Source organism: Thalia democratica, chromosome 4 (genome assembly GCF_965202585.1).
Source record: "Thalia democratica chromosome 4, ktThaDemo2.hap1.1, whole genome shotgun sequence".
NCBI lineage: Eukaryota > Metazoa > Chordata > Thaliacea > Salpida > Salpidae > Thalia > Thalia democratica.
Genome location: NC_139168.1, coordinates 60,900,470 through 60,972,558, shown reverse-complemented (window position 1 = coordinate 60,972,558; position 72,089 = coordinate 60,900,470). Strand labels below are relative to the sequence as shown.

The 72,089-nt window shown below is 25.7% G+C and overlaps 1 protein-coding gene across 1 annotated transcript; it reads right to left on the bottom strand.

The window, feature by feature from the left end:
* Nucleotides 1–15,725: 15,725 nt before the first annotated feature.
* Nucleotides 15,726–59,596, bottom strand: LOC145833841 (von Willebrand factor A domain-containing protein 3B-like). The gene is made up of 43 exons (XM_082941048.1): nucleotides 59,416–59,596; nucleotides 58,443–58,534; nucleotides 58,177–58,299; nucleotides 57,878–58,005; nucleotides 56,924–57,080; nucleotides 56,591–56,760; nucleotides 51,568–51,788; nucleotides 47,075–47,265; nucleotides 43,978–44,132; nucleotides 43,409–43,547; nucleotides 43,149–43,272; nucleotides 42,789–42,895; nucleotides 42,601–42,633; nucleotides 42,066–42,248; nucleotides 40,761–40,886; nucleotides 40,437–40,552; nucleotides 26,156–26,253; nucleotides 25,862–25,996; nucleotides 25,530–25,599; nucleotides 25,187–25,343; nucleotides 24,545–24,726; nucleotides 24,175–24,296; nucleotides 23,687–23,907; nucleotides 23,165–23,322; nucleotides 22,784–22,940; nucleotides 22,240–22,332; nucleotides 21,654–21,796; nucleotides 21,540–21,580; nucleotides 21,366–21,472; nucleotides 21,254–21,298; nucleotides 21,044–21,088; nucleotides 20,539–20,567; nucleotides 20,407–20,456; nucleotides 19,533–19,616; nucleotides 18,920–19,000; nucleotides 18,459–18,521; nucleotides 18,228–18,300; nucleotides 17,813–17,945; nucleotides 17,616–17,750; nucleotides 17,419–17,539; nucleotides 17,114–17,239; nucleotides 16,257–16,368; nucleotides 15,726–15,890 (listed from the first exon to the last, which is right to left on the bottom strand). Exons 1-43 carry the CDS (start codon nucleotides 59,591–59,593, stop codon nucleotides 15,788–15,790), a joined length of 5,127 nt encoding a protein of 1,708 aa, XP_082797174.1. The 5' UTR covers nucleotides 59,594–59,596; the 3' UTR covers nucleotides 15,726–15,787.
* Between the last annotated feature and the right edge of the window lie 12,493 nt (nucleotides 59,597–72,089).

Sequence of the window (72,089 nt, the reverse complement as noted above, 5' to 3'; positions counted from 1 at the left end):
TGAAACTAAAAATGAAAAAAAGTTTAATAAAGTTGTAAAATTTTTGAATGAGATGGAGCTAAAGTGGGTAGCTGAACAAAAAATATTAAAGCTCAAGCAAATAAAAGAAAAAATTGAAAAGGGGAAGAAAAGGGATCAGTATGTGCAGAAGCGTCTCAAACTGTGTAAAAGCTGGGGTGGGGCTGTGGTGAGCGTTGAAGAGTTGCATACTATCTTAAACTCTCATCCTGATCAAAATGAAGTGATTGTTTGTAATGAGTTAATTTACTTTAGAGAGTCACACAAGTCTGAAGTGTTGTGCAATCCAGAACTTTTTAAAGTAAATGGTAATACCCATGAAGAAAGACTCCTAAATTTATGTGCTCTTATTGCAGAAGATGAGGAGTGCTCTCAGTCTCTGTGTTCATTACCAACTAATGCTGATGCAGCACTAGTTGTAGGGGCTTCTTCCTTCAATATGCAAAAGGAGAAAAATGCAGACATTGAGGTAGGGCATTTTTATGCCACGTTAATTAAAGAAGGGTTGTTAGACACATGGTACATTGCAACATGTGAAGGTAGAAATGGTGATGGAACTTTTAAGATGGACCACCTTATGAGAGTTCAAGATGGAAGCAATTTAAAGTGGAAACGCCCAACTAAACCTGATTTGCTTAATTTGCATTCAGAATCTATACTAGACTGTGAAATTGATGGTGAATGGAATGTTTCAAATGAAAGATCAATTACTTTTTCACTGAGAAACCATAATCATATAGAACTTTTAGTAAAACAGATGTCTTTTAAAGAAAGTTAAATGATAGTTTTTGTGTCTTCAATAGCATTATGTCTACCTAACTTTTTTTTTAAATATTCCATAAGATTTTATCATCATGTGACAGTTTTTTTAAATTATTTTTTTAAGTATCAGTCATTTTCCAGTAAAGTCAAGTATTATAACTAAATGGTACAGTTCATTGTTCGTTTATGTTGTAATATTATTAATTTCTTTATAATAATATAATCATTATTTGCAATCATTAACTTAATGATGCCATAAAAAATTATCTTGCCTATAATACATTATAATTTTTTAATGTTTGGTTATTTATTTTGTTGTTATACTAATTGAATAATTATCTAAGAGTTTTTTAAACACTTATGACTAAATGAATTATGACATCAAACATCACGCTAATATACATACCAGTACCACATCATTTAAGGCCATAGGGGGGGGGTAGGCCATGTTTTTTACAAGTTGATCTTATTTTATAGAGTTTTTACTAAGCTTCAAGTTGCTTTTTACCGTTTTTAAAAATTCAAATTAGTTTTTGAGATATGACCGGCCAAAGTCGGGCCGCATAACAGGTTCCTTATGGGGAAGGAAAAACTAAAACGGCAAAAAAAGACTAATGCATTCAAAATCTATCTCCTCCTTCATTTTTTAAGCAATCTTCTTCAAACTTTCACAGTCTATTCTTTATACAATAACAAAAAAACTTTATTTGTGACTTTAAAAAATTTCAAGTAAAAATACCTTTTTTTTGAAAAAAAAAAATTTTTTTTGATAAAAAATCACTTTTTTTTTTTTGTCATAAAATTTTTATTTTTTAAAATTATTAAAATTCACAAATAACGTTTTTTTCTTATAATGTAAGGAACATTTCCTGAAAATTTGAAGAAGATTGCTTGAAAAATGAAGGAGAAGATAGATTTTAAAGCCCGTTTTTAAAAACTCGAGAAAAACGGCTTTAAAGTTACCCTTTATAAAGAAAACCCTTTATATAACCGGTCATAAAAAAAAAGTTACTTAATATTTTTAAAATCTAAAAAAAGCATCTGAAAGATTATGAAATTTACTATAATATAAGTCTATATGTTATTTTTGGTCAAAAAATGGCTTCTACCCCCCCCCCCCCCTATGGCCTTAAATCTTTAAAGGTAAGTAAGAAGTTTGTTTAAAATGTTAAAGTAACTGTTACTTTTGGAATAAAAAAATTTAAATAGAGCTATGCTTATTAAATTTTTAAAAAGTACTATTTTATCGAAAACATTTACATATTTTGTGTGATTATGACATCATAATGTAACAAAAACAGTTAAAATGTCTTTAAATGTTTGCCTATAACTGTAAACTTTAATTTAAGATAAAAACTATAAGTATAGGACATGTATAAGTGACTTTATTACTATTTAAGTCAAAAATCATGAAAATAAGTGATTTTTGGGGTCAAAATCAATTTTTGGGTTCGGAATTTTTTTTTTTTGGCAATTTTTTTTTTTAATATCAAATTCTTCTTAATGATGCTAAAACACATCTAAATCAAAAAGAAAAATATAAATTTTACAACATGACCAAAAAAATGTGGTGTACTCCCTACCCCTAGTGGTTGCAGAAAAGTGAAAAGAATAATGATATTTGAGCTGTAATGCTATAAAATAAATAAATCTAGATGACAAAGCTAGAAATACCTACAAATACAACATAGTTAAGTCATAATTTAATTCAAATGTACACACATTGATGTTTTGAAAATGTTTGGTAAACACAATGCAGTTTGGTACTTCACCTCTAACAAAACAAAATATGGCTTAATATTCTTTTTTATACCATTGGCTGACATTGACTTTCTATACTAAAGTATGTATTAATTTTGTCGAAATTTTATTAACAAAATAAATCATTTTAAAATCTAATAAAAAGTTTGCAGATTAGAATTGTGTATTAAATGTTGTTTAAAATAAAAAGACTTGTTTATTTGGCTAAATTATTTGGTGGCTAGTGGTAAGAAAGAAAACAAACAACTAAATTTCATATTATACTGTGTCGTCAAAAAGTACGCACTACCCGTGCTAAGTACGCACTTTTTGGTCGGGTTCAATTTGCGTACTTAAGCAGTAGTCTACTGTACATGTTTACAAGACTCTAAAAACTTTTATTTTAAAGGCATAAAAACCTTAAATATTAAATATTTTAATGTTTATATGCAAAAAATGGGTAATCATGTTTATTTTTATCTTTAACAATAGTAATCAATGATTGGCAGGATTCCATCTTAATTATTTTCAACATCCAGGGTAAAAAAAACTCAAAGGAATTTTTTTAAACAATATTATTCACTAATAGCCTGGATTTTTTATGAACATAGTTTTTATTTGCATTTATTTTCACTATTTTTGTTGATAAATATCAAGTTTTCCAGGTATTCACTTGGTAATTTTATGTACATAAGAACTTTCATTTGCTTAATTATTGTGCACAGCTTTCAAGAGTTAGAGAACCACTGAATAAAGCTACTGTTAAGGCCATAGGGGGGGGGGGGGGTAGAAGCCATTTTTTGACCAAAAATAACATATAGACTTATATTATAGTAAATTTCATAATCTTTCAGATGCTTTTTTTAGATTTTAAAAATATTAAGTAACTTTTTTTTTATGACCGGTTATATAAAGGGTTGTCTTTATAAAGGGTATATAAAGGGTAACTTTAAAGCCGTTTTTGGGCTTTAAAATCTATCTTCTCCTTCATTTTTCAAGCAATCTTCTTCAAATTTTCAGGAAATGTTCCTTACATTATGAGAAAAAAACGTTATTTGTGAATTTTAATAATTTTAAAAAATAAAAATTTTATGACAAAAAAAAAAAAAAAGTGATTTTTTATCAAAAAAATTTTTTTTTTTTCAAAAAAAGGTATTTTTACTTAAAATTTTTTAAAGTCACAAATAACGTTTTTTTGTTATTGTATAAAGAATAGACTGTAAAAGTTTGAAGAAGATTGCTTAAAAAATGAAGGAGGAGATAGATTTTGAATGCATTAGTCTTTTTTGCCGTTTTAGTTTTTCCTTCCCCAAAAGGAACCTGTTATGCGGCCCGACTTTGGCCGGTCATATCTCAAAAACTAATTTGAATTTTTAAAAACGGTAAAAAGCAACTTGAAGCTTAGTAAAAACTCTAAACTCTATAAAATAAGATCAACTTGTAAAAAACATGGCCTACCCCCCCCCCCTATGGCCTTAATTTTCTTCTTTACATTATTTTATTAGCAGTCTTTTGATATATAATACTGTTGTTTCTTTGTCTTGCACTATTTTTTAATTTGATAAAATTGGACTGAGAAAAAAAACCTGAAGTACATCAAACTAGCCTTAGATGGATAAGAAAAACAAAATAAGTCAAAAAATTACTTTTTTTTGACCATAAATATAAGATAGGGACATAATAGACACATAATTTAAAGAAAAAAAGTGTGAGAAAAATTAGCCTGAGATTTATACAAAATATAAAAATTAGCCTGAACTTTAAGAAAAAATCAAAAAATCTGAGTTTTTGAAAACTTGTTAAAACTTACCATAGTTGGCCTGAGTTACAATTAGTTCTTAGAAAATTTTAAATCAGCTTAAATTGTTCTGTGTTTGGCAACCCTGATAAAAACTTTCAAGTTATAAAACCTAGCATGGGAGTTAGAAAACTATCAAAACTATCCTTTGTCCTGGAAAAGACTTTGAACTAATTGATTTTATGCATTTCTTTATATATTTTAAAAACTTTTCTTGAATTTTAATTTACTTTTTTCAAAAAAAAAATAATTTGTTTTTGTGCAACTATCTATGATTCATTTCAAGTTTTGCATAATGTATTTGTGTGATAATTGCTATGCATTTAAGGGCAAAGGGGGGGAGGTAAAACATTTTTTTCACATTTTGATCTTATTTTAATGAGTTTTAACTAAGCTAGAAGAAGTTTTTTACAGATAAAAAAAAATTCAAATATAGCAGATCAAAGTTGGAATGTGTATCATTTAAGTAACCAACATGAACAAAACTTAATCAACTTTAGTACAACCTACGTGACTTAAACTTAATTATTTTCATAAAACTTTTTACAATGATCTACAAAAAACAAAGAATTAGTAAAAACTTCTTTAATCTTTGAAGTCGTTTTAAATTTTTCAGAGAGACGTTTTAAGCTAGAACTTGTCCAAAAAAAAATAATCTGGCAACCAGAATTAAGCAATCTTGGTTTTATAAAAAATTGCAGGTTATGGTCGGTTTTAGGGGCGCGTATTTTACTTATTAAATTCATCATTTTCAAAGGTACTTTTTGACATTATATTCAATTTTTTATATTAGCAGGGCTACGCCCTGCTAATATTTACATTTATTGTCATAGTTGCTACACTACTAAACTATATTTACTTTGGGCACATGTCAAAATTGCATTACGACAAAATTGCACGAAGACAAATTTGCACGAGATGACAAAATTTTACAATCAAAATTTTTCACCAAGGGTCAATTTTGAACGAAGATACTTTAGCTCACAGACAAATTTGCACGAGATGACAAAATTTCACGAACACAAAATTGTACCAAGGGTCAATTTTGCACGAAGACAAATTTGCACCAAGGGACTAAATTGCACGAAGACAAAATTGCACAAAGGTTCAATTTGTACGAAGATACTTTTGCACCTAGACAAATTTGCACGAAGGGATAAAATTGCACTAAGACAATTTTACTTCAAAAGTCAATTTTGCACGAGACTTAAAAGAAACTAAAAGATAACTTGATAAAATTCAAAATATTGTTACTGACGATGGTAAGGATAAGAGGTTTTAGTGATAGTGAAAATAAAAACTAGTTTATAAATATAGTTAAAAAAACAAGAAAATGAATAAATAAACATAAATTAATTAAGAAGAAAAAAAGAGTTAGGAAAGAGTTAGGGGTAAAAGTAAAAAAAAGTTATTAAAAAAAATGAAGGAAAAAATAAAACAAAGTTACCGAAAGAGGGTAAGGATTAGGGGTAACAGCAATAGTAAAATATAGAAATGAAGTAAATTAATAATAACAATTACACAAAGAACTAGTTGTTAATAATCTTAAAATGGTTTTTATTAAAGCTGTAAAGTTTTTTTTAAAACGTATTATAAAGTTAACACTGTCGTTACATTCAAACTTTTCTTTTTCTGCACTTCTTTTTAGTCGAGCAATAAACCTAACAACAGTAATTGAAACATTTCGGGTGTTAAATAAAATAAAGTAAAATACTTAAAGAAGACTAACTAGAAGAAATTTTTTTACCTTCTGAATTGTTATATAAATAAACAAGTCTGTTTAACTTCCAGTGACTTTTTGCTTTAGGTATAAAAGAAAATTAGTTAAGTACAATTACAATCATTATTGTAAACTTAACTATCATAAAAATAATTAGATAAAGCTACTTGTATAAACTTATTGCTTAAATAGTGACAAAACTTTTTAGTTTAAAAACATATTTTCTTCATGTTATTTAAGATGATGCAAGTAAAACACTTTAAAATCGATTTTATATCTTTATAAAGTGGTCGTTTTAAACCACGTGATGAGTATTGTTAAGTGTTTTAGAAGCTTTATATGCTGATGTAGTTTTAACCTGTACAGTTATTGCTTACAATTTATTTGTAATAATAATTGCTAACAGCTACTATTAATAAGGTTCAGATAGATTATTTCTTACATGTGTCTTCTAAATAAACAATTTATAACTGTATTTGTCTCAACTTTTCGTACAAGTAGGTAAAAACAAAATATAATTTGTTTTAAATATTAAAAATGGAAACGAAATTTCAAAAATTAAGATTGTGAACATAAAAATAAATTTTAAAACCTTAATTTGTAAAAAAGACAGTTTAAAATATTCTAAATTAACACAGCTGTCTATGTGTAATTACTCTTGCATTTCCTAAGTAGTTATAATTATCTGTAAAGCTAATAAAAAAATTTTAAATAAGTATATATAAAATACTCATTTGATATTTATAGCAACTTCATTGGTGTAAACTACTAAAATAAAAACAGCAAAAGAACTTACAATGTTTTATAGTAAAGTAACATTTATTTTATTTAAGTTGACTAAAATTTCTAATAACAAAACAAGTTTTTTTTTAATCACTTTAAAGTACTTTATTTCAAATAACTGCATAATGCAATTGCATTAAATGTGCTAGTTTTCAAAATGTTATATATTTATTAAAAAAACAATTTTTCTTCATTTTTAGATCAAAAGATCCAAGATTCAAAAAAATTAAATAAATTAACGAAGTCTAACCAAAAGAAAAACATTTGTACTACAGAGATAAGTTTTACTTTATAAGAAATGAAATGTAAATGAAATAAAGACACATTATTAAAATTGCAAAAAATTTTTATAGTATAACTAATATTTTAAACCTTTTTTTTACTAGCAAGCATTAGCAAATTCAACAAAAACTTATCTTAAAACAGAAAAAGCAAAATAAAAAATCTAACCATGAAGCTAGTTTCTAATTTCAAAAAATAAATCTATTAATAGACTATTTGAACAATGATTAACAATCAGAATTATTTGATTTTCTCTAAAAGATGCTTTACACAATAAAAAGATAACTATAATAAAAACAACTATACTAAAAACTACTTAAACTTCAAACAAAATTATATTTAAAAGATAAATCCGTTTGTTTTTTTATTTTTACAAGACAAAATCAGTGGAAAAGTTAAATTATTACTGCTAATTTATTATTATAATAAAATGTTATGGTAAAAACGAAAAAAAGAACAGTTATAGAATTAAAATATTAAATTAAATTGTTAAAACTTTACTTAAATTATTGTACTCTAAAACTATTTGCTAAGCTGTTAATTGACATGATTTAATCGATGCTTATGTAACAAAAATATTTTTTGATTTAACCAAAACAATAGTAATAAAGAATGATTTATAACGAAATGACTTATTAAATTAAGGCTCATTTATACAGCGAGTGAAGGGGAAAGTTTTTCCCGCCTGCAGCAAGAGATGATGAAGAGTCATCTCTTTAAAGCGGTGCAGAAAGTTGTAGCGGTACACGTGGGATTCCACATTTTTTACAAAAAAACCCCTCTTTTTAACAAAATCTTTCAAATACCCCACATCCTCTCAACCGTTTGGGTATGAACCCAAGGGTTGACAGGATGCACAAAACCTACGGCATGGTTCACTTTAAAAAGAACAATGTTTAAACATTGCCCATCAGTACTTACCAAATTTTCAATATTATTATAGACCCCCCAGCTATCCGATATTATAGTTGTACCCGGTTTAATATACTTAATTATTAATGGCTCTAATGTCTCCCTATCTCTCTTCCCACCCATTCCTAAACAATGTATTTTTATAATACAATATTTTATTTTAAGGCAACGTTATTTTGTCAGCGTGTCAGATTTTACTAGAAAAAAATTGTTTGCGGACCTGACTCATCTCTATGTAGATGCTAAATAAATTTGTTAAATTTTTAATCAATATTTTACTTTAAAACAAAAACAAAGTTATTCCAAAAACTAATATAAACAAACTGTTAGATTTATTTTAATTAAAAATTAACATAAGAAAATAAAATAAACTTAAATTTCTTTCCCGTCTGAATAATATAATTTCTTTGTTAAAATGATTAATTTAAAACAATTAACTAAATATTAAAATTACTAAATAAAATCAAATAAGTCGATTTGTTTTAATTGAAAAACTTAATTTTAGTTTTAATGTTGATTTTTGTTTGTCGTTGATGAGACTTAAAACTATGATGTATAAAATAATAATAGAAGGTTTTATCAAAATTCGTAAAATATTATTTTGACTCACTTTATTTTTTCGTTTTTTAATATTCGTCATACAATGAACACTACTTTATGCTATCTTGATAGAAACGAATATTCTTTTTTTTTGTTGTATTTCCGAAAGAAATAAAAACGATTTCGTAGTGTTTTACTTGCATCATGTTAAATAACTTGAAGTAAGAATATTTTTGAACTAAAAAATGTCAACTTTTAAGATATAAGCTAATTTAAATAGCTTTATTTAATTATTTACATGACAGTTAAATTTACAGTTATGATGAAAGTTGTTTCTAAGTTTCTTTCATACTTCTACTATCGTATTTAAAGTTTTGTTATTTTCAATTAGTTGACATTGTTTACTTTATAATACTTTTTTTAAAAAGTTTACAGTTTTTAGAAAAAAAAAATTAGATTATCAACGACTATAAAAATACATTGTTAAATAAAATTAACGTTTTAGCAAATATAATAAAGATGTTTTTAAATTATTTGATTAAATTCCTTATTAGACTAGAAAACAATAATAAACTTTCCATTGTTCCAACGAGCAAGCACCTTTTTTTTTTAAAGAAAACAAAAGTTTCTAATAAATGTACTGTGTTAGATATAAACTAACATAAACAATTGATTCTGTAATGATTAATCTTACTGAAAATTTTTAAAATAAAATATTATCAATTAAACTAAAAAATTGTATTTGTTTGTGTAAGAGTCTTTATAAATTAACTTTTTTGTTTTTTTTACTACAATTGTTACCCCTAATCCTTACCCTCGGTCGATAACTTATCTTTTTTTTCTTTCATTGATTATTATTTTTTTTATAAAGTTTTTATACTTCTACCCCTAACCCTCATCTGCTAGCTTTTTTTTCTTATTAATTTATTTTTATTTAACAGTGATTTATTTTACCATAAGACTAATAATTTTACTATCACTGTTACCTTAAACTCTTACCCTCGGTCAGTTACTTTTTTGTTTAGTTAGTTAGTTTTTTTTACACTATTGTTCTGTTTTTTTTGTACTCTTGAGCAAAATTGCCCCTTTGTGCAAAAACTTTAGTCCAAAAGGGCCTGTGGTGGGAATTACCTTTAATTGGTAAAAGTCCCCTTTTTTGTGCTAAACGCTCAGTGCGTTTAACTCTTAAGGCTTTTACTAAATTCTTACTCATAAGGTTTAACTTAGTAATTACTAAATATGCAATAAACTTAATATATATATACATTCTTTGATGAAGTGAGTTTATTGAAAAAGTGATATTAATATGATAACTAGAAAACAGAAGTGGTAAAGCAGCTATCATATCAGTTCAATAAAACTGTGAATATACAACAAGTATACACAACAAGTAAACACCAAATTCTACAATAAAAATGTTCTTGAAATGTTCTGAATGTCACAAACTTAAATAATAAAATAGGTCATACTAATAATACAGAGTCTTAAAATATGTCGTGCTTCATGCACAACGATTGCTAAACTGAGCACAAAACAATACAAGTAGGTATAAAGATCTTATAAAATAAAAATCATAAAAAGTTCTTAAATGCAATTAGTGTCTTAGGTTTTAAGTTTTGTGTGCCTTCCGCACGGTCTTATGGTTGAACTGAGCGTAAAAACAAAAACCGTTTAAAAAGCGTCTAACGCCCTTTACCTTGGCGGTCATTTAAAAACATCAAAACATACATTTTGGTTACAAAATGTCTTCTTGAAACTTTTTCCCTTGTGAAAAGTATCTTTGTGCAAAACTGACCCTTGATGCAAAATTGTCTTTGTGCAATTTTGTCCTATCCTGAAATTTTGTCCTCTCGTGCAAATTTCTCTGTGAGCAAAAGTATCTTCATTCAAAATTGACCCTTGGTGAAAAATTTTGATTGTAAAATTTTGTCATCTCGTGCAAATTTGTCTTCGTGCAATTTTGTCGTAATGCAATTTTGACATGTTCCCAAAGTAAATATAGTTTAGTACTGTAGCAACTATGATAATAAATATAAATATTAGCAGGGCGTAGCCCTGCTAATATAAAAAATTGAATATACTGTCAAAAAGTACCTTTAAAAAAGATGAATTTAACAAGTAAAATACGCGCCCCTAAAACCGACCATAACCAAATTGCATTTTAAATGTCCTCTGAGAAACTTTTTTAATGTAACAAAGCTTAAATTTGGTTTAATTCTTTTTTTTTTAATTTTCCTACATTTAATTTTATAAATTTACTTAACTTCTAAGGCAGTTATTTAATTCCCATTGTGCTTAATTCTCAACTTTTCATTTTAAATTTTGCAATTCTTTAAATGCTAGTTTGAATTATTTCACAAAACGCTACAGCTATGCATCTATATTCAATTTTTGCTATTATTCATTCCGCTCAGTATTATATTTCAAAGCTGTATGAAAATTTTTTTTGAGGTTTATTTCTAGTTTTTTTAGTATGTACTATACACTTGATTTTAATAGTTAATTTTCTAAAAAAATACTTTATTTGTTATTTTATTAATGATTTTTTTCTTTTTTAATCGGATACTTACTCAAAACTTTAATACGCTCAAAAAATTTGGTCAAAGGACCAAGTGTACAGAAAAACCTTTCGGTCAACGAGCGAGACACTATCTATTTTATTTATATATTTTGTGCTATAAAACAAAGAAAAATAATGATTATTAAAAACTATAATTTGTACTTTGATAAAAATAAATATATAAAGCAAACAAAAAATACATTAGAAGAGAAACGAAACATAATATGAAATTCAACTCAAACCAACTAAAAACAAAAATCAAATGGTATTTTAGTGTATAGATAAATTTTTACTTAAAACAAAAAACTTAAGCTTATTGGCTTTTTTTATTTCTATATATATGTTAGTATATACCTAAAGTAATAAGTTTATTTAACACAAACGAAAAAAAGTGGTATAAGGGCTAGGTGTACGAAAAGACCTATCCTATCGGCTATAGATGAGTATACCACTTAACACTGACTTAAAACAAAAAAAAAAATTGGTAGTAAATTTGTTAATAATCTTACATGAGTAAAACAGTTAAAAACTAAAAACCAATCGAAAAATAGAAACTCAATCATGTAAATTTTTTAAGAATTATTGAAAAGAGTAAAAATACAAATTGCAACAATTGAAAACTATATGCTCAATAAAAACTTACATTTAAAAACAATAAATAATGAGCTTCACATGACCAACAACAACTGTATCCAAGGACCAGGACAACCTACGACCAGTTTCGTCCTATTTAGGACTTATTAGGCAGGCATAGTCGCGAGAAATTGCTGTTGTGGTCTTACCAAGCGGGATTAGGTACAAAATACTGAAGCGACCATTTGTGAGTAAAGTTGAAAAAATTGACACAGCTAAATCATTCACAGCCAAACGTTTTAGACATTGTTAGATTAGTGGGAGATTATAGTCTGTGCTCGTTTGATCACTTTTATCCAATCTCTATTTCGGCCATCATCAACAAAGTTGAGATGTTCGCGCCATCAACAATAAATAATAAACTTCATACGACCAACAACAAAAGCATCCAGACAACCTACGACCGGTTTTGTCCTAATTAAAAAAAATATAGTTTAAATTTCTAAGGACTTTTTTTTAAACTGAAAATGTTACAACTGTAAGTTTGTATTGTTTATTGTTTTTGTTTATATTGTTTATTGAACGACAAAAAATACGCTCAAAAAGTTTGGTCATAGGACCTGGTGTACAAAAAATCTTTCGGTTATCGAAACATACACCAGAACAGTTTTATGTCAAGTCCAGGACAGGTATTTAAGTTAAGTTATAGCAAAAAAAAAAATTACTACATACATTTAAAGCTTTCTAAGACACAGTGGCAAAAACAGGCATAAACATTTTCAATTTTAGTTTTAACCAGCAATTACAGCTATTTTAACAACTTTACACGACAAAAAATAAAATAGCATTCAGTTTGTTTCAACTATATGTATGCAACTTTTTTGGTATTTGACTATTAACTATCCTTAAACTCTACAAAGAGGGTAGGTGTCAAAAATGCACTAAGGGTCACTTTTGCAAGAATACAATTTTGCACAAAGGTTCACTTTTGCATGAAGACATTTTTGCACTGATTGATTTTTTTTTCTTTATTTTTTCTATCACTGTTACCCTTGAAAGGTAACTTTTTTTTATATTACTCTTATACATAACCCTATGTCAGTAGCTTTTGTTTCTTCTTATTTTTCTTTACTATCACTGTTACCTCTAACCCTTAATTTTTGTTTGTTTCGTATTTTTTATTTAATTATTTTTATTATCATTTTTACCCCTAGTTCTTGGTCGGTTTTCTTTTTTTTTTTTGTGTTGTTTATTGTTTCATTTTATTTTACTCTCATGCCAACTTTTCACTCATGCATATTTTACCTGTCCCCCTACAAAGATGTTTAATATATAGTCGATATTTGGATAAGCTTATTTTTGTTTTCAAAGTTTTTTAATAAACTAATAAAAAATTACGTATAAACTTATTTGTAGAGCTTAAGCGTTATTAAGCATTCAGTAGATAAGATAATTTCATAAATCTCCCTCTATAGAGTGTACAACTTTTTTTTCAAGACAACCAATACGGTTATAAGAAAAAAACTCTAAACACTTATTTTTTAAATATTGAACAATTATTGTATAACAAAAATTTATTGTTATACTTAACTATATCTTAATCGTTCTGTATACCAGGTCCTAAGACAAAACTCTATAGAGTGTACAACTTTTTTTTCAAGACAACCAATACGGTTATAAGAAAAAAACTCTAAACACTTATTTTTTAAATATTGAACAATTATTGTATAACAAAAATTTATTGTTATACTTAACTATATCTTAATCGTTCTGTATACCAGGTCCTAAGACAAAAATTTTAAGCGTTAATTTCTTAATTATGTTAAATATGCTTTCTAAAAACTATGGACTTTTGTTAAGTATAATGTGCTAATAAAACATATTGAAAATGTAATAGATCATTTGCTATGTAAAAAGTAAACACTTTTATTTATAGTACATGACTGCAATCATTTAATAAACTTAAACGATCAAAAAGTTATCAAGTTTATATTTTATCTCAATATACAGTATAGCTTTAAATTTTTTTTTAATCATATTTTAAAGAAAAACTCTTAAAACAGAGGAGAAACAGAAACACTAATATAATCAAAAGCATTCTTTTAGACAGCTGATAAAAATAGTTAAAATGTCTATGAAGCGATTAAATATGTATGTATTACAAAAAATAATAGAAAAGGTTTCAATTTACAGTTCGGTAACAAATTTGTTTATCTGTGTTTATTTACAAGTTTTTTAGATGCTATTCTGTAAGATTTTTGATATATTTATATTTGAGGTTCTAAATTGAACAAAAATCGTTCTCAACTTATTTAAAAATAAGGAGACAAATATATAAGATTAACTATTCAAGATTTTTATTTGAAAAACTGGAAATTGTCCATGCCACTATATTTTTTTTTTAAAGTTAAAAGTTTTTTTTTCAGTTAACAGCATATTCAGTATAAGTAGTTTTAAAAAATTGAAGACTCAATCCTTTGTGTGTTATAGTTTTAATTTTATATAGTTTTTTTGCCTTCAAGCTAGTAATGTTTTTTAAAGTTAAAAGTTTTACATTCAGTATAAGTAAGTTTCAATTTAAAGACTCAAAAGTTTCTCTGTATATTATAGTATGTAAGTAGCTTGTTTTATTCCTTAATGTTTGACCAACTAATGTTTTTTTAAATATAACAGTTTCACATTCAGTTATTTAACAGCCTAAACCCATAGTGTTTATTAAGTATTTTATTCAAATTCTTGATTAATTTTCTAACTAACATAATTTACTTGTTTTGTTTTGTAGTATCTTCCATGTTTTGTTGAAATTTTATTTTTCAGACGCAAATTGTAACTGAACATCCCTTAAAGGGTGAAACTTAGTTTTGAAAATAAAAATCTTGAATAATTTGTAAAGTTTTTATATTATTTTTTACATAATACTAAAATTTTAAACACATTTTCTTGAAAATTTTACTCTAATTAGTATCAAGTTTCTACTAGTTTAAATGTGACTTGTGAATTCAAGTTAAGTATTAATATCTACATTCATGTTTGTTGTATTTTTCAAGTTTTAATTATAACTGAAGATCTCTGATAAAGTAAACATTGCTTTTCAACTGATGTCTTTGAAATAAAATAATTTTTGTAAAATAATTCATAAAAATCAATTTGTGATATTTAAAAGTTACTTCAATTAAGAAATTTATTATTGACTTCTAAAAAGCATAATTAGTAGAATAAATTAGATTCGATATTTTTGTAGTTTTTTTTTTCGTTTTATGAAAAAAGTTATAAAAAGATACATTTTTTAAATACCCACTACAAAAAATACAAATTACTTTTTTTAATGAGTGAAATAATGAACTTTAATTATATTCTACAGAAACTTTTAAATTGTATATATAAAAAAAATACTGATAAATTTAAAAGAATGCATTGTTTTTTAATTGATTGAAAATATAGGTAGAAATAAAATGAATGATTTTAAATATTTAAAACCAAAAAACAAAATTAAAAGATAAAATAAATTTAAACGTGTTTTTCAAAAAGTGAAAAATTGTAAAACTTTTATTTTAAAATAAACATAATTACATAAATATTTGTAATAAAAAATAAAATAGAGTTTTTTGATAAAAAACGACTACTTTAATTAATTTAAGCATGAAATAGTTTAAAAGATATATATGAACTGTCAAAATTCTTTATTTAAAATAAACATAATTACATAAATATTTGTAATAAAAAATAAAATAGAGTTTTTTGATAAAAAACGACTACTTTAATTAATTTTAGCATGAAATAGTTTAAAAGATATATATGAATTGTCAAAATTCTTTATTTAAAATAAACATAATTACATAAATATTTGTAATAAAAAATAAAATTGAATTTTTGATAAAAAACGACTACTTTAATTATTTTAAGCATAAAATAGTTAAAAAGATGTATATTAATTTTTAAAATTCTTTATTTTAAAATATACATAATTACATAAATACTTGTAATAAAAATAAAATTGAACCTTTTGGTTAAAAACGACTAATTTAATTAATCTCAGCATGAAAAAGTTTAAAAGATAAATAATAATTGTCAAAATAGAAACAGCTGTTATTTTATAAAATTATGCAATAGCTTTTTGAAGTTTGTAAAAAGAGACTGATTCGTTGTAAAAATCTTCGGATATAAGATACGAAAACTTGTTATCTTCTGGCATCCATTTTAACCTTTAAGTATATTATTTTTTTATACAACTTTAGTTATTTTAACATATAAATGAACTAATAAGATTTTTTTTGTAAAACTAAACAGTATTTTAAAGTTTTTGTCTAATTACAATTTAGTTCTTGATATACTTTCTACTAAAGTATTAGAAATTACAACTTCAACTGAACGCCAAGAAGACATTGTGTCTAGTTTGAAACTTATTTTAAACAATTAAACAAAAAATATTAATTTTCTAAATGAAAATCTTGAAAGGTTTGCTGTACTAAAAATATGTTGTAAATTATCTATACATAAAAGACTTAAAGAAATTTTTCTGCTTAAGTTTTTAGTAGTTATGAAAAGTTCAGAATTAAATAAAAATCAACCTGCTGCCATTACAAAACTCAACAACAAAACAGTTCGAATCGCTATCATCTACTATTCTTCCTGGTAAATATTTCAGCTTTTCTCCGTCGTACAATGAAACAACGAAATCACCTAAATAAATTATGATGAATTTAAGTACAGAACTAATGGTAAGAATGAGTTTGTATTTGAAATTTAAAAGGGCACATTTTATAAAACAAATTTAAAAACATTAAACTTAACTATTAAAAGACTAGCTGTTATTTTCTAAGAATTTTGATTTTTTTCAAATTAAAAATTCATAACTACAACAAAAAATTGACAATAACGATGGAATAAGAAAATATAGAATTGTATAGTTCTATCAGATTTAAATAAAATCTTGCTTTCTGTTTATTGTAAGTTCGTACACCGTAAGTTCATTTTAACTTTAGTTAATTGAACTTATAGTATAACCCTCGATCATTATTTGAAATAAAACAATGGGAAATCGATTAAAGGAGGCTTAGAAAAACAACACATATAAACTCTAAACTATAACTAAAGCGTCGTTTGTTTTCTCACAGATTATGTCTAATTTACGTATAAAAATTTTTAAACATATTAAATGTTTTCAACCAAAAGAAAAGTAAAGCATTTAGAGTGTTAGTTAGTAGTCGCACTAACTGAAACTTTTAAGTCGTATAAATAAGTATTTTGAGAATTTTAACTAAGAAAATTAGTTATTAAGGCAAAATAAAAATACTTAAAAAATAAAACGACATTTTTTGAAAATAATCTTTTACTAGTTATTTTAAATCTGTAACTGATCTTAGCATAAACTGTCTTTGCTACGAGTAAAATTTAAACCTTAACAGTTTCATTTATGAAACTTCACCTGGTAAAAAAGTGTTTCTTGTGTGCGAAAAGGAAGTGAACATGAATTTTTGTTGCTGTGTTGAAGTCGTGCCGTCCCACCACAGTATCTCATTTGCATGCATTCCTTTCGATTTCATACACATACCTAGACATTTTTCATTTATACAACAAATCAGTTATATATTATTCTAGTCAATTAGCACTTAAATCTTCTTTTATAATATAAAACAGTTAATAAAAACAAAAACTTATTCAGTAGTTGACTACAGCTGTTATCTATAAATTAAATTTAAAGTTATTTTAAGTAATTAAAATTTTAAAAACCGAGCTCGAAAACTCCATTTCTTTCGTTTCTTGCAACCACCGTTTCGCCTATCCACTGGTTGGCGCACTTCTGCAGCAAGATCGAAACTTCTTTAAATTTTTCTTCGTTGATCATGTACACCTTAAATTATTATTATTGCCACCTACTTTCTACTGTGAAACTTTTGTTACTAAAATGTAAATACTTTGCAACTTACAGAATGTCTTTCCATGTCAGCTTTCTCTCCATCGTAGCAAGTCAAAGAAACACTTGCATCTCTTATACAAGTGACTTGTGAAGGAAAGAAATAACCTCCTAAGTCTTTTCTAGGTACCAAAGCGTAGCTGTTTGCCTGTTTTCATAAGAAATGATCGAAGTGAAATTAAATTACAAACAAATAATTTGTCGACAAACTTCCAATTGACAAACTGCATCGTCGTCTTCCGTGATCAGGTCACGCCTGATCGATTTTATCACGTGATTCTTACAACTAGTAACTGAATACACAGCTGGTGTTTGTGATATTTCCACTCCACTGATTGTGCCCCTATACAAATTTTTTTAACTATAAAAATAAAACAAGATGCTAATACTACTTTCAAAAATAGTTGCCTGACTATAAGAGCTAGTTAGCTACCAGTTTAACCTGAATAAACTTTGATGTATTTATAGTTTCAAAAGAATGACATTTGACATTAAACATCTTTCAACAACATACATTTTAGTACGCTAAAGATATTGTTTCAAAATTTTAAATTTAAATATGTTTCCAAAAAAAAAATCTAAAAATCGTGTTGCTAATTGTTGATTAACAAAGGTTAGAACTAACCGAAAATAATAGCCAAATGTTTTATCGAGGCATATAACTTCGTCTCCAACTTTTATATCTGAATTTTCGGTAACTGTTTTTTTAATTAGTTAATGAAAAATTAATGAGACATATATACAACTCGATCAAAATTATCGTTAAGTAATTGATACAAAGTTTATATAAAAATTTAGAAAGTGTTAAAAAGACTAAGAAAATATTTATTTATTTAAAGAATAAGACTATCGATACCTGTTTTATTTAAGTTATTGTTTTTAACTGAAGTGTGCGATTTTTCATCAGTTACATCTTTATCTGTTAAAATTATTATTTGTTAATAAGCACAATTAAGAAACATAGTATTTTAAAATTTTTAATTACGGAAAAATTTAATTTTCGAAACATAAAAGCAACTTTTATTTTAACTTAATAAGGCCTTCATATAAAAGTAAACATAGGAAATATAACGTAAAAGGCGTTAATCAAATCCTAGAAATCGAAACAAGCAGAGTCTATTTTATGAGCAGCGAAGCGCCCTAAGTCAATAAAGCTTTTTGCTAATATAATATTTGTTTTTATAAAAGTAAGTACTAATTTTTAACAAAAAATATAAACTATAAAGCTGTTTTGTAACTTAAGAAAGAGATACGAACTAATTAAAATTTTTCAAAAGTTTTTAAAACATTAGCAAAAAAAAAATGAAACAAACCAACCATTTTCATCTGACTTTGATGATGCACTTGTACTGCTGGAAGTTTCCTTTATTTCTTTGAAACTATTTTCTTGTTTTTCATCTAACATTAAACAAAAAATTCTATTTTTATTTTCTATAAAAAACTAAAAGGCAACAAGTTTTTCTAACTTATAGTTGCTAAGTTTTGTTAACCAAAATTAAAATCTTTAAGCATTTTTCAAACTCAGTTGAAACGTAAATTGTAAATAAATATACATACGAAAGCTAAAATCTTAAAAAAATACTTCACAATGCAAAGTTTGTTAACTATTAGTTAAATTTTGGTAGAAAATTTTGTACAGTTTTTGACAGTTATTGTCTTTTTATTATACCTATATGTTAGCTTGAAGTAAATTACTTTAATTAATCCATATTGAAATTTGAATTAATTTATAAATTAATGAAGAAAATAAATAAAAAATAAAGAATTCACGAATAAGTCAATAATTTTTGGCTTAAAAAATAAAATTGACTTTAATGAGCATAAGAATTATCATTGCGAATTTTAAGAAACTTTAAAGTTAAATATGTTATAGTTTACATAAATGAATCATATAACATATGCACAAAACAAATAGTAGAGCTTGTAATACCTGCTGAGGTAGAATGTGACAAAGTGCTACTTTTACTGATAACCGTTTGCACTTCAGCAGACTTCGTTTCAACTTTCGGTTTTTCTGTTTAAAATTTATTAAGCAAACCAAATTGAAAAATAGTTATTAAACAAATTTCATTGTTGGGTAAATCTACTTTGTCGAACTTTGAATTTTAAATAGTTTTAAATTATCATTTTGTAATGAGCCGCAAAAATCTCAAAATATTTTTATGAGTTTTAAGTGTATAAATTAAGTAATTTGAATTGAAAAAAAAGTTAAACATTAAGTAACAATCATTATCTTTTTACTAACTAACACTTTATAATATACTTGTATATCTAAAAACACTCTTAAAGTTGACGTTTTATAAACGATAACAATAAAAAATTTATTAAAAATTTTAAACTAAAATAATAACCCTATTTAAATAAATGATATTACTTCCTGATAAAAGTAGGTCAAATATTAATATCATCAACTAGGTCTACGAGACTATCTTTTATAATAAGTATCTGTTATAAGTGTTTAAAACTATTTTCACTTTTAGATACAAGCTAAACAATAATCAAACATATGAGAAGGCATACATAAAGAATCAAAATCATGTATGAATAAAAACAATAACCTTGAGAATAAAATGTTTAAACACTTTACAATGGAACTTAACTGTTTTAACTAAGTATTAGTAAAATAATGAATGTTTTTTAAGTTTTACTTATTATAGTGCAAATTATAACTTTTCTTGAACTTTTTATCATGTAAAAAACCAGTATAAACTTAAAGCAATTCATTGAAGACAAAAACAAAAAATACTAATAGAACAATATTTTTGTGTAAAATTAAAATAACACTTAAAAATACAGAAACGTACCTTTAACTTCAAGCTTTGAAGCAACTAATTCAAATTTAGACTCAATTTCTCTGTAATCAAATTAGTTTGTTATTATTAAGATTTTTTTTAATAATTTCAAGTAATAAAAATTAAAAAAAAAAAATTTCATACCTTTGCTGTTTTTCCAGCTCTTCTTTCAACTGTTAAAATTAAGTAAATGATGCAATTACTTAATAAGCCACTAAAATGGAAAACTTAAGACAATTATTAATCATTTAAATCCTTATGTATAATTAAACCACATATCGTAAAAGCATTTTATGTTTTTGTGTCATAACGTATTTAAATTTAACTTAATAACATGAAACTATAAATTTAAGCAACTTTAAGTTAGAGTTAAAAATACTTATTTGCTTTGTTATGTTTATACAAAAAGTCATTATTTAGTTGAAATGTTAAAGTAAGTATACAATATGCTAAATTTTTAAGGATTAACTTAAAAATTTTATTAAACAGAATATCAATTTAAGTATAAAAGTATGATTTTCAATTATTCTAAAACACAGAAAGCGTTATTTGAAACTAAATTTTGTGAATTTACTCAACCTTCTTAATCTAACTTTAAGCTTTTTTAACTAGAGGTAAATGTTAAACTACGCAGAAAAACATAACCTACCTGTCGTTTTTCTTCTCTTAGCTCAGTTATTATCAATTCCAAAACCTGTATAATTTGTTTAATAAAAGTTTTTTTTTCTAACAAAGCTATCTTTAACAAAAGTTATTTTAACATTTTAAACGAATTACCTCATGTCATTTAGTTTGTATAAAGAAGTTTTGAGCATATAAAGTATTTTATTTGTACTATTAATCCTTGCAATATACTAACCTTTCTATTTCCTTTCATCTGACGTTTGTACAACTTTTCCAAGAGCTGAAAAAGATTATTATAGCGTTATTTCTGATTTGTATGCTGAAACTAAGAAGCAACAAAAACAAACATTTCCATGTGTGACTTGCTGTTGCGAGGTTTTATCGACTTTTTCGTTTAAACTTTCAAAATAACTTTTTGTTTCGGCATTGTTTGTTTCCACTAGTTCATACAGTTCTACACATATTATATTACTTGTATAAAATGATAAAAAAATATTAAAAGTTAAAGAAACTTCACATACTTGATTTTCCTTCATCGCATTTTACGAAGTCTATAGGACCACTGAAAAACAAAACAAATTTTACAAAAATAAAATAAAAACGTAAACAGGAAAGTATTTATTTTTGAAACTCACACGTTGTCATCTACCTGGTTGGCAAATTTAATGTATCGCACGGCAAACTTGTAGTCTGGCGAGGAAATTCTGACGATGCCCCTTCTCTTCGCACGGGTTTTGTGCCCGTCGTATTTGAGCAGCGTGTACTTTTTGTGCCGCGCCTTTCAGTTTGTCACGTGATTAAATTAAATACAACAATTTTGCTTATAAAGTTTCAGTGAACTTTTAGAAAACCCAATAAAAAATTTTTAGTTGCAATTTAATTACATTCAGTCAAAAAAAAACTGATGGTTAAATATCGTACTACGAAAATAGTATCATAAAATGAGTTCAGACATTAATACTTTATAATGTTGGAAACAATATTGGAAATTGTTGTACAGTAAAGATTAAAGTTGAAAATATACTAGGTAACTAAAGTAAACTGTTTTATCGTTAGACTTTAAAAAAAAGAAATCTACCTAAAGCTATTACTTAAATTAAAACAAAAAGTGTAAATTACTTTAATCTTTTTAAAACATCGAAATTGACTTTAATTTTAATTATTTTCAAGTTTTAATAAAAAATAAACAGTAACCAAATAATTGTTTTTTTATTGTTCAACCTGGGTTTGTAGAGGGCAACCAATCACAATACTCGGTTTGTAACACGTGATTCCAATTTCACTCACATCAACACACAATGCATGGTCTCCAATCTTAATTGTTATTTTAAAGTTATTTGCTAACTAACTATGCAAAAAAAAATTAATTAAAATGAATTTAGCAGGTACTTCTAAAACAAATTTACGAAGAACGTTTAATTATAAGTTATTTCATAACAACTTAGTTGCCTTTAAATCTATTTAAAATAACTGTTTGAATTATTTCTAATGCTAAAACTTAGATTTAATACTTAAAAAATTTTATCGCTTGTTTGTAGGTTTTTTATAGATTTATTAACTGTTTTGATTAAACATTTTTTCTTATAAAAACTATATTTTAATAAAATATTTGTTTATAAAACTATCATAACGATGATATGGCAGCATTAGTTTTAAATTTTCGTTTCTTGAAAAATGAGCAGGTTGATTTCGCTAAATGTAGAAGTAACTCTGTATAAATTTAAAATCCACGTAAATGAACTATACAAAATTAAGTTATTGTAACCTTGAGAGGGGGACACGGCACAGCACCACTATTAACAATGACGTGTCTGTTTGACACCACACTCCTCATACCTGATTCCACGAAATCTACCACGAACTTGTGGTTGCCCTTCTTACTCTTAATAGTGACATCATAATACAAACCATCTTCTGCGTTCCTTTGAAAAATGTTTTAAAGTTTTTACCAGATACATTCAAATTACTTTTGGTTTTAGATAATTATTATACTCAAGATATCAACAAATAGACCCCAATGAGGTTTTAATATTGTTCATCTTAAGTTAAACAAGAAACAATATGTTGAACAAAATGTGTTTTTATTAATAAACGTTTCAAAAATCTGTAAGCATTTATGTAATAAAAAATATTTTAAAATTAAAACCTCGCAATTCCTTTCATTCCTCTGCATTGTTGCGAATACTTTTTTTTGCTTCGTTTTTGTGTTTTGGATTGTGAAGGAACGTCTTCTTTCAAGCTAATCGCATCGTTTTGAGTGTTTTCTTCTGGTTCGCTTACAACTTCTTTAGAAACAACAGAACTCTATAATTAAAATAAGTTTTGTAATACTTTTTAAACAGAAATCGTATTTGAAACTATTAAAAGTTTAATAACTGTAATAAAGAGAATTATCGAAATACCGTGGATATTCTGACTCAATATTCTATTTTAGTTATTCATAAACTGTTAATTTTTTCAACAATATGAATCTAGTATTTATTTTTCTTTAGCCAATAGAAGCTTGTACATATAGATAATATTTGTTTAGATCTTTTATTCTACTGCTCCGAAAAATTGCATTAATATAAATGAAATATAAATTATTTATCATTAACTTGGATGTTGATTTTTAATTTTACTAATAGGTCTAAAATTAACACAAAAAAAGACTTCACAAAAAACTAACTTCAGAAACACCTTGTTTTTTTGATAATTTACCATTTTCACTTTCGTTGGAATACATAGAAGGTGAACTTTCTTGATGTTTATCAATAGACTTCTTTGAATTAATACTTTCTTGTCTTAACGGAATATTCTGCTTCGAATACTTTGTTTTCTTTTTATTTTTCATGGAAGCTTCTTTTGACAATTTTTCTACTTCTTTAGACTCTTGAATATACTTTTTCCCTAAAAAGTTTTAAGCCTTTAATTTTTTCGATAAAAATGAAATTCGAAAGTTCAGAAGGGTATATTAAAGTTGTTGAAATCATATAAGGACATAATGAAGTGCTTAAAAATTTTCTCATAAGGATAGTTTCTAAGGGTGACAAAAATACTAAAAATTTGTTTATTTTGCGACTAAATTCTCGAACTTAAGTTATAATTAAGTCGCTAAATTAAAAAAGGTAACTTTAATAAATATATTTTTATTTATTTAGTGTACAAACTTAGTACCTAGTTCGATCTCATCTTCTAGAATTTGTAAATCTCTCTCTTCAACTGAACATTCGAGTTTTTCAAACAAATCCAAAATTTTGTTTTTATTGTTTAAGTACGAAATAGGAGTTTCATCAAAACTAAAACAAAACTTTATTTCGTTTCAATAAAATATATTGAAAAAAGTTTTATGAAAAACATTTCAATTTTGCAGTTAATTGTTAATAGAATAATTATATTTAAGATTATAAAAGTTGAGCTTATTAATAGTTATTAAAACCTTTTAAATCAACATGTTGACGTATTTTGTTACAACCGCAAAAATTAAAAATCAGTTAAAACTAAAAAAATCCAATGCTTTAAACGTAAATGCAGCTTTCACACTAACAGTTGCTTTTCACTTTCGGGTAAATGCTTATCCACGATAGCATTAAGCCTGGACTCGTACTCATTAATGCTCTTGTTGACTTTTTCGCGATATTTAACCAGGTTTACAGCGTTCGGGTTTACCAAACTCAATTTGGAGTTCGAGGCTCGACCTTTCGGTGACAAGTGAGCGATGGGAAACACCTGGTTTGAATATTAGTTTTAATAAACAACTATTTTCAGCCACAGATTTAATTAAAGTAATCATTTTTTTAAATTAAGAAATGTATATATTTTATCACCAGTATATCTTTTAATGACACTTGATAAATAAAATAAAAAAGTCCAGCGAAATCTAACATGATAAACAAAACAAAGGACTTAAGCAATTTACTGCTACTTGTCAAATTTATTTTATTGAGTATAAAACTATCTATAATAGAAAACTGAGCAACAACTCTGTGTCGTTGTAAAACAAAAAAGCAAAGTTTTATTTGCTTACTATTAAATAATTAATAATTTTAGTCTATACCAAAATTTAAACAAATCTACTAAAACAGTAACTTTCATCTTAAGTTTGTTATACGATATCCAGTTGAAACGATAACATTAGGTAACAAAAAAAAAACTTACTTATATAAATAAGTTAAAACACGCAACTAACATCGTCAAAAACTTTAGAAGATACATAAGTATCAAGCAAAGGTACGTATTTGGGCGTAAACTTGATCACTGTCGGCGCTAAAGCATCCATAAGTGTCAACCTCCTGGAAGCAAGGGAGTTTCGTTTCAACCACGTGCTACTCGTCGTGTTTAGGTTGCTAATTGAAATTAAGAAATTGTAATACTAACAAATAAAACAATCAAAGACAAATACTAAGTCAATCCAAAAAAGTTACTTTAATTAGCTAACTTAAGTATAACAAAAGTAAATAGAATAATTTGCTTCTAAATACATACGAAAATTATAATAAAGTTATGATTATATATCTGTTTTACCAACTAACTTGTTTTTGCGTCTTTTTTTCTTTGGTGCTTTTAATTTAAGTTGTTGGCGTATACCGGCTCTTCGTATTTCTGAATAAACTTATAAATTATAAAGTACATGCAGTATATCTTATTTTTTATCATTACAACTCAGAAATTTGTGTTCATAATGTAACATACAGCTAAATACATATAACAATACAACGCTTTATTTAATGCTTATTTGTTTTTGTCTAATGCTGTTTTTAGTTATTTTTGTAACGAATCAAAAATTGCATAAATTTATAACCTAAATATAGCTGATCTTAATTTTTTATTCAAAATGCTAATAAGTTTTTATAAACCGACTCACCGTAACTGGCTTCTGCGGACCTTCTGAGCTGGGTCTCCAAAAGCTGTCGGTTTTCAGGCAGAATCCAACCTTCCAAGTCACGTGACCTGGCCGACTTCATTCTCAGCACGCTCGTGCGCGTGTGGTGAGCCGAATCTGCGCGTAACAATCGAAAAAAAAAATTGAAAATAGTCAGCTTTTAGGTTGAAGCTTTTGACATTATTAAAAAATACAAGAGATTAAGAACTATACTCAATAAAATAAGACTGAAAGTGTTGTAAGCTTAAGTAAAATAATCAAAATAAAAGTTCTCACTTTGTATAAAATTACTGTTCGGTGTGTTATTTGGTGCACTTTTAAACGACCTTGCTGATCCCGCTGTGTTTGGTCTCAATGAAAGCGAAGATGTTATACTGTTAATAATGAGTCGTGTTTATTATGAAAAAATCAAAAGCTGTTTAAAAATATTTTGTGTATGTTAAACCTAAAAAACAAGGTTTATTTTTTAGATTAGTTGTAATACACATTCTATAAACCTTTTACAATTTTATATTTAAGTTATTTGTGAATTCAAATAAAATGTAATAAACTAGACTTGTACTTCAGGTTAATCAAAAATAGTTTCAAAAGTTTTCTATGAAATAATAACATAACACAATGCTTTTGAAAAAAATAAGTTGTCTAGAGCATTTTAAATGTTCAAATCTATAATTTCTCATATTATGAAACCTTAAACAAAAACATTAGAGCCTCTTTTAAAGTTCTTTTTTTAAATATAAAAGTTTTTAATATTAAGTACGTTTTAAGCCAGTTATACAAAAGATCGAAAAGCATACACCACGTATGTTTAAACTCTCTAAAAAAATTAAAAAAACAGAAAAAGTTACTAGTGCTTCTACGAATTTAAATATGGAATTAAAACTTTTTAGGGAAACTTTCACACTTATTTAAGAAAACCTTAAATGCTAGAATAAGAATAAAATTTTTACGACAACAATATGATGAGATTTATTGTATAGAAAATTAAATTTTGGCTTTCAAAATGCTTTTAAAAGTAGTTAAAACCAAAGGTAAAAATTTAACGACTGCTTATAAATTTTTAAGGAGGTTCAACTTTAAAAAATTGTTTTCTATCCTTTTAGTTTGTATCTTCTACTTATAAATCACTGATTAATTATATTTAAAAAACTACTTCAAATTTTGCGTAAATTTAAAAACCATTTAGTAGCTAAGAAAAAAAGTTTACAAAACAAAATCAAAGTGTAAAAATAAAAAGAATCCACTATGACCTTAATGTCTTTCTAACATTTAATTTTTCTACTGTTTTTTAATTCTGAATAATTAAAAAAAAAGTGTTTATATTAAAAACTTTAATATGTTTGATTTCATGTATATAAAGCAAACAAGGACTGTATTCCAGTTTAGTATCATAAGATGCTTCTTAAAAAAATAATCAACCTCAAAAATACTTTATTAACAGCAATCTTAAACTGGAAAGTATGAAAGTAGTCAAAACTTTGATTTAATCTAACTCTCTATTTGAAGAATTTTAGTTATTGTCGATTATTGTGAGTTTTTAAACTAAACTTAAATGCGAAACAAATATATTTTTAGTATAAAATCTGGCTAAATATTAAAATTTAAAAGTTTAGTAAATTGAACTTTTTATATTTTAAATTTTTTTCATAAAACATCACCGTATCAAATGTATTTATATATTTTTGTAGTACTTAATATATTTGCACTAAGTTTGTTAAACTTTTGCTCACTAATTTAGATTTAGTTACTTGTACGCATACTCGTGTTTATTGTATTAAAGAAGACTTTTAAGGAAAAGTAACTTGCTAACAACTTTATTATATCAGTAAATTTACTCAATAGTAAATTTTAACAAGAGTGTAAATAACAAAAAGTGAATTAAAGTTGTTTTTTACAACCTTTATATGTTTTTACGAAATAACCTTATACAACATTAAAAGAAAACAAGTTTGTAGAAAAATAGAAAACGCTAAAAAGCTAAGGTGGCTCGAACATTCTGTCTATTTTCTCCTTAGTGTCTATTTTTTTCTAGATAATTCTAAGAAATAACCAATAAAAGTGTAGTTTGCAAGATTATTTTTTGAATGAGAGTTGTATTTTAAGGATGCAAATACTTCGTCTGGAAATAATGGATAGAAATACATAGTTTTTACCAAAAAACGAAACAATAAATTTAAAGTTTAGTACTTTTTAAGACTTTTATAACAAAACTAAAACAGTGCCTAGAGTCATGTTTGAAAAAAAGAAGTTGCTCGAATACGCAGTGATGCGTTAAGCTAAGAAACTCAAATTACATGTAGTTACTTCGTTTGTTAGCCGTCAGTTTTTCATTCTGTTTACTTTTTTGTTGCAGGGCAGTTTACAACAAGTATTGGAGCTGAGACTTTAGTGCATTTACAACTGTTGTCTTAGTTATTAAAATACATGTTTAAACGTGTTTAAACTTACACTATAGCGATTTATGAAGTCGCGATCCTCTTTAATTACCAAATATTTAAGTAAAAAATAAATAAGACAGTATATAAATAAACATTAAGTTTGTTTTAAAAGTTAATGATGTAATATTTGTTTCTACAACTTGCATTAATATTTTTCTAGATAAAATTACAACTATTTATAACTGTTTTAAAATTCGGTTCAGACTGCTAATGTTTTAGTTAATTTAAGTAGCAAAAATCTTCTAATAATAATTCTAACACGAATATTTGTGAAGCAAAATGAATTTGAATACAAATTCTGAGCCATCAGGCTCCAACACATTTCAAGGTAAGATTTTTTATTAACTTAAGTTTGTAAGGCTAAAATATAATAAACTTTGTAATCGTTATACATTTGTAACAATAAGACAACTTAAAGGCAAAAAAAAAATGCACAATTCAAAATCTCCCAATTCAATTTTTGAAATTTCAAGCTCTAATAATTCTGAGTCTTGTGAAATAATCTTAAAATTTTATTTTTCATTATAATCTTATTAACTTTTTAACTTAGTAATCTTTTTATAGTTTCAAGTTATTTTTTAAATATGGCTAAAGAATGTTATAAAGCCTACTAAAATATGGCAATTTTTAGCAATCATGATTTTATTTTTTAATAAATATTACTCAAAACACTTTGAATAATCTTGATCTTACTAATAAGATTTTCATTTTTTCATATAGATTTAAGTTACTTTTTGAGATGTAGTCTCTTAACAATTTGTATAAGAATTTGAATGGTCATGTAATTTAGTTTTAAAATATTTTAACTTAGTTATTATTTTGTATTTTGATAGTTTTAAGTTTGTAAAGTCAAAGTTAAGAGTTTATTTAGTGTATAAAATCTCTTAAACTAAAATAATTTTTAATTACAAGTAAATTGATAGATATTAAATGATATAGTACCTGGTAATCTTAATTGAAGTATACATTTATTAAACAACAACAACTCAGTTAAAACATTTTTTTTTCAATATTATTATGTTATGTATGACATCTTAAACCATTGTAATTTTTTTAGATATGTATGTAGGTAAAAGTTCACTAAAACGTAATAAATATAATTTTGATTGACATTAAAAATTAATGGATTACTTAACAATGTAAAAATGTCACTTAAAGTATAAAAAAAACTTGGTATTATTTATCGTTTGTAACATTTCTTATGAAAACTAACAAAAAAGAGCATATAAAGTACAGTAATTTTTATAACTAAACAATGCATTAAATGTAATACTTAATAAGTTTTACTAATATATTTAAAAACTATAACAATTCTCAAAGCTTATGAGATACTCAATATATAATAACCAAAATAAATCTTATAACAAAAGTAATTAGATTTCAATGTTTAAGAGCATAGGGAGAAGTTTTTGTTTTTACTCTCAATTTTTACAAAAATAAATAAGATACCCAATCATTTTCCAAGTATAAAAAATTTAAAACTGAGATACAAGCGATCAACGTTTAACAGTTTAACAAAGCGTAAGCTAAAAAGGTGTAAAAACAATTTCACTCAAATCTATCTTCTTCTACAATTTTAGATAATTATTTTAAAAAAACTTAAAATATTAAACATCGTTAAAACTTTATAAAATTTAAAAAAATATGTCGGAAGGAATTGTTAAGTTTTTCTTTTAATATTAAACACAAAATAGATTTGTTTTTTATAGGATTTTTTTACTCTAAGCTTTAAAAAAATTGTTCTGATATAATTCTCTGAAGTAGCAAGGAACACTGTTTAATTTATTATTAATATACAGTATACTACCGCTTAAGTACGCACTTTTTTTGGTACGCATCACGCCTTAAGTACGCACTTATCAAGAAAGACAAAGTAAAGGATGTTATACTAGAACTTCAATAAATTCCAGTTTTTTTGCCTAAATTTTCAATCATCAAGTTTTTCCAGATTATTTTATGTTTCCAGGTAGAATGGCCAACCTGCTGAGTTAGCCTGATACTTTCACAACTTTTAAACTAGGGTGAGTAATCAAAGTGGCCTGAGATTGAGACAGTCCTGTTATTAAATGTTAACAAACTAAATACTTATGTAGTGGTTGCAGAAAAGTAAAAAGAATAATGATATTTGAGCTGTAATGCTATAAAATAAATAAATCTAGATGACAAAGTTAAAAAAACCTACATATACAAAATAGTTAAGTCATAATTTAATTTAAATGTACATACATTGATGTTTTGAAAATATTTGGTAAACACAAAGTAGTTTGGTACTTCCCTCTAACAAAAAAAAATGTAGCTTAATATTTTTTTTTAAATCATTGACTGACATTGACTTTCTATATTAAATGTATGTATTAATTATGTAGAAGCTTTTTATAGAAAAAATAAATCATTTTAAAATATATTAAAAAAATTTACAAATTAGAATTGTGTTTTAAATGTTATTTAAAATAAATGACTTGTTTAGTTGGCTTAATTATTTGGTGGCTAGTTGTAAGAAAGAAAACAAACAACTAAATTTCATATTATACTATATCGTCAAAAAGTACGCACTACCCGTGCTAAGTACGCACTTTTTGGTCGGGTTCAATTTGCGTACTTAAGCGGTAGTGTACTGTACTTAGCTTTTAGTTAAAATATTATAAAGGAAATAGATTTTAAGTGTAACTTCAGGTTTATGATAAAATTGACAATCAAAAATAGGCGGTCCATAGGTTTATATTATAAGCTTTCTATAAAATTTTGTATCCCAAAAAATATAATTTAAGTTTTATATTCTAAAAAGACTGATTTATAGTTCAAACTTTAAGCTTTCAAATAACAGATAGTTTTAAGTCTTGTTAGAAAATATTGAACAGCCTATGGCCTTAAATTATCAAGTTTATTAAACTAATATACCTTTGATTTCTTCTAATACAACAGTTCTTAAACATTTAGAGCATTATAAGTAGTTTTACTTGAAATTAAGTCAATTAAATCCTTTTCAAACAACAATTAAGAGTATTAAAAGTAGAACTGGTACTGCCAGTAGGACTGAATTAAAAAGTTTTTAGCTTTAAAAATGATTAAAGCTGTTAGCATAAAAAAATACTCATAAATTTTTAAAACTTTTTAAGGGCATAGTGGGTTAAACAATTTTTTGATATAATTTAATGTTTTTTCTGTAATACACCAAATAACAAATTGTATTTTTTCAGAATCAACTCAGCAACCTAGAGTACTAAGTGCGACAACACAACAGTTTGCAAATGAAGCTGAACTTTTGTACATCAGATTGAAAAACCTGTTTGACAATCAAGCTACAAAAAACAGTCAACTTGATCATTATGCTCAGAGTCTCCTCAAGCAAATTGCTGATTTGCAGAGAAACAACAATTTGCTAACCGCCAGAAACCAACAACTTGAGGCAGATAACAGGTTTGATTTAAGAAAATAGGATTAAAAAAAGCTAATACTCATAAATTGTTATTATAATCAATACACATAGTACACATATCTGTTCTTGCCTAAATTGTGTATTTAATTTTAAAAGGCATTTTATGTGTTTCAAAATAAGGACATATTTTTACAAAGATTTCAATAAAAAAAGTTTCTAATTTTCGGGAAGTTGGTTTAAATTTATGTCTTTTCCAAAGTTTACTAAAATGATAACTTTATATTTAATCACAAAAAAAAAAAGAAGAATTAGAGCTATGTTTTAAAAATTTTGGATTCATATAACATTCAATTTTATCAGTTTATTTCTTACAACGTACTTCAAAACTGGAAATAAAATTGTATGTTTACAAAAGCTTTGCTAGAAAAGTATAAGTTTTATAAACTTCAACAAATCTATCTATTTATCGTATTATGAGAAAATATCTGTTTACTAATTTGTTACTAAATTTTACTGAAGTGTAATTCATTAGTATTGCAAATTTGTTATTTTTAATACATCCTAATCAAACCATGACTAAAGGTAAGAAGTTGAACATTAAAAAAAAAAATTAAGCTTTTTATCAATATAATTTTCTAATAAATAAAAGTGTTTTTTATACTTAACTTTAATGGTTAGTAGCTAATAACAAATTAATAAATAATAAAATTTCCAGAGAATTATCCAAAAGTGTGCTAGCAAATGATACACATGTAGAAAATGAAAAAAACTTCACAAAACAAAATCAGCCAATTAATATGGAATCACCTCAGCAAAACTACACGACACCCAAACTTCTTAGTCATAAACCATATATTTTTGGACCACAACAGCTAAATATTCAATCTTTACATCAACAAGCTAACAAACAGAGCTTTCAACCAAGTACAGAAATTAAGAAATCGACTGGCTTTGATGATTTTCTAAAACCTCCAAAAATTATTAAACCTCCAACTCAACACTTAAGCACAGTACAACTTGGAAAAGGAATTGTACTTGCTCAAGCGAATATACAAAACAACCAAAAGTTGAAAAATTCAACTCCATTTTTTATACAAGTGAAGCCACCACAGTCAATAAGCCAAAATGTAAATCAACAGCTAAGATTGAAAGTTCAGAAAAACTTCAGTCAGCTAAACCCAAACAAGATGAAAAATATAGCTCAACAAAGACCAACTGATGAAAACCAGCAGAACTTTACTGGGGTTAAAACGATTCCATCAGCTAGTGTTAAACTTACTAAATCAGCTCAGAAAATAGCGGTACCTAGCAGTAACATCATTATGTCTAACGATGTTGATAATAGTGATACAGGTTTATTTTAGAAATACTTTGTTTTATCTATAAACATAAGGTGTAAAATTGACATAAAAATCTTAAGTAAAATTATTAATAAAGTAAAAGTGGCTTCTAAAAGCATTATAATAAAAAAAAAATCTAAAACAAAATATATAGATAGTTTTTCATAAACCTAAGCGTGTTTTATAACTTCGTAAGTTACTAAAGGTATAAAAAATTAAAAGTAATGTAGCTATACAAGGTTGCAATTATTTATACTGTATATACCAGTTTTTAATTTTTTGCAAACTTAGGTATTAGTAACCTGGTTAAGGATGTAAAGACTATCCAACCTAAAACCGACAACAAAACCGAGAACAAAAGTTTAATCCAAAGCACCAACAAATTAGGTACTGGGGACAGTTTACATTTAGAAAATCCTTCTCGATCAAGAAAAGTTGGTGATATTCTGCACAAGACTTTTCCATCAGTTGACAGCGGAATGGAGTCGGAAGATAATAAAGAGCAGACAATTACTGGTTAGTTTGTAAACCATTTTCAGATGTATAAATACGATATTATTACAGAATGTACCAATAAGATTATGTAAAAAATATTTAATTAGAAACTTTTTTGAAAATATAAATTACAATAATATGTTTTTCAATAAGTTATTCTTCTGTGTAAAAATAATGTTGTATACTTTTTATATTTGAATGTTTATAAAAAATTATCTAGAAAATAAATTGTAATTTATATATGGAGTTTTGAATTATGACTAATAAAAATTTATTTGTAGAACATTCAAATAGATCAATTACTTAAGAGTAAAATAATTTATTTTTTTAAACTTTTATTTTAATATTTTGGTAACGTTTTAATTATAAAAAAAGGTAATGTATTTACAACACTAAGATAAACTTAATGTGTTAAGCAGTAAACTTTATAATTGATAGGCTTAGTAAGGACTACTAACTTATTTACAGAGTGGCGACAAAACCTAAAATCATGAAAAAAAACTGAATTTAACAATTTAGGCTTATTAAACCTGGATTATGAGATATTTTGAAAAAATTTGGAATTTTAAACAAAAATCACTAAAAACCTGGAATTTTAAACAAATTTTACATGTTAGGTAGTAAAATTTTAATTTGACGCAAAAAATCTATCAATAGACTAATCTTTTTTGTCATCATTAAAATTTTCAAATTAAAAAAACATTTACAGTATCTTTTCAATTTTTTTATACTATTTAACACATTTTTTTTAATCTTAAACTTTAAGTTATTAAACTTAAACTAATAATAGACCTAAAAACGTGTACTTTAAAAACCTGGAAGAAATCTGTCAAAAAAGTTGGCCACCCTGTATTTAGCGCAGTAAGTTAAACAAAGATAAAAACTGATTAAGCAGTTTAAATTTCATTGTATGTAAAAATTAGTAATAAAGTTGTATATTTAGAAGAAAGGAGAAGATTTGCGTGTCCGGTATGTAAAAGAACTTATTCCTCAAAAAAAGGTCTTCATACTCACATGAATGTTCACGATGAAAACAAGGTTTGTTAATAATATTATTTGTAAAAAAATACTAAAAGCACAAAACCTATAACATAAGTGTCTGAACATTACCACTTAACTTTTTTAAAACAAAAACAGAATAAAAAAGTTTTAAGTACAAATAATATATGAGCTTTGTAAGAGTTTGGTATATAGGACCTAAAGTAAATAATTGAAAAGATACTGTATTGCTATTTTAAACGTGTTATATAAAAAATAATATATAATAGCTATTTCTTTTAAATATTAATTAATTTACAGTTAAAACTGTTCTAAATTGTTTTGATTAAAATTTCAAGTTCCAGACTATTCTAGGATTACAGGTTAAATTACCACACTGTCTGATTATAAAAGCTGCAAAACCTTTTGTTTTATTTTGTGTATAATTTTTTGATGAATGTTTATGCTGTTTTGATTTGAAACGGCACAACTAAGACAGTTTTATTACAACTATGAACCATAAAAAAACAAACATGTTTAATTAGGTGGTAAAGTTAGAATAGAACAAACATTTAATATTTAAAAACATTGCTAAATGTAAACAGTTGTAAATATTTTTTAAATTTACATATTTTTTTGTTTAAAAATAGTGTTAAAAACTTTTTATGAAATGTATTACTTTTCACCAATAACATATTATTTTTTTTAATTCAAGCTTTTTTGGTTATACAAAAATTAAAACTACAGAACGTAAATGAAAAAAAGACATACGAATGCACCTTGTGTAAGAGAACATTTAATACAACAACTGCTCTTAAGTCACATAAACAAAAAACTCATTTCAGTTTGGAGTAAGAAGAACAATGGAAACTAAGAAATGTGAACAGTATATCTAACTTGTTTTTGTCTACTGTTTTACTTAAAGATATAAGAATCTGCATTGAGACTTCATAAATTAAACTTTATCTTTGTTTGATTAGCGTTTGATATTAATAGACTATAATTTTTTTTTTTAACAAATTTGATTCTGACACAATAATGTATAATATTTTTTCAAGTAAAATGTCTCTTATTTTTGTTGTTTTGTCATTTAATTTGATGAACTATTTATATCTTTTAAGTTAACACCTTTCTAGTTTACAACGCCGTTTTTAACGTAAAGCTCCTAAATGTGTAAATTTATTTTGATTAACGAAAAGCTTCTAATATATATATATAATCTACCTCTCTTAAATGTAATTTTTAAAGAGTTATTTTTTAAAGTTAAAAGTATTTGGTCAAAATAAGATAAGTACAAATTTTAGAAGTCTTTTTGTTGTCAAAATTATTAGGTTAAGTTAGTACTGCATTGTAGCTTATTTAAAACACAGTTTTGATCCTTTTTTATTTACATTTGTATCGATTTTGTTTAAGTTTTTGAAACCATTGATAAAAGTGTCTAGCTTCAAAATATAAAACCATTACAAAAATATTTTGTTCTTCAAATAATAATTTACGTTCATTTACTTAAAGCTGTTTTTGATTTTCGATTGATAAGTCTTTATGGATTATTTTATGCAACGTTTCATACTTGAGATTTTGATACTTGCCGGAAATAAAAGTATAATGTGTAAGATAACTTTAAGTGTTCATATTATTAATTCTAAAATTGTTAAGCTAAATTATTTGTGTTTTAAATATTTCAAAAATGTTATTGTAGTATTTATAATTTTATTTTAACTAAACAATTAGTATCGGATTTACCTTTGGCTAAATTCAGAACATATTTTTTTTTAAATATAAATTATAAATATTTAAAAGGTTAATAACATAATATTATTTTTTTAGATTTAATGTAAAATTAGTTCACTTAAAAAAGGGAAAAAATTGGACCAGTTAAATCTATTGAAAGAGGCATCAAAAATTTGTCATTATTACTAGATAGTTTTTAGTTTAGAGTTTTTTAATTGTTTTGAGCTAGACCAGGGTTTTCCAGACTTATCTACTTGTCCCCCCTTATAGCAAGGTTTAAACAAAATTCGCTTCTCTGTTAAAACTTACTGTAAGGTATGCCTAATTACAATATACGTTAAAATCAAATATGTGAACAATTATGAGATATCTCCACTTAATAGCAAGATTAAAACAATTCACAAAGTTTTATTAATTACGGATATTTCAAACAATTTTAACAACTAAAAAGTTTTTGTTATTTTAGCAATTAAGTTACTTTAATATTACTACTTATTAATGTCACTAACTTATTATTAGCAACCAACTCTACTTTAAGTAACCAATAACCAAACAAAGTTTAACATTTTATTTATTTGAATGTAGTAAAAAGTTATTATGGTTGTAAGATATAAGTAAGAATTATTTCAATAAAGAAAAGTATATCTACTTTAAAAATGGAAATACTTGTTCAGAACAATATACAACAGAGAATTACAATAAACCTATGATCTTGTAATCTTATATAAAAAAAGTATAAATTTTTCAAATAAGCTAAATTTTTCTACGAGCTATTGAAAAACTAAGTGATCAAGTTAAATAAGTTTTTTATTTATTCATTAGCTTCATACTGCTTTGTAATGTAGTTGACATATACTTTTTGTATAATTAAAAAATACTTCAATAATTAAAATAAAATAATCTCTTAATGTTAATGATAGTTCAATTGATGTAAATATTTTGACCTGGTAAGAGTCACAAACAAAGCAAGCGTTATTTTAAAACATAAAAAAATGAATCTCTCTGCTAGTTTAGCACAGGTAGTTCGAAGGAGTAGTGACTATGACATAACAAAGTTTATATAAGTTAAAACATATTTATAAACCAAAATACGTTCAAACAACAATTTCAAAACATGATAAATGTAAACGCAATAACAGAGTACAACAATAAAACACTCAACTAACCGTTTAAACCATACAGTTATTAAATTTTTAACAGTGTAAGATCCAAGTAGAAAATAGATTTTACTTCAGAAAAACTTTAAAAATAATAAATAGGTACACTGAATGTGTTGGTTTTTTAAGTAAAACTTTTCAATTGCTTTAAATTAGTTTTAACATTTTTCAATTAATCTGAGGGGAAATATCAAGAAATAAACTTAATAATTAATGATGGCGCGAAACATCTCAACTCTGTTGATGATGGCAGTAATAACTACTGGTTAAGAAATAAACTTATAAATTTAATACCTAAAAGTAGAAAAGTGCCCACTAACTTAAACATCGCCCTCTTTTTTGCCCAAATGCTACACATTTCCCACTGAAATGATGAAACTAGACGATATTAAAACTTTTAATTAAATGGTCTGTTGTTTAATTATTGTACTAATACTAAAAACTTTAAATAAACAACTGAAAGGTGTATATGGCTATTATTTCAAATAGTTTTAGATATGAAAACAATAACTTTGTAATTAGAAAATTCAGGAATATAAGTTGAAGTCAGATTACCTGAGAATTTCAATACAGAGCCTTGTTTAATTCCAAAAGTCTTGAAACTGTTTGTTTTTTTAAATTTATTAAAACTATCATTTCAATTTTTCAATAAAACCATAAACCTTATAGAATTCTAAAACAACTACCATAACAATTCATTTCTAGCAAAAGAAAATAACAATAACTATTGTATACTTAATATCAAATTTAGTAATAAAAATGTTTCAGCTAATTCATTTTTTCAAACTTCATAATATATTGATTATTTAAAAAGAAGCTTCGATTTTGTTGTAATTTATATGAAGATACTTATAATTAATTTCATTACTAAACCACACTTTATAACATTAGCTATAATTACTTTGGAAGACAATGTAAAAAATATCTTTACAAAAATTTTTATAAAATATAGACTATTAAAAAAAGACATAATGTTAGGCAGTTAAATTCAATCAAAGATGTTTAAAACATTAAAAAAATGTTAAAAAAAAAACACCTAAAAATTTTCTTAATACTTTAGCATGTTTCAATTTTGATCAGTTTATTATATTTAACACGAACTTTTCTATTTTATCAAGTTCTTTAAGGGTTTAAAAATAAAGAACACAATAGAAAACAATTTGTTGAAGGCCTTTTATGAAATAAAATAAACATTAAATTTGAATTTATAGATCAAGGTGAGTAAGATACAACTTCAAAGGTTATCTGTCTAATTTACACGAACGTACAAAATTGCACGAGTGTACAAAGTTGCACGAAGATAATTTTGCACGAAAGGTCACTTTTGCACGAGCAGAAAATTTTACACGGGTTAAATTTTTTAAATTTTATATAATTATTTTTGTATTAATTTTAGTTTTTTTTTAATTTAGTTTTTTTTTATCACTGTTACCCCTAACCCTTACCCTCGGTTAGTAAGTTATTAATATGTTTTTAGTTTTTTTATTTTATTTACTTAATCTTTTTAATTTTAATTTTTTACTATTACAGTAGACTACCGCTTAAGTACGCAAATTGAACCCGACCAAAAAGTGCGTACTTAGCACGGGTAGTGCGTACTTTTTGACAACATAGTATAATATGAAATTTAGTCGTTTGTTTTCTTTCTTACAACTAGCCACCTAATAATTAAGCCAAATAAACAAGTCTTTTTATTTTCAATAACATTTAATACATAATTCTAATCTGCAATTTTTTTAATAGATTTTAAAATGATTTATTTTTTCTATAATAAGTTTCTACATAATTACATAATATAAACATTTAATATAGAAAGTCAATGTCAGTCAATGATATAAAAAAGGTAATTAAGCCATATTTTCCATACTTTGTTTTGTTAGAGGGAAAGTATCAAACTCTATTGTGTTTAACAAACATTTTCAAAATATCAATGTGTGTACAATTAAATTAAATTATGACTTAACTATGTTTTATTTGTCGGTTTTTTTAACTTAGTCATCTAGATTTATTTATTTTATAGCATTAGCTCAAATATCATTATTATTTTCACTTTTCTGCAACCACTACATAAGTATTTAGTTTATTAGCATTTAATAACAGGACTGTCACAATCTCAGGCCACTTAGACTACTTTTTTATTAAATCATTTGATATAAATATATAAAAAATATATATAAAATTTAGATTTTTTTTGTTTTTCTGTATAAGTGCGTACTTAAGGCGAGGTGCGTACCAAAAAAAAGTGCGTACTTAAGCGGTAGTCTACTGTACTGTTACCCCTAACCCCTACCCTCGGTAGTTTTATTTTTGATAACAATATTTATTAGTGTTTTACTATCACTGTTACCGCTAACCCTTACCCTCAGTCAGTAACTTTTTTTATCTTTTTTTTTTATTAAATTTATTTTTAGTTTATTAATTTTTTTTTTATCCGTATTTTTTACTCTCGTGCAAAAATGTAACTCGTGCAAAATTGACCCTTGATGCAAAATCGTCTTCGTGGAATTTTGTTCCCTCGTGAAAATTTGACTTCGTGCAGTTTTGTCTTCGTGCAATTTAGACCCGTTCCCAACTTTTAAAAATTTTAGAACCAAAATAAAGGTAACTAATAATTAAACTTGTGTAAAGCTGATCAGTTTTAAAATGTTTTTGGTCTACTTAAAATTCGAAAATTTAAATTTATCATTTAATTCTGTGAATAAAAAGCTACATTGTATAAGCAATCTTTTACAGGTTACCTATATTTCTTCATGTTTTTTTTAATTACATTTAATACTAATCTATGAACTCTCAAGTAAGTTGAAGTTTAAAAAAAAACTGTGCTAGTTTTAAAGAAAAACAATATTTTAAGTATTAAAATATTCTTATCACAACTAAACTTTAGTTTCAAAAGCTATGTTTTTATTCCTACATTTGCAGTAAAAACTACATATATATACATTAACTATTTTAAAGTTGATGAATTTGTTAACTTGAGTCAGAAAGTTTTTGATAGGGTTATTACGAATTTAATTCAGCATTCTTTATACAAAAATTTCTAACCCTTTTGCAGGGAATGAAAACTTGGAACTGTTAGTTTTTGTTGTCATTGGAAGTTTTGATGATTTCGAAGGAGCTAATGAAACGATGGATTGGTCATCTTTGATTGACCTTGGTGTCTTAAACAATAGTAGTAAATTAAACAAATAGTAATTTTAAGTATGGACACTTCAGCAAACACATTTCAATTTTGAAGACTGTTGAAAGTTGAATAAAACTTACAAACTTTTGCATTTAGTTAAGATATATAAAAGGCGTTAAAGAAGTTAAAAACTTATGGAGTCTTATGGGTAAAACTTAGCAAGACTGTCTACTAAACACACAAACCAAGTTATGCGGCTTTTTGTTGAAGTACCAGTCGAGCGTGATGCATCTCGCCCTCAGCTGGGTCACTTTCTCCAAATCGTGCTCCCCTCTTTCAAGCTCCTTCCTCAGAAGCGCAAGATCTTCGCTCTGTGCATTTTACAAATAATATTATCAACAAAATTTAACATTTATTGTAGTACTAATTGAAAACTGTGTGTTTGTTCTTAGTAGACTGCAGAGCGTTTCTGATGAAAAGCGGTGAAAATGTTTTAAATCGTTTCAAAAAAGATTGGAGAGTTTTATTTATATACTGATAAATTTACAAAGGCTTAGGTGTTTATTGTTATTAATTTAAAAGTTTTCTAAAAAAAAAATTATTATTCATAAGTACAGTCAACACAACTTTACTAGTTTATATATGAAACAAAAAGTTAGTAAAACTATTGATATACTAAATCTAATATTCAGGATCCGCACAATTAAAAATAACTAAAGCTATATTACACAAAGAGTATATTTTGTTATTTGCTTATTACCTATTAATTGTTGAACCTAATAATCAATAAAAATAGATATACAATTTCTGGTGCATTGATTTTCAATTCAATCGACCTTAACTTAGAACATTACAATAATGTATAGATGGTTAAACTATTTAGAAATAAAAAATCCATTAAAATTTATCTGTGCAGCAAAATAAAAAAAGTAAATTAATCTCAAGAAACGAAAAGTTGTTATTAATCAATGAATCCACTTTCTTTTACTAAATCAATAAATAAAAACATATCCAAAGAGGTGAAAGTTAAAAATTTACTTTTGGAATTTAATAAAAAAAATTGTAGACTTTATAGCAACAACAGTTCACTAAAATAATTTCAAACGTTTATACACCTTACAGTATAAGTCAATTATTGTTTAACAGTATCTAAAACTGTGGTTTTGAATAGAAGTTTATTGCTTTTTTTTTTTTCAAAAAAAACTTGATTGAAGCTCATTTTACTTATTTAGATTCGGATCAGGCTCGAATTTGTATTTTTTTAATAAAATTAAGCTGGATCCAGCATATAACTTATATCATTTTATAATATTAAATTAATTTTTTTATTTGTTATACTGCGTTACAAAGTTCTCTAAATAAAGCATTAACTATAAAAATTGCAAGCAGCACATTTCTATAAAGCTCAATTAAGAAACAAATAGATTATTTGTATACATAAAGAATTTTAAATCTACAAATAAAATTTTGAGTTGCAAAATATCATATATTTATCAAATATGTTTTTAATTATAATTAGGCACCTATTTAAAAAAATAAGAAATTTAAACTTCATAGGACTCTATGACGTCATAGATATCGGGGTGGCAGTCGAAGTTGTGATACCTTCCACCTGTGTCACGTGACAGCTGATGGAGAAATTTAGCCGCGCCAACGTCGTTGCAGGAATACGCCACCGTGTGGATTGGAATCTGCTTCTTGAAAATCGCCTCAGACAAAATTTTTTGCGTTCTCTATATAAAATGAAATGGTTTAATATAAGTATTTGCTATAAAATTATCAATAGTCACGGTTTTATATGTAACACTTTTAGATAAACTTAAATTTTTAACTAAAACAGTACTAAATGCAGGTATCATTAATTTTATGGTGATATTAGCAATAAATAGTAAAATCAAAAAAAAATGTAACAGCTTTAGTGTGATATATTTTTTTTTAAAGATCTTTATTGAAACTTTAAAAAAGGTATTTATAAAAAAACTACATATGCATTTTATTTAACTAATTTTCATTGAGTGTCTAAGTGCTTTATGCTGTATCAGATTAAAACTTAGTGATAAATTTTAAGTAAGTGAAACTACTAACCTCAAGCATACAGTTCCAAATTACATGGTCCGGCTAAATTATAAGTTTTGAGTGATTGAAAAAGAAAGTGATATCATACAATATTTAAAAATATTATGCAATATTTTATATCTAAATTATTAAAACAATTTTGATAAGAAAACATCGTATTTAAAAAAGTATCTAAAAGAGCAATTAAAATTACAAACTTGATCAGGGCGTCCATCAGTGAGCAAATAAACTGCATGAGTTCCAATGTCTTGAAGTGCAACTCTCAATGCTGCCAGCGTGTTTGTACTTCCCTCTGCTTCTATACCTATATAAAACTTTATACATTTGTAACTTATTAATTAAATCAGATGTTGTGTGTATTATATAACTTTTCTGGTTGTTTGAAAATTTAATTAAGTTATTAGCATAAAACCAAAACATGTCAGCCTAAAAACAGTACAAAAATAAACATTTATTAAATAAAACCGGTTTTCCTCAATAATTGTTTAATGCATATAGCACCAAGTTCTCATCAGAATAATATAAAATAAATGTACAAAACTAATAAAAAGCCACACTTTTTATCCAGTGCCAGGCATCAATAATTGAGCTTTCTGTCACATCAACTAGTTTTTCTTTCCATGCTCTAGCCTTAGTGTTAAACACTACCACATTAAATTTCTTTTTCAGTTGTATTTGTTCCTGTTTAAACATAATTGCTATATTTACACGCACTTCTGTGGAAAAAAAATTGTGCTGATAATTCAAATATATTTATTATATCTTTAATAGTAATCTTAGGGTTTTATCAAAATTGTTCTGAATACGTTTCTACAACCTGAAGAAGCTGAAAAAGCTTTTGTTTAAGCACTTCAAGTTTGTCTTTCATTGATTTAGAAGCATCTATCAATATATAAACTTGTTCTTCTAATATTGTTCCAAATACTTCTTTACTTCCTTGTTTCAACCAATGTATTCTAATGAATATTGAACAAATAAAAATTTTAATACTTTTCTTTCTCTTTATATATGAAATATTTTTTAAAACGAAAGTGTAGGATATAGTTATTTTTTGTCTGTTTTTCATTTAAAGACCTTGAATTGTAAACAGAAATTAAAACCACAATAACTTAAAATACTTGTAATCAGTTTAAAACATTGAATATTTAAGATTTCAATAGAAAAAACTTAAAAACAAATTTAACAAAACTTTAATGAATAAAAATATCTACTTAAAATTCTATAAACCTATATTTTGTAATTGTTAGCCACATATAAACCCAACATATCACAGTATAAGAAACTATAAATAAACCTAAAATTAAAAATAGTTTAAAAAAACGTTTTGCCAGTTAATATATTTCTTCAGTTAATGTAATTAAGCCTAAACTTCAACATTAAACTGACCTCCTTCTTATTTTGTCGAGTGCAACTCTCATATCATCAGCATATTTGGCCTGGTGTTCCTGGGTTATGTACACGTGCACTATTGTCCCATCCTTCCATAGTGCATGCACAAACTTATCACAATATTTTGCATTTATCAACTTCTTTACACTTTCCTTTAAAATTGTTGTACAACGTTTATTTTTACAAAACCAGTTTGCTTCAAACTTAACATATACATTTTTTATAAAAAATAAATGAACTTGGATGATTTTAATAACAATATATGATAAAACAAGTGTTTAATTTAGGATAAAAATACTATTCTTTACTAAATTCTTTATGATAAAGTTTGGAGTTCATAGTTTTGAAATAGGGGTTGGCAATGTACATCTGGATCTGGGTAAGGACTGGATCAGGCTTTCCAAGTAAAAACTTTAGGACCAAAACATATTTTTTAGCTTGAAAACAACTAATACAAACCAAATAAAGTTAAACTTCTATATGAAAATTTTTAAATGCTCTTAATGTTATTTTTAGTACACAGAAAGGGATCGGGTCGAAATTGCACGAGGTCACTAAATTAAACGAGGGCACAAAATTTCACGAAGATACTTTTGCACAAAGATAAATTTGCACCAAAGGTCAGTTTTGCACGAGTTATAATTTTGCACAAGAGTAAAAAAAACAGAAAAAAAAAATATATAAAAAACTAAAAGATAAATTAATTTAAATCAAAAAGTTAATGACCGAGGGTAAGGGTTAGGGGTAACAGTGATAGTGAAAATAAAAAAATAAAACAAGTAATAAAAAACATTCTTGAAAAAAAACTAATTAAAATGAACTAATTAAAAAAAAAAACTACTGACCAAGGGTAAGGGCTAGGGGTAGCAGTGATAGTAAAAAAAAACAAAATAATAAAAAATAAAAAGTTACTGACTGATGGTAAGGGTTAGAGGTAACAATGATTAAAAATATATATACATATAAGTTAATTAAAAAAAAAATTAAAGTTGATAAAAAACTTAAAACGTTAAAATAAATAAAAATTTTGACCTATGCAAAAATTTCTCTGTGCAAAATTGTCAGCTCGTGCAAAAGTGACCCTTTGTGCAAAAGTGTCTTCATGCAATTTTATCTACGTTGGTTTTGTTCCGTCGTGCAAAAGTATCTTTGTGCATTTTTGTGCCCTTGTGCACACTACCCACACAGAAGGGCTAATTATGATCATTTCTATAAATTTTAGATGTATAAATTTCCGAATTTTATCTGCACGCAAGTATTTTTTAAATACATTTGGCCCGTGAAAGATTTCATTAAATAAATCTGACCTACCAACTTCAAAAACTGTCCACCCCTACTCTATATTATGTTTTAATTATTTTATTTTATGCGTTGTGTTTTTCATAATAATAACTAAAAAATTAATAGATTGTTAGAATTCAAATTTTTTTAATATCTTAGGAGTTTTTTATTTATTTCAATATCACAATCAATCTTAAATAAGTATATATATTGCATATGTAATTCATTTACAAATGTGATTAAATTTCTCAAAATACAACAAGATTGACAATAAACACATTTTACAGTTCATGGAATATAGATAACCAGCAACTCAACATAGGAAAAAAAAAATTTTTTTCTTTATAAAATAGTACGTAAAAATCAAAGATCCTAGCGCATTTAAAACTAGGTTTACAACATATGTTGTGCTAGTTTGCACAAGACGAATCTTGAATGATTTTTGCAGAGGTAAAATTTCAAAGTCTTTAATAGTTCAAAGTAAATCGTCAAAGAAAAACTATATAAAAGTGTAGATTCCTTTAAGGGAACTTAATTTTTTTCATAGTTTACCTAAGGTATCTTAAAGATTTATTTAATAAGTTTAAATAGAAAATTTTTTCGAAACTCTAAAATTAAATTTTTAAAAACTACAAAATTATAAAAAAAAACTTTATTTTTTCAAAGTTTTTTGCCAATACTAAAGAAATCTAATAATTAATGCTTATTGTTAATAGCTGGATATGTATGTGTATATTTAAAGAAAAAATGTTTTAGTAGACAATTTTTTCTTTTTAAATATGGTGTAGATTTTTTTGAATAATATAACTTATTAATTATATTACGTTAACTAAATACATAAAATTAACTAGTATTTACTAATGTTTGAATGTTTGAAAAAAGAACTATAAAGTTGTACATTATTATTAAACATACTGTCTTTCATAGTTTTAAAATATTTTGTTACAATTATTTTTATTATTTATTTTTTATTGATGTTAACAACAATATCTTATATTTTTAAATATAATAAATAAAGTATACCCTGTTAGACTTACAATGTTTCTGATGACAAAAATGTTTTGTATAACTATAAGAAAACTTTGTGTCGACACGTTAGAAAATTTAGCTTTAAATTGTATTTCTAATTAAAATTTTTACCTGTTTGTGATCTACCATTTTTAGCATTAATATCAATAAAAATTTAATTTTTTTTTTCGAGTCTAAAACAATTTTCAATACTTGAAATATGTTGTAAATTACAAATTAGTTTAGATTAAAGTATGTTTACATATGTTTCTTAGATTGTATAAGCCTATGCCTAGTTCAGCGCCATTCTGGTCCACTGTGTAGCTCAGCAAATACTTGTAAATATTGTTTTTGTAGGTGGGCTTAACTACAAGTTAAACAATTTCATAAAGAAAATTTGAGACAATAACAACAAGTTGGAAAACAAGTAAAATCATTTTCATTTAATATCCAAACAAACTATGACAGAAAGTGTAATTAAGTTTTTTAGGAGCATAAATTTAAATTAAGATTAAAAACAACGAATTTCATAGGTATAGTAGCTAAAAACCAACCAAACAAATATAGGGTGAAATAAAATAAATTACTTATAATAATGAACAACAATATAGGCAATATAAGCAACGAGAACCTGACGAGCTGTTACCGACAGATTAGCAATTTTTGTGCAAAAATGTAGCCAGATAATATTATTCTGTTTTACAAATATTCAATATTCTGTGTATACTGATTATAATACAATATTTACTTTTTTTATTAAAAGTAAGTTAAATAAACAGTTCAAAATATAAGAATATAAACTAACAGCATCTGTGACATTTTTGTTAACAGGTTTTGTTTTTATGTCTACAACGGCATCAACATGTTTGAATGAACATGAAGCAAGCTGCTGATAAGCAGTTAACCCTTGTACTTTCAATCCATGCCTTTTTAACCAGTCTTTAGAGCTTAGAAGATGTTCTTGGCGACTTTCTGGATTTGAAACATCAATTTTGCCTTAAATATATTGAATTGAGTTATATTATTACATTAAGCTTAAATTCTAGCCATACTTTATTTTGTAATTAGATCTAAATGCTAACGTATGTTAGATTTTGTTAATACTAGAAACATTTTAGATTTAAACACATTTATTTAGACACTACAATCAACTTGTACATTAAATTTGTGAATATAATTGAATTAAAATTAAGTGAGATTTTAATTAAAATTATAATATTCTCCACCAACTATAAAACTGTGTTTAAAAATATGTTTTGTACAAAGTACTTAACAATCTAGCTAACATGTTACTGGATTTGAAAAAACACTGAATTAGAAACACTTAAAAATTTTACTAAGACAAAAATTAAAACAATTATTTATTTGAAAAACAACATATAATTAACTTATAGTAAAGTCTACAAAAAATACAACTTGAACATCACATAACTCATAAAAAAAATATGTATGAACTCATAGATTATATAACGAATATATTTCTATAAAATACTAAAAATACATAAACTTAACTTGTGCAAAAAGTGACATTGAAATCTATTTAAAACCATTCAACTGACAAAAATATTATTTTTTTCCTTAAGTGATTAAATAATAGTAAATAATAGAGAACCACACATATAAATTAAACTTAACTATTTTAATCAAATTAGATTTATCAGTTTTAGATTATTTTTAAGTTAACGCAACTAATATTCTTCACTAGATTAACTTTAAAATTATTGAAAAAAAAAAGTTTCTCAAATAAGCTAAGAAATTTGACACTTTTAATTTTACATTCATATTGTTTTTTTGCTTTAAATTATTTTTAAAATTGCATTTTACAAAGTTTTTTAATATTTCAAGAAACATTTCTTAAAAGTTTGTGAACTTTTTCTTTTAATAGCCTATAAGTATATATATTTTTTAATTTTAAGAAAATAAAGCATGAAAAATGCCTTTTGCATACAATTTCTATATTTAAAACCATTTAATCATTACAAACATTTAATACATAAAACACATGTTATATTAAGTTCCAGTGGATTTTATTGTCTTTACTGTTGTTAAATTTTATTGATTCACTAATTAATGGTTGTTGTATCAATTTTATTCAAAATAGATTACATACTACTTTTCATATTATAGCACTTTACTGCTTTCCCAAACATAAAGACTAAATTAACTAACTTTACAATACAAATTAAATAGCTGTGTTAATGTTCATATATGTTATGACGTAACTATTGGATGTATTTTGTTCAATCATTGGCAACGGTAAAATAAATTCGAATTAGTTATTCTTTCCATTATAGTAAGTGGTTTGTTTATACTATGATTTGTTGTTTAGTTGTGTATTTTAGTTTACTTTACTTAATTTAGACTTAATAATTACAAATATTATTTAGTTTTATAACAGTTGGATTTAACACTAAGTATTTTACTTAATATTAACTATTAACCTGTAAATATCTGTAGAAATCATTTTATTTTTATTTTAATGAAAACATGTATAAACCTACTTTATTCTATGCTTCTATTCTTTCATTACAGTAATTAATTTTTTATAGAACCCAGTTGAAATGTGTTGATTCATTAACACTTAGAAACATATGTTGGTACAATAAAGGAAGATTACTGTATAATTTGTTTTTGTATTCAAAACCTTGATATTAATTTTAACAAAAGTAATTGTATCTCAATAGTTGTTGCTATTTTATTATATACATGTATATATCGTGGTGTATTTGAAGTTTTCATATAAAGCAGTGATTAGCAGGAATTTATTGGTAGCAAGCGGAATTTAAAGAATAAAAACTTTTGTGGACCAAAGTTCTAGTTTTTTTTATTTGCTTCATCGCAAACTCCTGAATGTCTTGTGTATTTTTCAAATCTTCTGTCACTTATGCCTGAGACCTTTTTCTTCACTTGTAATTTCAGACCTCAGATATCTTGAAAGCTTTAAAATGTTCCTTTTGCATGCTGCATTTGGCCTGCTGACCTTAGTTTGCCAATCATTGATTTAAGAGCTAAAATATTGAAAATTCCTATGGTCTAAAATTTTAATTTAAAAAATGAGTGACAACTACAGCTTTCTATTTCATTATGTAACCCCTTTTAAAAGCTATAATACCTTTTTTATACATTTATTGTATCTATTGAATAATAAATATTTTAACAAAGATACTTTTATACAAAATGTAAAATCTTTAAACAAAAAACTTCCTAAATCATACAAAATGTTCAGAAACTTGGCAAAAAAAAAACTATCAGTTTTTTTAGTTATTTTACAAAGTTTATTTTAAAATATTTTTTATAATGGTAAGAAACACTACAGTTGTATTGTAGTTTCATTTGAATTATATAATTTTATTTATATATTTGAAGTAACTGTATTTTTTTAATTATTAGTTACTAAATTGACATTATATAATTTTGAATTACTAACAATGGTTCTTTTAAAAATAATTATTATACTTAAAGAAAAAAGGTATATTTTTAAAGACTTATATTACATTTTTTTAATATCAAAATACTTTATTTTTGCTTTTAATTTTTTACTGGTACAGTAAATCGCTTTTAAACAACTAAACACTTTACGCCAGCCTATTTCAGCTTAGTTTATAATATTTTCACTAACAAAAGCCAAAGTATGTTTAGCTCTTTACTTTTTAATCACGCATCAAACTATATGTAGAAACGAACTTAAGATGCACTATTGGTTTCCATTAGTATATAATCATTTATTGAAAAAGTTTATAGACAGTGTTTCTAAAGTGTGAGTCTGGTAGTTTGTCATCAAATTGTATTACTCATAAATTTGATTAAAAGTAGTTAATTAAGTATGTATCATGTCTTGTTTATTTTTTAAATTTGGTTTTTCTTTGTTTTTTTAAGTAACAAGTTCAATTAAGTCCATTAATAGGGTAATTATTTTTTGATATTGGGGCATTTTACAAACTTTTCACCAACCTTTATGACCTTAAGCATAATGTTAGTATTATTGTACAAAATGAAGGCATTCAGGCGTCAATTAATTTTTGTAACAAAAAATATTTTTGGCACTTATGTTTAAGCTTTAAGTAAAAATATTAAGTCTGTTTTTATAGAATAAAATATTACATTTAACTTTTGATAAATAGTCATTTTGTAAAAACGTCCCAATAAAAACCTAAAGACTGCTTTTTTATATGTTCTGTAGTCAATTTTTTGATAAAATCAGAAATATATCAAAAAGTATATAGACTTTTTTATATTAAATCTAAGATTTATTTAAAATCTATATTTAAAAACTAAAAGTTGAAAACTACCAGTGGTATTTTATATAAAATGCTGATTTTAAATAAATTTAAAAAATATAAGACACTTGTGTATAAATGTTAGATAAGTATTGGTATTTGAATCTTATTAAAAACTTTATTTTACTTTTCGTCAAATATTATGAAAACATAAACATTTCTTACCTCAAAACCCAAGTTTGCTTAAAAAACCTTTGAAATTTGAATAAGTTATAGAAGATCTAGAATGAAACATATTTCACAAATGATTTACTGCAAAACCTTTTAAAGCTAGCAACCATACATTTTGTCACATTGTTACTAGAAAATGGACAGTTGCATTGGTTTTTTTTTATAAATAATACATCACAAACAATCCCCACAAATGATATAAAATAAATAATGTAAAACAAAGTAAATGGATACATAAAAAATATCAAGTACAAAACAAAATATTCAACGACTGTATATAGACCTTACAAAATAAAAGTTATAGTATTAATAAGATATACTTTATAAGTAAGGAAAGTAAGTCTTAATACTTAATAAGTAGGGAAGAGTAAGTCTGATGTTTTTCTACCATAAAATCAAATAAATAAAGATGTGCATATTAAATATTTTATTTACAACCAGCTTTCAGTGACAAAAAATTGCGACTTCTTCAAGTAAAATAAAATAGTAAACTGCACATAACAATGCTGTTTATCTGTAAGATAAGGTCTTATAAGATCTTATAGATAGGCAACATTGTTATGTGCAGTTTACTAATTTATTTCACTTGAAGAGGTCGCAATTTTTTGTCACCGAAACCTGGTTGTAAATGAAATATCAAAATAAGCTCTTTACATTTAAGTAAATAGAGCAATCTTTTTTTAGTTAATATAAATAACTATATACCATAAAACCATAAAAATAAGAAATATTAAAAAGTTGAAATATAGTTATTTTACTATTTGACAGGACAAACAATTGCTCTGAAATATGATATTATACAGTGATCAAACATTTAAAAAAATTAGATTGGAACAAAACGAAATCTTACAGTGTTCATGGTGAAGAAGAGGAACTTCGCTGATGATCGACTCGACCTCCGCTAAATTTTTCCTGCACTCTTCCCACTCCTTCCAAACAACGTGCACTTCCTCCCTCACTCCTGCCCCGTCCGGAACTCCTCCCTGGAACAAGTTGTCCGGTGTCGTCACAACCACGTCTTTTATTAGGTCCATGTCACCGTACATATGACGGGAGGAAAAAGCATGGAACCTGTTAGAAAATTTTGCTAATTTAATAATTATCTTACAAACATACAAATGTTTTTGATACATTAGTTGTCAACAAGTTTCCGATAGTAATAAAAATAAATTAAGTTAGTTTTAACTTTGTCCTATCGCTTAGAGAGTAAGACAGTTTTTAAAGTTTAAACACCAACAATTAGGTAATATTTTGTGGTCTTACATTCAATTGGGGCCTAATTTAAAACATGAATTTAACAAAAAAACAATATTTTTTGTAGAAAAAGAATGACGACATTAAGAAAAATATACAGTAAATGTTTTACAAATAGTTCCTTTATAATTCTTTAATGCTATAAATTAAATTTGGCTACTTTTTAGCCGGGCCAAATGCAACAGCCTTTATTGCATATCAGGCTGTTTTGTTTGAAATAGACTTTGAGACGTAAAATTAAAAGTAGCATTAATTTATGGTAATTTGTTATAATTTAGTACTTAGACCAGGGGTCGGCAGGCAGTTGGTGGTCGCGGGCCAAATTTCAAGTTTCCAAAGTCTTCGCGGGCCGCAGTTTTAGTTTAAGTGACATTTGAATAGTCTTATGGTTTTAGTTTTAGTCACACTAGAGAAAAGTTTTACTTTTATTCACCTTATTATTTAAAATGACTTTTAGCTATACATAGAATGCCTATTCAAATTAATATTCATTAGATTATGATTTACATTGACTAATATACTTTAAAAATATGTATTAATATTGTAAATGAAATATGTACTTTCATAAGCAATTAATAAGTTAAACTTAATACTTTTTTTCTTTTACTTACAACCTAACTCTATAAAAACTTACTTGAAAGACAATTTATGAATTACTTTTATACATTTGTTATATCATCAACACTTATTTATATTTCTAAGAGTATTTACTTCGGAAAAAGTTTTTGCGAGTTAAATAATTTACACTCATTAAGAATTTTAGTAATTAGTTAACATAATAAAATTAATACCTGTTTGTATTCCAGAAAGCTAAAACAAATGATTTAACATAATTATTTTACAAATACTTTAATAAAATATTTTATTAGTAATTAGACTTTTACATGGTTGCCACTAAAAAGAAAAAATGTCTGAGATGTATCAAACCAGCTTAAACTTATTAAAATTTGAAAAAGCTAATAAATAGTTGTTAATCAAGCTCAAATACCTAGTTAAAATATCATCATTATCAAAAAGTACACAAAGTGTAAGAAAACAAGAAAAAAATGCAATTAGTAAACTACATACACAACAGTCATAAAAACTATACTGAGAATTGGAGGATTTCTTTAAAGTGTTTGAAATAAAAGCTTAACACACCGGAGTTTTAAAGCTTTTAAAATAGCCTGTTTGTGTATCAATCCAGTTAATATAAAGTTCACTACATAAAGAAATAACAAAGGTTATTACAAGTAAATAATTACATGCCAAAAATGTATAAGTCAGCTGGAATGGACAATTGAGTTTCTTAAACAAGTTTAACAAAAGTATAAAATTTTATTGAGTCATTAGCGAAGTAGAATTTTTTTTTATCAAGCATGATAGCAATTCTTTATTTGCAATAAGAATATTGCATATAAAAATATTAATTATAAAATATAAGACGAGCTAAAAGAATAAAAAAAGCGTTAGTTAGGAGTTATTGCGAGAAACAATAAAAAAAAATTACCAAAGTAATTTCCGACAAAGCACATTATTATCTTCAGTAACTACAGACTAATCAGAAAAAATTGTTAAGGCAAGTAATAAAGTAGCAAAATTTACTACCTAAAATGAGTTATCGTTTATAATTGAAAACTTTTTTAAAGAATTGATGTTGGCGGTAATAAAAAACTTTTGTTTGTTTCTTCAATGACAACATGAATTCGTGTTTAGGAAATGCATTAAGGTTATAAAGTCGCATAAATCAAATAAGAACTTTAATCAAACTGTTAACATGAGAGCACTGATAGAAAAACTATTGCTCATCTGAGAATTTTTATTAGAAATATTTTTAGTTACTTTGACATTTTAGTAGAATTTCTTGGTTTAGTTCCAACGCGAAGAGCACAACAATCGGTAAAATTTTTCAAGTAAAGGTGCAATGTACCAATACGGAGTTTTTGGAAGTACAATTCCTTCTTTTATTTTTAGTATAAAGTTTAATTGAAGTTTAAAAAATGTCTTAAAACATTTATCAATATTAAAAAACACTGTTAAGCTCTTATAATATATATTTTAATAAAAAAAACATTTATTTGGTAATTTTTTTTGAGTCAAATCGAAATTTCATTACTTTAAATGTAAAAATTGTTTGAAATTCCAGGTTTTTTCAAAAATTCTCGAATTCAAGTTTTTTTCTAGAATTTTTAACCATATATTCACAAATTCAAAGCTTTTCCGGGATTCAACTTTTTTGGCAACACTGATTGTTCATTCTTTAGTGTACACAATAATATAAATAATATTTTGAATTATATCAGCTGCAAGACTTAAAATTCAACATATATTAAAACTCAAACTAACACTGTGGATTGAGCAAAACATACGTCATAAGTTTAATTTGCCACTCTTTAAAGCAAAAAAGCCAGCCTGAGTCAACAAAAACATTCCTGATATTTTTGTATACAAAAAGAAATTCTAGCCAAAAACTTAAAAAATGGCTTAGTTGACCTGAGATTTGAAGTTTTCAAATAGTGATAGTCTGAGTGTTTGGCAATGTTTAGTTTTTTATTTGCTTGAATTTGAACTATTTTGATTAACAATGTACAAACTTTATAAATTTACCATCCTTATATCTAGTTTATATTAAATAGGTAGCTCGAAAAAACAGCAATTGTGTGTATTAATATGCAAGACATGAAAATTAACTTAGCTTGAAAAAAACAATGTTTAAAAAATGGAATGTATTTCTAACAAAAACTATATTAACTTATGTCATATATATTGTTTTAAATGTGTCTGTACAAATTTAGATATGACATGTATAAATAACAATGTTAGAAAAGTTTGCATAAACTAACTTAAACTAACTAAAGTATTAAATTAAAAGTGGTTTAAAATATGAGCATTTTTTTAAGTTGGTGTGCATAGACAATTTATAAAAAATTAAAATATATCAATATAAAAATCAAATGAACCTTACTCTTATTTCTATGTTATTTTAAATGTGTTCACACTAAAATATAACATTTACAAACAAAAAAATTATAAAAGAAACTGAGGTATAAAAAATATTGAAAAAGAATATCGAAGCTATAAAGAAATGACACTTTAGTTAATTACTGTGCATTACTTTTGTACAAAATGGAAGATATTTGCATTTAGTTAATTTTATAAATAGGTATTATATAACCAACTTATTAAATCCAAGCACTCTTGACACTATTTTTTCAGATAATTACCTACTGTTGTAAAAAAGAAGTAATTATGAAACTGATAAATATATCCTGTTAGAACGCTAATCTGTCTTTTTCACATTTTTAAACTAAAGCAGTAATTACTTGAAATTATTTTAAAATGTTATAGAGAGACTTAAAATCAAACTAATCAAATTAAGTCGAATTACCGAAAAAATTTAACTAGAACTATAATTTTGCTCAGCGGGCCACATTTACATGCTCGCGGGCCACAAAATTTTCTTTCGCGGGCCGCATTCCATTCAAAAAAATGACATGCTCGCGGGCCGCAGATTTACCCTTCGCGGGCCGCAATTGGCCCGCGGGCCGCAGTTTGCCGACCCCTGACTTAGACAAACCAACAACTCATTTTTAGTACAAATTTCGTTTTGATAAACAAAATGGCCCGCAAAGGTCAAAAAATAATAAATTTGCCTATTATGTACAAAAGGCTGTTATATGTAGCCCGCCTACTAAAAACGTTACCTAACCTTATCATAGGTTATCAAAATAAACTATTTTACTGATTAAAAAATAAAAAACTCATCAAATTTAGAAATAGTTTAAAAAACATCGTTGTTGTGTCTTAAAAAAGCGGAACGAAAAATATTTTAAATAAGTCAACATGATTTTATTGAAATAATTATGAAAACATATAACAATAAAGTGCATATAAATTCAGTTAGTTTTATTATTACATTTGTCATAACTATTTTTTTGTAACTAGCTAAAATTAGATTTTTGTAACTTCACTAGCTAAAAAAATTATTAGTACATTATACTTTTAAAATACTATAAGTTAGAATTTGTCAAAGTTTCTAATAATGTGTATTTGTTAATGCATGATGGTTTACTTGTGTCTTTTTAAGGACTTTTTTGTAATAAATTAAATTGATTGTTTTTAAAATTTTACGTTTCGTTCAAAAAAAAACTATTGTTCGTTTCAATTATTTGAATCAAGAACGCTAAAAATCAAGATCAGACATAGTCTAGTAGATAACAACACTAAAGTTAGTTGGGAAGTGATAAAAAGAACAAAAATAAGTACAAAGAAAAATATGATTAATCATTTCGCAAAAATGATAAACTATAATTTTTTTATCAAAAAAAGTTGTTACTATTAAATGAAATAGATTAAATAAAATTTTGATGCTAATATTACTATAAGTACTTTATTTAAAAATTTTCTTAATTTATATTTCCATATAAAACTGTTACTAGTCAATTTTTCGTTTTATCTTTTTACGTGTAAATTTTGTAATTACCAAGTATACAAATATATAGAATATGCTTAGAGCCTGTAAAAGCACATAGTAGTTATACAAGTTTAAAATTATTTTTATAAATGTTTACGTTTAAAGTACGTTTTAAGTTTAATGTCAAACCATCAAACTATTGTAAAAACAACAGTTTAGAATTTACCTTCCATTCTTGATTGTAGCAACCTTTTTCAAAAATTCTATGGTTGAAGTATGTTTTGCATTAAACGAAACGATGTGTAGAGGACGATCAAATTCTTTAGTTTTATGTAAAAACAACTCTTGGTAAGTGTCTGTCATGTCCCCCTCTAGTACTAAATAAACAGCATCAGTCTAAAGATAAAATAAATTTCTTGAGTTAAATAATATTAAACCCATGTTAAAGATAAAACAAAGTTTTAGTACTTTTATAGGTAAAAGAAAGCTAAAATAAGTCAAGTACCTTTAAAAATTTGTATAAGCAGTCTCTTAACAAAGATCCTGCAAAATAACTTACGGTTGAGTCTTTTAACGCTAGTATTGTTGCTTCTACACAAGAAGTTTTCAATGACATTTCGGATTTTTGATTTTTAAGCCAGCCGATCGCTTCAAGCTTGACTTCCTCGGTTACAGGAACAGTGTGTTCTTTTAAAGGTTTGCTTATTTCCTGAGATCTTAAGTAGTATTAAAGTAGCATGAAATATACTCATTTCAAATTTTTCACTATACTTTTAATATTATTTAACGATACGTTAATATTTTCAACTTACAGTATTTTATTTATATAGAAAACAGATCGTCTAATAAAAAAAAAACTCTATGTTATAGCAAGTTCTTCTTTAAATTTATGCCAATTTTTCCGAAAACATTAGAACAACGATTTTTAATAATCTACTGAACTAGTTAAGTTTATGTGTAATCTAAAATTTTATTAAAGCAGAAAAAAAAAGAAATGATTAAACAACATAGATATAAATCTCAAAAAAAGATTAGTTAAAATCTGAAGCAAAGTGTTAAAAGAACATTGCATGACTCCAATTTAATTTATAGATAAAACTACTACTAGTAAAACATTTTCAGTAAAACAGCTAATTAAATTTCAGATAAAAGAAATATGGTATAAAATCTTATAGATGCAAAAAACAAAGCAGTTGAAAATTTAAAACATTTTTAGGACGTAACTGTTATATATTAATAACGTTTTACAATGTCCATTACAGCTGTAAATTAAGTATTAATGTAACAAGATTGTTTGTAATTCTAAAGGTTATAAATTAGGGATGAAAACTTATTTCAAATAAAGTTAATAAGTAAAGTAAAAAGTGATTCTACTTTATTTAACATCTAACTATTTCAAATTGTTTTACTGAAGTATATTTTGCAGTTGATAATATGCTATAAACTATACAAAAAACAATTGTTTCTTAGTTTCTTTTAAATATAAAAGATTAAAAGTTTTCTAACAACTGACCTTATTAAATTAAATCTTGCCAGTTTTGAAATTTGATCATCAATAAGGAAACATAAAGATTGAAAAAACACATCTAAATCGCTTTTATTGGTAGAAGAAGTGTGCAAAACGATTGATACAGACCTTTCCTTTAAAACCATTAATTAAGTTAAAAAAATACAAAAATATGTTTACAGTTGTTATAAGTAATAAAAATCCTATATTTAAAAAAGTATATTTACCAAAAATACTTCTACAGCAGTATTTATAAATTTTTACTAAAATCATTAGTTTTAAGTGTTATTTATGATTTTATTTACTTCAATAACACCAAACATTTGACGACTTCCTGATGTTAGCCACTTAATTCGTTCACACAGTAATTTTTCTTGATGAATAAGATTTTGTTTTATCTGATGTAAATTTCTTCTGCTAACAGTAATCTAGAACAAATGTTTTTTAAGTAAATTATTATGATCGCATTATAAAAAATATTTTCTCTAGTATACAACGTATCATCTAAATTTTATTTAGTTTGCCACAAAGCAACGTATTGTGTTATAAAAACGTCAATTTTTTCTCTAACATTGTATGACCTCCCGTTTGAGCTTTTGAACTGTTGAAAAATTTCCCCTGCGTATGTTGAACCGACTGGTTTCTCAAGCAGACCAACGAAACCTGTCAAAAATTTTAAGTTAAAAAATTAACTACGTTTGGGACATCGATAAGGTTGCACTAAGTTTTTAAAAAAGAATTGGATTAATATTTTTTGTGACATAGAAAGTCATGATATCTTGTAAAGGGAATAATGTTAAACAAGTAACGTTCATGAAAAACATCGGCGAAAGTCTGCAGAGCAGAAGCCTGGACTTTCGTTTTTGTTGATCGTACTTAACACGAGCGTACCAGCTGTCTTGCCTAGTGAACCATATCATATGCGTTGCAAGGCAAAAGACAATGCTGACGTCACTGATCTTTGACAGCAAATAGTTGATTCATTTGAAAGCATCATAAACTGTTTGAAGATTGACGACTGAAGGTTTTTTGGTTGTGACAGACTAATGTGTCCTAATAAGGACGAAACCGGTCTCAGTCTACCGAAAGTTTGTGGTCTGATGATCAAATTGGCATGATCAACCCTTTCTTAAAGTGAAAGAAGTAAAATATTGATCTATGTGATTAATAAAAATATTATAAAGTTATTAAATAATATAGAAAAAGTCATACTTTTATTGAAACTAGTCTACTATTAAAAAAAATTTTTTTTTCAAAACTTTAAAGTACACATTTCATTTAAGGTTCTTTTTTTTCTTAATTCAAGGTGCGTACTTTAGTGATGTCGTTACAACAGTTAAAAAATTTAAATTTATGTAATAAAAAAAAACTTTTATTTAATGCTTCAACCATTTTTTCTTTCTTTGTTTTATTAGCAATTTGCCGCATGGCCCCTAGCTTACAAAAAAAATAACTTTTACACATATTTAACTATATTAATTATAGATTAAATATGAATACTAGAATATTTATTAAGAATATCGAAGTAAAAAGTAAAAGAAAACCTTGGGCATGTTTAAAACCAATTTGTGATAATATTTGACTTTTTTTAAGGCGATTCCTTCTCAATCCATGCTTTTTCAGCCATTTATCCGAGTTTATTAATTGGCATACTTCTTCATCCCATTTCGGGTGACAAGCTTCTTCAGTATTTTGCTGAAGCGCATCTTTATCATACAGCATGCAAGCCATTTTATATTAGATTTTTACTTTTTAAATCATTTTATAAAAAACTAGATTCTGTTATTTTTTTTTTGCATAAGCACAAATTATTGATTAGTTTTTGATTTAGATTAATGTTGTACATGGTATTTAAAGGTAATGTAGATTAAAGAGAAAAAAAAAGAAACTATCGAAACTAGTTATTATGCTTCCTATGAGTTTAAAAATTGAATTCAGTTCAACTTAATTATTTAATTGGAACTTTATATGGTGAAAAACAATTTTGGAGAACGTTAAACTTTATCAATTTTTGCTTTTAGATTGTTGTATTATACATATATATTTTGCAGTTTTCAACTCACATAGTCATCAGCAAAGCTAACATAATAAACATTTTTGGTAACTTTATAAAAAAAAGAATTTATGTTTTGTCTTATACTTACTAATCCTAGACAACACCTTAAACTATATCCAAGAGGTGTACGAGTCCATAACCAAAAGATATTTTCATACACTAGGTCCTTGGACCAAATATTGTTGAGCGTTTTATAAACTTACGAAACTGAAATGTTTTAACTAAGCCGCTAATAAGTTGATGTTATAGTAAATTACAATGAAACATTTTTCACTTTTGAGTTAACAAAAAGCTAAAACATTTTGAAGAAGTAGGAAACTCTTTACCTCTTTATAAAAACTTAAACTTATAATATAACTTCAACTTAAAATTTAAACTTTTAACTAGTAGCAATATTTCGGCTATCTTTAGAAAGGCTGAAATAGTTTTGAAACTATAAATTAAACACTTTACTATCAACAACAACATAGTGCAATGATCACAACTTTTTATCAATACATTGACTGTTGTTGATTGTCGTGCGGGGAAGCCTAGTGTTTGTTTAATTAATACAGATTTTTTACTTTAGTTATTACGTTTAAGTACAAATTATGTATACTTTTGTAGTTATCATTATAGATTTTATACAAAACTGCCCACGATACTTGAATATTTAAATTTGTATGTAATATTTCCTAAACTACCTTAATACACATTTTTTGAAGACAGTTAGAGTGCAGTTCTCATTATTACTTGTAATTTTTTAAATAAAATATAATACAACAGAAAATAGTGAAGTTAAACTAACAATACTTAAAAGCTTACAAAAACTTGATCTTAAAGTTTTTGATACACAATTTAATTCACTAATACTTTATAATAATAGAAAATATTATAAACTTTATTTTAGTCTGATTTTGCTATACAGCTTATAAACTATAGTTTTTCTTATTTAAAACTATAAAAGCTTGAATAAATAAACATAATAATCATAAATTTGTATAAAGTTTGAACAGAAAAGAACTATTAGATATCTATTTATTTCTGACACTTTTTGACAAAGTAACATTTATTTTTACACAATATTTAAAACAATCTTCATTCATAAAAATTTTTAAAGGTTCATAATATCTTAATGTCGCTTAGCAACAATGTAGGTGGCGCTAGCAAACTCTTATTTATTGCTAACACTAAAGTATTTTCATTGATTAGTAAGCTAAGCTGTCTTTCTAAAATAATAAATATTTTTTTATGTTGAAAAATATAACTTAATTTTTAATAATTAAAACTAATAAGTTATCAAAAAGCAATCGTAGTAAAAATAGTTGTTTTTTTGGATTAGTTAGTCTTTACGTTGACAAAATAAGCAAATACTTATCAAGTTGATTACACTTTACAGTTTATTTGTTTAAAAACTAAAAAAAAAACTTTCTTTGAAATCAAATTGACAAGAACTATCGCTTAGAAAGTTTAAGTTTAATGTTTATATAAAACACAACGTAATACACCTAAATATTATAAATTACGTATTTTAGCCGAAGTTTATTATTTTCAAGTTGCCATAATCACTAAAAACTTTTGGATTATTTTTAATAATTTATTCATTTAACGTCTGACTCAAAAAACTTTTATTTATAATTTTCTTAATTTCTTTCTTGATATTTTAGTACTTCCTTCTTGTGTGAAATGTGTTTGGAGTTCCCATCTCATTCACAGTCACTGTAACAGTTCTTATCTATAACATAATCTTTTTTAGAGTTAGTCCTTAAAGATATCATTTAAAGTTTTTCCTTGATACGTGCTACTTTGAGTTAAATTTACATAAATACAGGTTTGAGATATGCTTTTACTTTAAATAAAAAATGTATTAGTTCGTAAATAGTTGGTTTATTGAGAATCAAAAAAGTTATATATTTATTTTTTAATCATATGTGCTTATATCGGGAACGGGACTAAATTGCACGAAGACAAAATTACACGAGGGTACAAAATCGCACGAAGATACTTTTGCACGAAGACAATTTTGCACGGAGTGTCATTTTTGCACGAGAGTAAAAAAACACATTAAAAAAAAAGTTAAAAGATAAATTAATAAAAAATCAAAAAAAAAAAAAAAAAGGACCGAGGGTAAGGGTTAGGAGTAACAGTGATAGTTAAAATAAAAATAGAAAAATAACTAATATATTAAAAAAAAAATTAATTAATTGAAAAAAAGCTAACGACCGAGGCTAAGGTTTAGGGGTTAAATGATAGTAGAAAAGAAATTCAACTCGAGGAAAAATGTCTCCGTGCAAAGTTGTCTGCTCGTGCAAAAGTGACCCTTCTTGCAAAAGTGTCTTCGTGCAATTTTATCGTCGTGCAATTTTATCGCCTCGTGCAAAACTTTCTCCGTGCAAAAGTATCTTCGTGCAATTTTGTACGCATGTGCAAATTTGACAGCTACCCGCTTATATGTGCTATGGAAATATTGCATTTATATTGAGAACGAAAAAATATTGTAGCACAATTTTGAAAAACTTAAATTTATAGCAGTCTACTGTCAGCTAACACTGGGTCACAGAGCTGCCATAACTTAATTTTTTTAATTTTGATGTAGAATAGTGTTTATAGTTTAGTGAACGACAAAAAATAAGCTCAAAATATTTGGCCCTAGGACTTGGTGCACAAAAAAACCTTTCGGTTATCGAGTCGCATACCACGGATACCTTTTAACGTCTTGTCCAAGACTTATGCTATAGTTTTTTGTAGTAAATTTGTTACGCGTCTAGTATTTATGAATTAGTTCTGGAAAAGACGTTCAAAGGTATCCGTGCCCCGTGTAGTACGACTCAGTAACCGGAAGGTTTTTCGTACACCAGTTCTTTGAACCAAAATTTTTGAGCGCTTTTTGTCGTTCAATAAAATATAAAATCGAACAATAAAAGTATAAAATGTAATACCGCAATATTTAAATAAGCTTAGTTTATAATAGCTCTGCTTATAAAAATGTTTTCGTTTTGCCGAAAAAATTAAGCCCGAATGGCAACTATGCTGGGTCCTAAGTGATAACCCATTTCTACTTACTTAATTTGTCTGTGCATATCATTCTAAAATCTAAATTTAACACTCTTGGCAGATAAAGTTAATTTACTACGACATTCATGTTCAAATATCGGATTGAACTTATAACTAAAAAAAAAATCTATTAAAAACTACTGTTATTTTACCAAAAGGAACAAAGGTAAATTGAATTTAACTTCAAAAATACGTTGTTATCAAAGATAAAAGTTAAAAGTAGGCAACTGCTGTGCAGAAAGTATGTTTATGAATATGTTTGTTTGGTGTGTTTATGTTTATTTTAAAGTACATTTATTTAGTGTAATTTTTAAAGCTACAGTTATTTCAATAATAAAATTAATGTTGGACTAGCTGTCAACCAAATAAAAAGGAAGAATTGCTTCACACAAAACGACAATTAACTGCAAACCTGTAAATTACAATCAATACGTCGGCTCAACATAACTCTCAAAACTAGTACAAGTAAACACATACTGCAATACAAGCTTGAAAGTTCTAGCTAAAGAAAACAAGCCTAGGCCAGGCAAGGATACATGTAGGCTTTGTTTAAAATAAGCTCTTCTGATTTTGCAAGTAAATGTAATTGTGTGAACTTGAATCTATAAGTAAAAGTTCACAACTCATGGGATTTATTTTTGTTTTTTGTGTTTTGCATTTGTGTCAAAAAACATATTTTGCAACTGAGTACTTAAAGAGTTTTTAAATACTGTTTTAAACTATGCCAAAAATTTTACTTAGTTTAGTTTATGAAATTTTTTATCTTGAATAAAAAATACAGTAAAACTTCAATGGTCAAACTTTAGTTAAATAAGTAAGCAATCATTTAATAACAATTTACCTTAATTTATGCTTAATAACTTACATATTTTAATAAATTAAAGGACTAAAAAGTGTAATTGCAAATTAGATTATTTTTATACTTCACAGTAAAAAGTAAGATAAAAACCAGTTGCTTTATGTAAACTTAAATATTTTAATATTATACTAGGACTTATTTTACTCCTATTTTAAGTATGTAAACTAAACATTAACACTATTATGACACTTGAGATTAAAACCATTAGTTTTTGTTTTAAGTGAAATAAAAAGCTTAGTTTGTTGTAGTAAAAGTACTTGTTATTTTCATAGATAAGAAACATTTTAAAGTTTCTTGTTTATAAACATTAGTTTTGTGAGCAAAAAAGACGTTTGACTACAGTTTTGTTTCTAATCAAAGTGTTGGTATATTGTTTTTTTGAACGAGAAAAAAAGGTATAAATATTATTTCATCAGTATTTATAGTAAGTGTTAATCAGTGTGTTTTTGCTTTTTATTAAAATTCAATCATTCACTAATCGTAAAAAGTTATTCATATAAAAAAAGTAGTTTTATAACGTTCAGAATATATTATAACTTTACTATTTTTTCAGAACCGCTACACCATCAATGCGACATTCTGCGAACTAGTTTCATTCTCATTAGCACTCGTATTTAGTTTGTAATAAATAAATGATATAAGTAAAAACATACTTTATTGTTTAAGGTGTGTTATTTAAAACAATTAATAATCGAAACATCTAAGTTGTAAACTTTAATTTAAAAAAAATTTCACGTTGTCAAAAAAAAAAAAGTTTTGTTGATAAAAGCTTCTTGTAGTTTTATTGAGAAGTATTTGTACTTAAAAACTACTTTAATTTTTTAAAATAAGTAGTGTATGGAATAAAATTTTCAACGGCTCATCGAAATAGTGAACATTTCAAATCTCATAAAGTTTGAACTTATAATATTTTCTGAATTCCTATATTAAATACTACTATATTAGTTTTGGTGGGCGTATTGGTTAGGTATTTAGTAACAAAAATATTACTGTAAAAAAAGTATTTTGATAGTCTTAAACTTTATATGCTTAATAATATTTACTTTAACTTAAGTTATATAAGTAAAATATTTGTATTAATTTCATTCATCTTGAATTTAATTCATATTGTGCACTTACTTAATATCCGTAAACTAAAATGGAAACAAAATACCTAATATTTTTAAGTTAATATCTAATAATTCAACGTTTCAAAAGCGTTGCAGAAACTCATTATTCTACGAAAACTGAAATGAAACCCTTATATATATAAATAAAGAAAAATTATTTTGTAATTTTTTAGATGTATTATTTTACAGACAAAACCTTTCGATAAAAGTATCTGTTACCCAAGATGTTAGGAGTTCAATCCCAAGCCTACGTTTGTAAAGATAATGAATAAATACCTTCTAACAATCTGAAAATATTTCAAATTTATTTTTTGTAATTTTTTTCAACAATTGCTGCTTAGTCATGCAATATTTTGTTTTGATTTAAAAGTACTGAAGTATAAGTTTTGAGCGTATAAAAAAATTGCCTTCTGACAAAAGATTATACTTTATTAAAGTGTAGTGTGGTAGAACTTTGGTAAGTAGTTATTAATATAGATTAAACTTTAATGCTGTAAAATTCTGAAACACTTAATAAGTCTCAGTCGTTGGTGTTTTCTTAAAATTCAAAGTTTTATTTTACTTTAAGCAGCGTTAATAGCTGTTTTTAACTTTATATTTCATAGCGCTTGAATTTCAACAATAAACGTTAATTAATTTTTTAAAAGATTTCTAGTGTTTATAAGTACCTCATTAAATGATATTTTTTACCAATAAAACAGTAACAGAGCTAAATTTGTTTAAGTTCGTTTTAATTACAGAATTTACCAATGTTGTTTGACACTAATACACTATTTTTTAGAACAGTTTTAATGTGTTACATATAGATTTTGTTATACATTCTTGCTACTTAAAACTTAGGTATTGTTTGCTCATAGTGAAACTTTCTTTATATACTTATATCGTTTAAATTTATACTAGGGCTGTAATTACTCATATTTTAAGTATTTGAATTAAAGATTAAAAAATTATTGATATAAGTTGAGTTCACAGTTTGCTGTAAAAAGATACATTTCCACTAAAAGCATATAGATGAGTATGTTTGTTTAGGGTGTTTATGTTTATTTTCAAGTACATTTATTTAGTGTAATCTATAAAGCTACAGTTATTTCAAAAATAAAACTTATGTTGGACTAGCTGCCAACCAAATAAAAAGGAAGAATTGCTTCACACAAAACGACAATTGACTGCAAACCTGAAATCATAAATTACAATCAATACGTCGGCTCAACATACTCTCAAAACTAGTACAAGTAAACACATACTGCAATACAAGCTTGAAAGTTCTAGCTAAAGAAAACAAGCCTAGGCCAGGCAAGGATACATGTAGGCTTTGTTTAAAATAAGCTCTTCTGATTTTGCAAGTAAATGTAATTGTGTGAAGTTGAATCTATAAGTAAAAGTTCACAACTCATGGGATCTATTTTTGTTTTTTGTGTTTTGCATTTGTGTCAAAAAACATATTTTGCAACTGAGTACTTAAAGAGTTTTTAAATACTGTTTTAAACTATGCCAAAAATTTTACTTAGTTTAGTTTTATGAAATTTTTTATCTTGAATAAAAAATACAGTAAAACTTCAATGGTCAAACTTTAGTTAAATAAGTAAGCAATCATTTAATAACAATTTACCTTAATTTATGCTTAATTGATGTTTGCGATATTAATAACTTACATATTTTAATAAATTAAAGGACTAAAAAGTGTAATTGCAAATTAGATTATTTTTATACTTCACAGTAAAAAGTAAGATAAAAACCAGTTGCTTTATGTAAACTTAAACATTTTAATATTATACTAGGACTTATTTTACTATTTTAAGTATCTAAACTAAACAGTAACATTATTATGACACTTGAGATTAAAACCATTAGTTTTTGTTTTAAGTGAAATAAAAAGCTTAGTTTGTTGTAGTAAAAGTACTTGTTATTTTCATAGATAAGAAACATTTAAAAGTTTCTTGTTTATAAACATTAGTTTTGTGAGCAAAAAAGACGTTTGACTACAGATTTGTTTCTAATCAAAGTGTTTGTATATTGTTTATTGAACGAGAAAAAAAGGTATAAATATTATTTCATCAGTGTTTATAGTAAGTGTTAATCAGTGTGTTTTTGCTTTTTATTAAAATTCAATCATTCACTAATCGTAAAAAGTTATTTATATAAAAAATGTAGTTTTATAACGTTCAGAATAATTTATGACTTTACTATTTTTTCAGAACCGCTACACAATTCAATGCGACATTCTGCGAACTAGTTTCATTCTCATTAGTACTCGTATTTAGTTTGTAATAAATAAATGATATAAGTAAAAGCATACTTTATTGTTTAAGGTGTGTTATTTAAAACAATTAATAATCGAAACATCTAAGTTGTAAACTTTAATTTAAAAAAAATTTCACGTTGTCAAAAAAAAAAAAGTTTTGTTGATAAAAGCTTCTTGTAGTTTTATTGAGAAGTATTTGTACTTAAAAACTACTTTAATTTTTTTAAATAAGTAGTGTATGGAATAAAATTTTCAACGGCTCATCGAAATAGTGAACATTTCAAATCTCATAAAGTTTGAACTTATAATATTTTCTGAATTACTTTGTAAGAAAATCAAACTTACTATATTAAATACTACTATATTAGTTTTGGTGGGCGTATTGGTTAGGTATTTAGTATCAAAAATATTACTGTTTAAAAAAAGTATTTTGATAGTCTTAAACCTTATATGCTTAATAATATTTACTTTAACTTAAGTTATATAAGTAAAATATTTGTATTAATTTCATTCATCTTGAATTTAATTCATATTGTGCACTTACTTAATATCCGTAAACTAAAATGGAAACAAAATACCTAATATTTTGAAGTTCATATCTAATAATTCAACGTTTCAAAAGGGTTGCAGAAACTCATTATTCTACGAAAACTGAAATGAAACCCTTATATACATAAATAAAGAAAAAATATTTTGTAATTTTTTTGATGTATTATTTTACAGACAAAACCTTTCGATAAAAGTATCTGTTACCCAAGATGTTAGGAGTTCAATCCCAAGCCTACGTTTGTAAAGATAATGAATAAATACCTTCTAACAATCTGAAAATATTTCAAATTTATTTTTTGTAATTTTTTTCAACAATTGCTGCTTAGTCATGCTATATTTGTTTTGATTTAAAAGTACTGAAGTATAAGTTTTGAGCGTATAAAAAGATTGCCTTCTGACAAAAGATTATACTTTATTAAAGTGTAGTGTGGTAGAACTTTGGTAAGTAGTTATTAATATAGATTAAACTTTAATGCTGTAAAATTCTGAAACACTTAATAAGTCTCAGTCGTTGGTGTTTTCTTAAAATTCAAAGTTTTATTTTACTTTAAGCAGCGTTAATAGCTGTTTTAAACTTTATATTTCATAGCGCTCGAATTTCAGCAATAAACGTTAATTAATTGTTTAAAAGATTTTAAAATCTTCTAGTTTTTATAAGTACCTCATTAAATGATATTTTTTACCAATAAAACAGTAACAGAGCTAAATTTGTAAACTAATTGAGGCTAAGTAAGGGGTAGAAAACTTTTCTAGTTAGTTGGCGAAATTTACCACTTATTTTTGCGTTAAATTTTGCACGTTTTAACAACTTCAAAGTTCGCGTAACAAAAAAAGAAAAAGAATATAAAAGTTTAAAAAACTCTTTAAAAAAAATTTTAAGAAAAAAGTATTTGTTAAGCACAAATGTGTAATGAAAATCATTAAGAATCATATTTGAAAATATTTGTTTATTACAGCTTAACTTTGTTTGACTATTTTTAAATCGTTTTCAAGCTAAAAATACGAACTGGATCGCGGGTAGCACGTTACCCACCCCTGGTTTGAGTTGATTTACAATTTTTTTTTTCTCGCGCGAATGTTTTTCTGCGCCAGTAACTTTCGGTGTTGCTCGCGGCATTTGAACTTATTCAGTTCATTCAATTTTTTGATAACTTGAATGTTCTTTTAAAATGTTTCTGAAAAAACATATTTTAAAGCATAATTGTGAATTAAAGTGATCGTGAAATGAACATGTTTGGTAGGTTTTATTTTAATTCAATAACAGTAAAAGGAATCATAGATTATATTTTAAACTCTTTAGAAAATAAAGCATTTGGAAATAAAGAAAAAAGAATTAATTATTTTTGTAGAATATTTTGTTGCTTTGTAGTAAAAAAAAAAGAAATAGTGAAGTATTTTATCGAGCAAAAGTAAAGAAAACAAATTTGAGTATAAAATATGTAAACAGTAAAATAAAGACTATTTAAAAAGAATATAAAAGACAAGCTCTAAAAATATACAGGTCATTGATTACTATGAAAAATAATTTAGTTTTATTAGTTAATATCTAAATCAAGTTAAACTTTTAAGTTTGAAAATTTTTGGAGGTCAATAAGCTATTTAAATATGACCACACGTTTATACTTTTATCAATTTCTTTTATTCTTAAGCACAAATATTAACGTTACAATGAAGGATTTTTTATTAATTTCCAGAAAAAAATCTACATAATGTTATATAGAGTCTACAATTTTCAAAATTTCAGTTTATTTTAAACTTTTGTTTTTACAGGTGTATAAAACTGGTTATGAACAAATTTTATGCATTTCTGTTAACCTTTGTGTTACTTTTCACAAACGAAGTTAAAGGTTTGTTTTAAAACTTTATTGGTTTGTTAAAAATACATGAAGTTATTACAGTATATTATAAATTAAGTTTTATAAAAACTCTTTATTCTTATTATTTCATTCTTTAAAATGCTCAGTTTTAGAATGACAAATAAAGGTTGAAAAATTACTAGTAATCTTTCTGTCGGCTACATAAAAGTTTGAATCTTGCAACAACAAATAAAGTAAACCAGGGACGTAGCTAGCTCAAAAAAGTTACGAATCTGCAAAAAAATAAAACATCTGAAATGACGTGTGATAACGTTCTAGCGGGAACAGGGCAAATTAAACTACCTCTAATGTTATTGAACTTAATATGAAAGTATGCAGTTATGCTAATTCTTCACAAATAAAAGTATGTAATGTTAAAGTATGAGTGATAACTGTATACAAGGAAATTTATGTGTTGCCACTTGTGTAAAATCATAAAAATTTAATTGAAAATAAGTATACGAAAATAACAATTTAACTCAAAAAGAGATGGGTCCGATTTTAAGTGAAACGTAATTCCGCTTATATTTGCTGAGTCAGCATTTTAAATTTTATTTCCTTAACCCTAACCCACCTTACCAAAACATATAAAAAATTGTTTAAAAACAAATTTTTGATAAATTTTTTATGCTGACTCAGCAAATATTGGGAAAACACCTAGAATTTCAATAGGAATCAAAAGAGATACATGTTAACTGTACAACTTTCGGAATTTTTGTGGAAAATTTCAAAATCGAGCATTTAACGTAGTCAATAGAAAAAAATTAGATTATGCAAACTTTTGTAACATAAAATTGTGTGATTTTGATTTTTGTAGAAAAATCTACAGATTTTATTATAATCAATTTTGCAATGCATAGCTTTTTGATAAATAAAATCTATATGAGCTAAAGGGTTGATCATGCCAATTCGATCATCAGACCACAAGTTTCGGTAGACTGAGACCGGTTTCGTCCTTATTAGGACTCATCAGTCAGTCACAACCGAAAAACTTGTAGTCGTCAATCTACAAACGGTTTATCATGCTTTCGCATAAGCTACCATTTGCTGGCAATGATTAGTGACGTCAGCATTGTCTTTGCCGTGCAACGTTTAAAACATTGTCCACTAGGCAAGACATCTGGTACGCTCGTTTTAGAACAATCAACAAAATCGGCGAAAGTCTGCAGAACAAGTCCGGACTTTCGTTTGCCGTGAGACAAGCTCAAGTTTAACAAAAGGGTTGATCATGCCAATTCGACCATCAGACCACAAGTTTCGGTAGACTGAGACCGGTTTCGTCCTTATTAGGACTCATCAGTCAGTCACAACCGAAAAACTTGTAGTCGTCAATCTACAAACGGTTTATCATGCTTTCGCATGAAGCTACCATTTGCTGGCAATGATTAGTGACGTCAGCATTGTCTTTGCCGTGCAACGTTTAAAACATTGTCCACTAGGCAAGACATCTGGTACGCTCGTTTTAGAACAATCAACAAAATCGGCGAAAGTCTGCAGAACAAGTCCGGACTTTCGTTTGCCGTGAGACAAGCTCAAATTTAACAAAAGGGTTGATCATGCCAATTAGATCATCAGACCACAAGTTTCGGTAGAACTTTCGCCGATTTTGTTGATTGTTCTAAAACGAGCGTACCAGATGTCTTGCCTAGTGGACAATGTTTTAAACGTTGCACGGCAAAGACAATGCTGACGTCACTAATCATTGCCAGCAAATGGTAGCTTCATGCGAAAGCATGATAAACCGTTTGTAGATTGACGACTACAAGTTTTTCGGTTGTGACTGACTGATGAGTCCTAATAAGGACGAAACCGGTCTCAGTCTACCGAAACTTGTGGTCTGATGGTCGAATTGGCATGATCAACCCTTTTGTTAAATTTGAGCTTGTCTCACGGCAAACGAAAGTCCGGACTTGTTCTGCAGACTTTCGCCGATTTTGTTGTTTATATGAGCTAAATGTATACAATTTAGATGTATTTAATTCGTTTAATTTTTAAGACACTAAAAAAGCTAAAGAGTGTAAAAATTATCTTTCAGGAGTGCAATGAAAAGTATAAATGACTACTAAAAGCTAAGAAAGAAGGGCTTTTATAAACTGACGAGTTAATACAAACACAAGTTTTTTTCGCTTAAAGTACCAAGCTACGTGCCTTATGTAAACATTTTAAAAAACTAATTTTTTATGTTATAATAAACAAGATGTTTGTATCGTTTTTTTTATTTTGTTAAACTATGAACTGAGCATAACTGTTTATAGAGTATTTTCTAAGTCTAAACTGGATACATCAGAAATATATCATTCACCTTTTTTTTGAATACCAATCTAAACGAAACATAATAAGATTAAATTGTGTACAAACTTATCTAATTTTCCCAATATACGAATTAATGTTCCTACAAGCATAGTATTTTTTATCAGTATAATAACTTTTAAAACTTGTATATATTTCATTCGGTTTAAGATTTTATAGTTTAAGATAGAACGTAATAAGTCGTTTAATCCTAGAGACCCAAAC

Bases quoted from the DNA above. Each gene is read 5' to 3' on its own strand.
- LOC145833841 (XM_082941048.1), bottom strand. From the start codon at position 59,593: ATGCTGTATGATAAAGATGCGCTTCAGCAAAATACTGAAGAAGCTTGT. The intron at 44,133-47,074 runs GTTAGTTTATAT...ACAATTTTAAAG, and splicing joins ACAAAAATGTCACAGATGCT to GAAAGTGTAAAGAAGTTGAT. The intron at 43,273-43,408 runs GTTGTAGAAACG...ATGTTTAAACAG, and splicing joins AGCTTTTTCAGCTTCTTCAG to GAACAAATACAACTGAAAAA.